A 72,089-nucleotide genomic window follows, 5' to 3' on the forward strand; every position below is an offset into this window, starting at 1 on the left:
AACGATTAGCCTGAAAAAACAAATTGAGATTGCCAGTTAGGCATGCAATGTGGTGCAGGTGCGTGCATTGGAAGCTATGAATATGAATACACAGAAACCTTTACTTTGCAGACGGGAAGAACATGAAAATGCGCTGCCTGTTTCAGAAAAATAAAATTAGTCACAATCATTCGCTTAATCTGTCTTCAGGGCAATACCTTGGCCAATCAGGGTCAAGCTGCCTCATCGAAATTCCAGACAATGCCTGGCAGCTAACTCTCAGTCACCATCTGGGATGCATTCGCTATGACAACACTATCTGCTAACCAATCAGCAATCTCTTCGCATACATTCGAAAGTGTTGGGTTCCCCTTGCATTCTTGCAAGTGTCCTGATGAGTACAAGGTGAACAGCTTGGACATTTTGTTTAGCAGCAATACTCAACTTCTTCCCTAACGATCTTCTGTAAATTGTCTGAGGAAATAAGTGGCTAATGATAAGCAAATTATCAGAGTCCAATAATATCAGTAACTGGTTATTAGTGTCTGGTTCGTCAAGCCCAGGAAATATTAAATCATTCTTCAATCCAATGAAACGTACAAATAATATGACGGATTTGCCAATAGACACAACGAATATGAACATATTGCTTAATAAAGTAAACAGAGTTAACATATAACCGCTGTTCATTTGAATAATGAAAAGGCATATTTATTTTTATCTTGAGCCTAAATAACGAACCATTCAGTTCAATAATCACTTGTTATTTCCAATTAATATGCATTCAAATAATTACCAAAATCTAACAACCGTAAGCCCCAGCAATTCGTTCTTCACAGAAGCACAGAATCTCACCGTGCAGAAGAAGCCCTTCGGCCCATCGAACCGTGAGAAACACCTGACCTTCCTAGTTAATCTCATTTATCAGCCCTTGTCCCATAGCCTTGAATGTTATGACGTGCCAAGTGCTCATCCAGGTACTTTTTAAGTGATGTGAGGCAACCCGCATCAATCACCCTTCCAGACCGTCACCATCCTCGGGTAAAAAGTTTTTTCCTCACATCTCCCCTAAATCTCCCGCCCCTCAACTTGAACTTGTGTCCGCTGACGACTGGCCCTTCAACTAAGGGGAATAGCTGCTCCCTATTGAACCTGTCCATGCCCCTTCATAATCTTGCACACCTCGATCAGATTGGCCCACAATCTTCTCTGCTCCAACGCAAACAACACAAGTGTATCAAGCTCTCTTCATAACTTTCGTAACATTTCAGAACACGAAGTTGTTATGGTCATACGAGTGACAAAAGTCATTTCACACTTTGTATACTGCATTAACAACTATAAATGTTTTGGCAGTGCCCAATTATGCTAAGTAATTTAAGGTGGCCGTTGACCCAAACGGTATAGGCATTAGGGCATTTACTTTTACAAGAAGGTGACACTGGAATTGAAAAACCGATACGGAATTTTTTTAACAGAAGCTGAATATGCAACTCAGAAAATGTTCAACGATGGAAAAAGAGACATTGGGTATGGAGTTCACATTGCAGCGTTTTGAAATTTCTGTTGCAAATAATTAATCAGAAACAATTATTTTTATAGGCCACAAATCTTTGAATATTTTGGGCAATCTTCGAAACAAAATTGCAAGTTTTTTCAGGTGGAGCCTATTATTATGCCCAATTACATTAGGATTGCACATTTTGCCGGTAGAGAAAATTTGCTCAAAGATCCGTTACCACGAGTTTTAAACTTAGAATGGGCAATAGGACATTTTTAAACATGGGCACTAAACTGGAATGATTTAGGTTGATACCAAGGACTTGCCTATACTGTTACATTAATACATGCATGTAGCGTAATGCCATAATAAGTATAGGTGATGGAGTGAGATGGGTTATCAAAAAAAATGAGGCTGCCTTTTAAAATTATGACGTTTCATTTTTCGATAGGGAGGGAGATGTTTTGTGGATATTATGTGTATAGTGTTATTGGAAATGATTTTAAAATTTGAATTGTACCATGATCGTCGTTAAAGTGTGCACCCGTGTGCGTCTGTTTTGACTCAATTGGATTAAATTCAACCCGTCTGGATGCTTTCATGTATAGTAGTTTGTGATGTTAATTAGATAAACATAAAGGTAGAAGGCAAATAGTACAGTTGCATTTGTTGAATGAACCAGACAAAATAACGCGTAAAATCCTGCCAGTAGCTAGGAGACACCAAGAAATGCGCTTAAGCACTAATTAGATTGGTTTAATGGAAGGGTTATTGTTATGAGAAGTAACATTGAAAACCTTCAAATGTAATCGAAAATTCACATCCAAATGGAAATCTAAGTAATAACCGACATGAGTTGGCTGTGTGGTGTGTGTCATAGGCATTTAAGATCTAATCGTGCTGTAAGCCTAGGTCTGTGCTTGCGAAGGTAACACATTGAAGGGAATCTCACTTTGAATTTGTAATGTCAAATCTGCTTTGCCTGGTGTTTGTTTAATGCCTACTGAATATTGCTGCCTTGGTGAAGATTTACCTGGAAGTGACATATTTGGGTTTTGTTTAAACGTTGTAATGGTAGAACTTTGTAGGCATGTGCATGTGTTATACTTGTTTTTAAATTAGTACTTCTTTAATTTATTTTGTTACCTATAAAGTCCGGAGGTTTGTTGGTGTTATTTCTGAATTCAGAGTTGCATCGCAACATACCAAATGAAAATAAAGGTTACATTCATTGTTCAATTTGCCCACTATTATTTAACCAACACAGCCTTACCAGCTGATGTGTAATTGCACTGTCTGACACTCGCTCCGCATTTCTCATTCTGTCACTCCCTCTCACTCTCTACTGTACTCTCTATTCCCCTCCCCACGCCCATTCTGTGTCGCTCCCCTTCTCCCTCCAACTCACTCTGCCTCTCTCTCTTTCTGACTCTCTCACTCTATCTCTATTTCTCTCTCTCTATTTCTCTCTCTGTCTCGCATTCTATCTCTGTCTGTGGCTCTCTCTCTACCTCTCTCTATCTGCCTCACTTGCACTATCTCTCTCTCTCTCTTTCTCTCTCTGTCAATCCAATTCTCCTTTAAACCCCAATGGTGATCCCACTTTCTTAAAACTTTTTGTATTACTTCACCTTTTTTCATGACATCACTACCTCTGAACGTCCCGTCCCCCCTACCCCCGCACACCCCATCACACGTTCCCTGTTTCCAGCAGAATAATTCCTCTCCCAGGGGTGAACGGTAACGATTGTTGATAGGTAGGCCACAAAGAGGGTAGATATTTTTAAAGTTATGTTCTTCTGTTTAACCAGGGAGGAGTAGCCATGATGGACTTGGAGCCCAGACAAATGAAGTGTTATAGATTAAAACAGGTAAATCTGGAAAGGATCAGCAGTCCTGACAGTGTATATGGAGAAAGTAACAATCTTAACTTTTCGAGTCTGTATGACTCTCCTTCCGAACTAAAGAGAAGTACAAATGTCATCGAATTTATACTGTTTAAGGGGGTGGAGCAGGTGCAGCTGGATTGAAGGTTAACAATATGTCGAGACAAAGGAAACATTGACAAAGACGTCATGGACAAAAGACAAATGGGGTGTTAATGGTAATGGTAGGGGCTAAATAAGATGCCCATAATGGCAAAAAGGTAGGAAAGCAGAATGTAAGAATAAAATAATAAGGGTAAGCTCTCTGTGAAAGAACAACATAGCACAACTGACAGGTGGCATTTATGTTGCTGGCGTGGGGAGAGCGGGCGGTGGTTGGGGCGAAAGGATAGAAAAAGGGACAGGAAAAGGGAATAAAAGGGGTTAAAACAATTAACGCATGATTGAAAGTAAAAATGAAAATAAATGGTGAAAAATAAAAACGCATGCTGAAAAATCGCATTACAAACGGGGTGAATGTATAGGAGCCAGTTCAGGCTATTAAGCTCTTGAACTTAATTATAAAGCCGTAAGGCTGCAAAGTGCCCAGTTGGAAGATGTGGTGTTCTTCCTCCAGTTGCACTGGGCTTCAAATTAGCTCTTTAGCAGGACAATGACGGACATGTGGGCATGAGAGCCGTGATGTTAGAAAGCGTTTTTCCTTTTCACTGTCCAATCAGTAAGGAAAGACATGATGAACAGGCAACCCTCCAATGATTTTTTTTTGTCCAGTCAGGGAGCCGGTTCAATGATTGATTGACAAGCTATGCCAATAGAAGTGTATGTATTCAGCATGGAGGTGGGTTGCACTGCCCAATACGTGAGAGGTACCCTTGCTGACGAAAGTGCCCAGCCAATGGCAGAGAGGGGGCTGGGTGGAGTGTGGGGTGCGGGTGGTCGGGGGAGGGGGGGAGGTAATGCAGAGATGTTCGGAGGTCTTTTTTTTTCTCTTTGAATAAGTGAGGGTTACCATTGATGTACAGGAATCCTTGCCAATGGGAAAACAGAGATGATAATCAATGACGCACGTCCGTGGTAGAAAGACAGCCCAGGCAGTGGTAGCTTTCGGTGAATGAATTATTTTTATCATTGAGAGAATTGAAGAATTAGAGTAAAGGGATATTTCAGCACATTCTTCAACTGCTGTCTGAATGGAGTCTGTGTCACGGCGTAAATCGCAGTGTTAGTACAGCAGCTCAGGAGCTGCAGCATCATGCCCAATTCCTGAACAAACCTATCTAACCAGAGCGACTTAAACCCCAAATCCCTCATTCGCCTCCATAAAGAATAAACCATTAACGTTGACCATAGCAGGGTGAAATTGGCCGAGATCACAAACAGTAAAATGATGGATTTCCTTCGACTCTCCATCTCTGGGTCTCTGGGACTCATCACATTATTGTGAGCCCGGAGTCTCCTGCGGGCTCTGCTGCTCTTTAAAATGTGTCTGATGGTGAGAACATTGAGCAGCAGAATTAGGACAAATGGGACACACGGGGTTAGAATGTGGTGCAGGAACTCGATTATTGTCCAGACCAGAGAGACACGAACATCGGCTGTGACCCAACAAAACCAGGGGAGGTTCAGCAGCCAATACCGACCTCTTAACATAAAATACCAGAAAACATTCTTTAAACAGCTCAGCACAGTCACTGTTCCCAAAACCACAGCTGCCGTTTTCTTGCTGCAGAATTTGCTTTTCAGCTTCGGGCAACAAATGGCCACAAATCGATCAAAGGTGAATGTGACAGTGAACCAGACAGAGCAGTCAGTGGCTGCATAAAGCAGAAGAGCATGGATATTGCACACATGGATGAAGTGCAGGAAATCAAACGTTTCCCTAAAAATTATCGGAATCTGTCTCAATATCACGTCCAGGATAACGACCAGTAGATCCGCCACTGCCATGGCCACCAGGTAACAAGTGACACATTTGGCCAGGCCGCAGTTTTTACACTTCAGGATCACAATTGTGATTAAGTTCACTGCAAGGAATGGAGAAAAAGAGCAATGAAATTATAAATCAGTCTGGGGAAGTAGCTGACAGCTTAATTGAAGAGTTATTTATGTTTTCAAACGTGTGAACCTATCCTGTGTTGCATTGAATCAAATGGAATTGAAAGAACCCATGATAAGTTATTTCATACACTGGAAGCAATCGTAGAAAAAATAACAAAATAAAAACCGAAATAAAGAGGGAGAGGAGGCATCAGCGACGGGGAAGCCAGAGGTAAGTTGGGGACCGAAAGGTGAATTGGGAGCGAGGGGATAACCAGAGGACCCAGGGGTGATGGGAGAAGTCATAAGTAAGGGGGGACCAAGGGTAACGGGGAGGAGACAGAGGTGACGGGTGTATTAAGGACAGGAGAGGAATCTGTATAATTCCCCGTTTTTCCCACTTCACTATGGACTGCAGCAAGGAGTATTTATGACAAGGTATGTTTAACCAATACAATGCTGTAATGTTTAGGAACAGTCACACACATGCAAATATAAATACAGTCACACATATCCAGAGGCACACACATGCACACACACATAGTACAGAAAGGCAGGTATAAATACACAGATGAACACAAAGTCACGCACACACTCATGCAAAAGGAAACACATAAATGCACCAACACAAACACACCCAGAAAAATAAAAGGAACATAGTCAACCTCGAGCACAAACACACGAAAATACACACACAGGGACATACAACCTGAAGGGAAATCGTGGACACACATACCGACAAACGTACAGACATATACACAGAAACAAACAGACAACACAGAAAAAGAAAGATACACATAAACACGAAGAGAAATACACGCATTCACATACACACACAAACCTTAGCATACACACATGCAAACACACACAAAAACATGGATAGAAAAACAGACACATGGACAACATACACACACACACACGCACGCGCGCGCGCGCACACACACACACACACAAACATACACTCATGCATCAGACACAGGCGCACAGATATAAATACTCATACACACAAATACACTCTCTCACACGGACACAAATGAACACACCCACTCACACATATATAAACAGACACAATCCCTTGCAGTCTCACACAAACTCACACAGTTTTACGCTCATTTACACACACAGACACACACACACTCACACAAGCAACAAAATCACACTCACTCTCAGACACGCACACACACAGAAAATGTGCAGATCGCTTGGAACATCACCACATGGAAGTTCCCCTCTAGTGCACTCACCATTCTGGTTAAAATTATATCACCGTTCCTTCACTGTCGCTGCGTCAAAATGATGGAACTACCTTCCTAATAGTAAAGTGCGGTGTACCTACACCAAATGCAATGCAGAGCTTCAAGAATGCGGTTCGCCAACACCATCTCACTGGCAACTAGGAATGAGCAAATAATGTTGGCCCAGCCAGAGAAGTGCATATTCTGTGAATAAAAATACACAGAAACAGACACACGCATCCATTCACCCAAATACACACACGCAAACACATGCATACACACAGACAAGCACACATACACACACGTACACACACACACAGAGAAACGCGCGCAAACACGCACACGTGCACACACACATACAGAAACACAAACAAACACACGCGCACACAATCACATACACACACACACACAAACGCCCATTCGCACTGAATAAATCTCACGCACTCAGACTCCAACACAGAGACACACTAACATGCAAACACTCACATACTAATAAACAGGCAGACATAGAAGCACTCACAAGCAAAATGTCACACACACACGCACACACACACACACACACAGACACACAGACACACAAACACCCATTCACACTGAATAAATCTTACGCACTCAGACTCCAACACAGAGACACACTAACATGCAAACATTCACATACTCATAAACAGGCAAACATAGAAGCACTCACAAGCAAAATGTCACACATACACACATACACACACAATCCCTCGCAATGTTGGTCTGCACTGAAGTGCTTCTTTGGGCTGCAGTAGGGCACGTAAGTTTGACTTTGTTGACCGAGGGAATTTAAGTGTTTATTTCTGTCTAAAGCATAACCTTTCTTTGATTTAGTAATTTACTAAAAACTGCTTTTCGTGTTGGAGGAAGGTGAGTTTTATGCCAGCTTTAAAACAAGGCATATACGGCCTCTGCTTACAGCTACAACTAATGAACTAGATAACTGATTTAAACAGGTTTTCAGAGACTAGATTCAGAGAGTATGTAAATAGGCCACCTTACAGGGCTTACATTCTCTGCATTGGAGAACTGCTTTGAGCTGCAGTAGAGCGCTTAATTTGGAGTTTCGTTATTGAGGGAGGTCGCTGAGGAGGGAACGATGTAAGCCTTGAGCATTGTGAGTACGGTCGGGTAAGTATTTACTACATTTACCGCTTTTAGTTTTTAAGGTCTTATTTTGTGGCCCATCGTTTGTAAGGGCTAAAATCTGGAACAACGGGGATGTGGGAAGAAGTGCTCTAGAGTAATTGATATTATCTGATATTAAGGTTCTTCCAAAAGATTAATTAAATTTTAAGGGGTAAATTATGGTAGGAGAGCTCAAAGCGGTGGTGTGCTTCTCGTGCTCTATGCGGCAAACCCGGAACATTTCCAGTCCCCGGGGCCAGAAAGTGCGCAGGAAGAGTCTCCAGCAACAGCTCCTGGAAGCCCGGGTTTCAGAACGGGATCGGCGGCTGGAGACACTGTTTGGCATCCACCAGCAGAGAGAATAGAGAGGTGGTCACACGGCAGGCCAAGTGTCCACAGGCAGGAATAGGATGGGTGACCATCAGGCGGACCAAGAAGACCAGGCAGGCAGTGCAGGGATCAACTGTTGCTATTCCCCTCCAAAACAGTTCTGCCGCTTTGGATACAGTTGGGGGGAATGGCCTCTCAGGGGAAAGATGCAACAGCCAAATCCGTTGCACCACGGTTAGCTCTGCTGCACAGGGGACGGGCACAAAGTGTGGGAAAGCAATAGTTTTAGCGGGTTCAATTGTATGGGGAAAATATAGGCGTTCCTGTGACCGCAAACGAGACACCAAGATCGTATTCCCTGGTGCAAGTGTCAAGGATGTCTCAGAGCGGTACATGACTCCCTGAAGGGACAGGGTGAGCAGGCAGTGATCGTGGTACACAATGGTACAAACGACATAAGAAAAAAGGATGAGGTCCTAAAAGTAAAATATAGGGAGTTAGGAAGCAAGTTCAAAAGCGGGACATCAAAGGCATTGATCTCGTGATTACTACCAGTGCCATGTGCTCTTCAGAGTAGAAACAGCAGGATATATCGGATCAATACGGGGTTGAAGAGATTGAGTGATGGGAAGGGCGACAGATTCCCGGGACATTGGTACTGGTTCATGTGGAGGTGGGACCAGTTCAAACTTGGCGGTTGTTATCTGGACAGGTAAAAGTGTCATTGGGGAAGTTTTAAATTAAAATGACATGGGGATGGAAAGGAGTCAGAGTAGGGGGAAGCAATGATAAGAAAAAAAGAAAGAAATAGAATAAGATAAGTGATAGGCAGAGACATCAGGGGCAAGTAAACAACAGGACCGAAGGTGAAAAATATTGGGAACGGAACAATTAATGATAAAAAGACAACCCTGAAGTCTGTGCATTAACGCGAGGAGCATTCCCAATAAGGCTGACAAAAAACCCACGCAAATAAATGTAAACAGGTATGATGTAGTCGCGATTCCGGAGACATGGCTGTAGGGTGACGAGAGATGGGGATTGAAGATCAGGGATATTCAGTGTTTAGGATGGACAGACAAAAAGGAAAAGGTAGTGCAATTGCATTGGAGGTTAGAGGAAATTGAAACTATAGTGAGGAAATATATTAGCTCCGACGATGTGGAGTTTGTATGGGTAGAGTTGAGAAACACTAAGGAGCAAAAAACGTTGGCGGGGGTTCTATATAGATCGCTAAACTGCAGTGGTGATTTTGACAATGACATTAAGCAGGAAATTAGAGACACATGCAAAAAGGATCATCTGAAATTATGGGTGACTTTAATATGCATATAGATTGGGAAAATGAAATTAGTAACAATTCCGGAGAGGAGGAATTCCTGGACTGCAGACGGGATGTTTTTTCTCGACCAATACATTGAGGAACCAATTAGAGAACAGCCCATACTAGACTGGGTATTGTGTAATGAGGATGGGATAATTGATAATCTAGCTGTGCGTGGCCACTTGGCAATCATTGACCATAATAATATACAATTCATCATCAAAATGGAAATGTACGTAGTTGATTCTGAGGCTAGGGCCCTGAATCTAAATAATGGAATTTATGAGGTATGAGGCGCCAGTTGGCTATGATCATTTGGGAAATGTTACTTCAACGTTACTTAAAGGGACGGCGGTGGATTGGCAATGCACATTCAAAGAGCGTATGGGTGAACTGCAACAATTGTTTATTCCTGTCTGGTGCAGTCGGAAAACAGGAAATTTTGGCGAAGGAGAACCAATTTGTTCATTAAGAAGGGCAAAATAGAGAACAATAGTAAGCTTGTGGGGAATGTAACAATTGAATGGAAAAGTTTCTCTCGCTATGTGAAGAGAAAAAGCTTGGTGAAGACAAATGTAGGTCCCTTTCAGTCAGAAACAAGGGAATGTATAATGTGGACCAAAAAAATGGCTGACCAACTAAACACATACTCTGTTTATGCCTTCACAAATGAGGACACAAACAACATACCGGAAATGTTGGGGAACAAAGGCTTTAGTGAGTGGAAGGAACTGATATAAATCAATATTGTTTGGGAAAAGTTTTTGGGGAACATGATGGGATTGAAAGACAATAAACCCCCAGAGCCTGATAATCTTCAGCCTAGTGTACTTAAGGAAATTGCCCTAGAAATAGTAAATACATTGGTGGTCATCTTCGGAGATTCTATAGACTCTGGAACAGGTCATGCAGATTGCACGGTAGTTAATGTAACTCCACGAGTGAAAATTTGAGATAGAGAGAAAACAGGGTATTGAAGGCCACTCTGCCTGACGTCGGTAGTGGGGGAAATTCTAGAGTCCATTCTTAAAGATTTAGTAGCTGAGCAATTGGGAAACAGTGGCAGAATCGGACAGAGTCAGCATGCGTAACGAAAGGGAAATCATGCTTGACAAATCTACTGGAATTTTTCGAGGATGTAACTATTGGAGTTGCGGGGAGCCATTGGGTGTGGTTTTTTTGGACTTCAGGAGGCTTTCGACAAAGTCCCACGTAAGAGATTAGCGGGTAAAATTGAAGCGCATGGGTTTGGGGCTAGTGTATTGGGGGTGGTGGGGCTGGTGGGTGGCGTGTGAGATGTGAGGAGGATGCAGAACTGCTTCAGTGTGATTTGGACAAACTGAGTGAGTGGGCAAATGAACGGAAGATGCAGTATAACGTGGATAAATGTGAGTTATTCCACTTTGGTAGGAAAATCAGGAAGGCAAATTATTATCTGACTGGCTATAAATTGAGAGAGGGGAATGTGCAACTCGTACACCAGTCGCTGAAGGAAACAATGCAGGTGCATCAGGTGGTAAAGAAGGAAAATGGTATGTTGGCCTTCATAGCGAGAGGATTCAAATACAGGAGCAGGGAAGCCTTGCTGCATTTATACAGGGCTTTGGTGACCACACCTCGGGTACTGTGTGCAGTTTTAGCCTCTTTATCTGAGGAAGGATGTACTTGCTATAGAGGCAGTGCAGCAAAGGTTTACTAGAATGACTCCTGGGATGGCAAAACTGACATATGAGGAGAAATTGAGTTGGATAGGATTAAATTCGCTGCAGATCAGAAGAATGAGTGCCGATCGCAAAGAAAACTATAACATTTTAAAATGATTGGAGAGAGTAGCTGCGTTCCCGATGGTGAGGTATTCCAGGACCAGTTGTAACAGCCTGAAGATACGGGGTAGAACATTTAGGACTGAGATGAGGAGAAATTGTTTCACCCAGAGAGTGGTGAACCTTTAGAATTCGCAACCAGAGAAAGTAGTTGAGGCCAAATTTTTGAATGTTTTCGAGAAGGAGTTAGAAATAGCTCCAGGGGCGAAAGGCATCAAAGGGTATGGGGATAAAGCGGGAACAGGCTATTGAGTTCAATGATCTACCATGTTCAGAATTAGTGTTGAAGTTGGCCTGATGGGCCGAATCGCCTACTCCTGCTCCAATTTTCTATTTTTCTATGTTTGAAACATTCTCACAAGCACACACACGCACACAAACACACACACACACACACACACACGCACACACACACACACACACATTCAAACAGACTCTGGCATGCAAGCACACACACAGGAATTCACAAATGGGCACAAACTTACACATATTCAAATACTCACACACACACACACACACAAACACACATATATAAACTCACAATAGGAGACTTTAGATGATATGCACATTCATACTTAGACACAAAAGATATGCACACGCACAAATTCACAGAAACACACACATGCAAACACACACACACGGAATATAGACATACTTCAGAAAACCAATTAGGGATAGAAATTTAAAAAAAACTGGCCTTCCTGGGAAACGCACAAATCGTAAACATGAATTACAAAAATGCACACAAAAGCACACACACACAAACACTCACACACACACACACGCAATCACACACACACACACACACAAAGTCAGGAACACACAAAGACAAACACCCACTCTCGCATGAAACCACACACGCAGAAATGCACATCGTGCACAAACAAACACACACACACACACAGAAACACACACACACAGATAGAAACCTACAATTACAGATATTAGAGTATACGCACATTCAGACTCTCTCTCTCTCTCACACACACACAAACACAGGCACGATAGGTATCATTCACAAGGCCAATTAGGGATGGTAATTAAAAGCTGACCGAGCCGGTGAAGCCATCAAACCGTAGAAATGAATTTCAAAAATGGTCACAAATGTACACACACACAATCTCACACCCACACTCTGACGCCCACACACAATGACAAAAAGGCACAAGCAAACATATACACTATCACATGCAAACACTCAGACAAACGCACACAAAGAGTCAAACACACACCCACATAAGCCAGCACGCACACTGGAAGGCACACATGTGCACAAATATGCACAGATACAAATACTCACACACAAAAAATACACATGCACACACATATGATAGGCATTTTTCACAAGGTCAATTAGGGATGGGAATTAAAAGCTGAAATGCCAGAGAAGTCCACAAATCGTAAAAATGAAATTGAAAAATACCCACAAACACACACACATTCACACAGTCAAACACAGACACTCAAAGGCAAATACACACACGGAAAGGCACGCATGTGCACAAACATACGCACATTCAAATATTTACACAGGAACACGCTCACTCACATGCACACACAGAAACGCACAAACACACAGAAACTGCTGCACTGCTGCACAGGCTGAAATCACTGACTCCCAAGTTGGCGACAAGCAATTTAAAAGTGAGAGGGCTGCACTGCAGCTCTATTTGAGTCCAGCTTCCACTTTTCCTACATGAGTCAGCCAGGGGCCCTCATGCAACACTGGAGCGGAGGATCAGACTCTTCACATCATGGGGCCATCCACCCAGTTGAACCCGGGATTGTACGACCCATCCGAACTTCCTCTTCCTGTAACCAATGCAGCTGTAGATACACAGGCCGTGGAGCATGGCACTGCCACAGTGCAGGACCCGAAAGCAGGCTGGGGACTTACATGCCTCAGCCATCCATTGGAAGCCTGTTACATTCATCACAATCAGCAGTCTGCCTCCACCTCCTTTATGGATGTCAGGTGAGCACCAATACATAACGGCAGTGTTATGAAGTCCAGGGAGATGGAGGCGCACTTCCTGGGCAAGGCCGTTAATAAATTTTACTTCACAGTTTTATATTAGCTTTTAAGAATTTTTCCTTGCCTTTGGGTAGTTTTTATGATGAGACGTTTTAGCGTCACTCAGATGCGACACATTGATCTCAGTACAAGATGAAAGCAGGCTGATTTGTCAGGGGACTAAATATCCATGGGATCTCGATATTTAGGATGGACTGACAGAAAAGGAAAAGGAGGTGACGTTGCGTTGTTAGTTAAAGATGAAATCCATCCAATAGTGGAATAAGATTTTGCTCAGAAAATCGAGATGTGGAATCAGTCTGGGTGGAGATAACAAGGTATCCTGGCGAAAACATTAATGGAAATTGTCTACAGACCCTCAAACCATCGTAGTAATGGAGGGTACGGCTATGGACAGGAAATGAGAGATGCATGTAACAAGGGTGCAACAGTAACCTTTGGTAACTGTTATTTACATATAGAATGGGCAAACCAAATTAACATCAATACTTTGGTTGATAAATTCCTGGAATGTCTTTGGGATTATTTTTACGCCGGTTTATTGAGGAAACCATGAGGCAACAGGATATCCTGGATTTGGCATTGTACATTCAGAAGGGTTTGATCACTATTATTGATGTGCGGGATCCTTTACGGAACAGTGACTGTAACATGATCGATTTCTTCATTTGAATGGAAAGTGAAGTAGTGCAATCTGGAACTACGGTCACAAATCTTAACAAAGGAGAAAGGAAGGTGTGAGTAATGAGTTGGCTAGAGTCAGATTGGAAATTTCGTTAAAAGGCATGGCGGTGGATAGACAATAGTTTGTATTTATGGAATTAGTGTATGCATTGCAACAGTTATGCATTCCATTCTGGCGCAAAAAAGGTACAGGAAAAGTGCCCCTACCATGTCAAAAAAATAAAAAAATAAATATGGCATAGATCTAAGTGGACTCAAATAAAGTTGGTAGAAAAGTAGCAAGCCTAGGGATTGGAAATAGTTTAGAATGCAGCAAAGGAAAACCAAGGGATTGATTAAGAGGGGGGAAATAGGTCATGAGATTAAATTTGCAAGGAATATAAAAAGGATTGCAAAACCTTGAAAATTACATACAAATAATAAAGTTTCTTCAAGGCAAATGTGTGGGACATCCAATATAAAGCGGTAGAATGTTTAATATAGAACAACAAAATAACAGAACAATTAAATGATTAATTCAGTTCTGTCTTCACGGAAAAAGGCACAGATATGTTCCCAGGATACTGGGGAACAAAGAATCCAGTGAGGAGGAAGAAATGATCGAACATAGTATTACTAAAACAATTGTGTTGGAGAAATAAATGGGACTGAAAGCCGATAAATTCCGAGGGCACGAAATTCTACATCTAATTGCACTAAATGAGTAAGCTATGGAAATAGTAAATGGGTTGGTTGACATCTTCCAAAATTCTGGAAAAGCCCCGGCTGCTTGGAGCGTGGCAAATTTAACCCTACTATTTCAAAAATTAGGGAGAGGTTATAAAGCGAATTGCACACCGGTTAGCCTAACATCAGTGGTAGGAAAATTTCATCGGCCAAACGCAATCAGTAGATTTTGTTCTGGTTAATGATTCTATGTTCTCTCCTGCCATGCCCATTCCAATTTTCTACCCCTAAGAAAGGTTTTTGATAAATTGCCACATCACAGAGTTGGTCCAAAATTGGAACACATGGAATTAAAGCAGGATGGCAGCCTGATAAGGAAATTGTCTTCGTGACATAAAGCAGAGAGCAGGGGAGAATGAATGCCTTTCATATTACAATGGCGTGTCCAGGGGATTTCCAGGGCCAATGTTAGTCCCACTACTCTGGTGACGTATGTAAATGCAGTGGGATTGTGCACACAGAGGGACTTATACAGGTTTCATATGTGGGAAAATCAGAAATGTTAAAACACAACGTGAAGGGCAGTAAGAGACCGTAGGAATGCATGGCGTAACACAGCAAAGGGACAGAAACCTGAAAGATGCAGTTTAGCACAGAAAGTGTGAATTGATAGAGTTTGTTAGGAAAGAGGATGACAAACCATATGAACGAAAGAGGCTCTTTTTAACTCAGGCGCAGGGGCAGAGACACTTGGGTGTGGGGTAGACTTCTCTTTTTGCGGCTCGAAAAACACGACCCTGGCCAATTCCCAACTTCATAAACCTTTTCCCTCCTCCTCAACCAATTCCTGACACGGTTCCATCTCGGAGAGACTTCGAGTGATATGGGTGTGATTTCCGACTCCCTTTCGTGTGTGAGCTGAGGTTTGGAGCCCGGGGGTAACGCTAGGAAATTGCGAGAAAATCCAGTGTTTGTTGCCCCTCAATTTTCCCCCTTCAACTGCGTCGGTTGCTCGGCCATTTCAGAGTGCAGTTTGGAGTCAAACATAATGGTTTGGTCTGGAGTCGTGTGTAGGCCTGACCAGGTAAGGACTGCAGCTTTCCTTCACTCAAGGAAATTCGAGAACCCGTAGGATGTTTAGAAAAATGCAGAGACCCAGGTTAAAGCTTTGGGGACTGGCATCAAATGGCGCCATTGCAGATAGTGGAATTTTACTTCAGTAAGAATCAGGAATTAGAAGCTTAATAATGACTATGAAAATATTATCGATAGTCATAAAAAAACATCTGGTTCACTAATATCGTTAATGGAATCTGCTGTCCTTACACGGTCTGGTCTACACATAACTCCAGGACCACAGCAATAGAACCATATAATCATAGAAAAGTTACAGCACAGAAATATGCCATTCGTATCATCTTGTCCATGCCAGCCCGAGGACACTCAGGTGCCCATTCTAATCCAACCTTTCTGCACCCGGCCTATAGCCCAGCAGCTTACAACACATAACGTGCAGATCCAGGTGATTTTTAAAAATCTTTAAGTTTCTGCCTTGACCAACAACTTGGACAGTGAATTCCACCAACCCACTACACTCTGCGTAAAATAAGTTCTTCTCCATGTCCCCCCTACACCTTCTGCCACTTATCTTGAATCTATGTCCCCTGGTTCTAGAATTCTCCAACAAGGGAAACACAATTATCCTGTCCACATTATCTATTCCCCTCATAATTGTGTACACCTCAATCAAGTCACCTCTCAGCCAGTGTTTTATCCAATTCGAACATTATATCGTTACTTTTATATTATCTTTCTCTGCCAATGAAGTAAAGCATTCCATATGCCTTCTTTACAACCTTGTCTACTTGAACTGCTGCTTACAGGGACCTGTGTTCTCATAGGCCAAGATCGCTCACTTCGTCTACCCCTCTTAGCATATCCACATTTATTGTGTAATCTCTGCAACTGTTTGCCCTCCCTAAATGTATGACCTCACAATTCTCTATGTTAAAATACATCTGCCACTTTACCGCCCACTCCATCCCCCACCTATATCGTTTTGGAGATTATGGCTATCCTTGACACCATCCACTACTCCGCCAATCTTTGTGTAAACAGCTAATTTCCCAATCGTGCCTCCTACGTTCCCGTCAAAATCGATAATATATAACACAAACAACAAGGGTCCCAACATCGAGCCCTGTATGAAAACCAGTTGAGAGAACGTTCCCTTCATTGGGGCATCCATCGACCATTACCCTTTGTTTCCTGTTACAAAGCTAACCTTTTATCTGTGACCTTTTATCCAGTTTGACACATTACCCTGAATCCCATGGGCTTTTATTTACCTGCTCAATCTGCCATGTGGGATCTTGTCAAATGCCTTGCTAAAATCCATGTACACAACATCCACTACAGTATCTTCGTCAACCCTTCTTGTCACTTCCTCAAATAATTCACTCAAATTTGTGAGGCAAGACCTCCCTTTAACAAATCTATGCTGACCATCCCTGACTAGTCCATGCCTTTCAAATTGACAAATAATCCTCAGGATTGATTCCAGTAATTTGCTCACCACTGATGTAAGACTAACTGGCCTCTAATTGTTTGGAATTTCCTTTGATCCCTTTTTAAACAATGGAACCACGTTTACATTTCTCCAGTCGTCGGGTACATCCCTTGTATCTTTTGAAGATTAAAAAATCATCCTCAAAGCATCTGATATCTCCTCCCTGACATCCTTCAGCAGCCTCGGAAACAATCCATCTGGCCCTGGTGGCTCATCAACTTTCAAGGATTTCAACCCTTCGAGTGCTTCCTCTTTCTTTATGACTATCTCATACAATATATCGCAGTGTTCCTCTTGGACTACTTCATCTAAATCCTCCCTTTCCTTTGTAAACACTGAGATAAAATAGTCACTCAAAGCGCTTCCCAAAGCCTCTGCATCAACACACAAGTTTCCATCTTCATCTCTGAAATATCCCAATATTTCCTTAAATAACCTTTAAGCATTAACTTATTTGTATAGTATCTTTGGGTTATCTTTAACTTTACTTGCTAATCTTTTTTCATATCTTCCCTTTGATTTTCTTAATTACTTTTTTACTTCGTCCCTGCACTTCCTATATTCGTCTAGGCTAGTCCTACGCTTTCTTTTTCTGTTTCAACTTCCCCTGTAATCCTCTAGACAATCAGGGGGCTCTAGGTTTGACAGCACCACTCTTTTTTTTATAGGGGACATGTCAATTTGTACAATTAGGATCCTGCTGTTTCGTGCTTCCTAGTGGATTTCCATTGTTTTATCCTACAGCAGTCCGGTCCAGTCGACCTCAGCCAAGTCCCTTTTCATTTCTGCAAAATTTGCCTTCCCCCAGTTCAAGACCTTGACTCCTGCCTTATCTCTGGTTGATTTTTTAATGCCCTCTGAACGAGGACAATTAGGGATGGGCAGTAAACGCTGGCCTACACAGCGACGCCCGCATACCATGAATGTATAAAATAACATGCTGATTCTAGTTTCCAATTTCAGTTTCTATTAAATTAATTTAAATTCCACCAGCTGCTGTGGTGGGATTTGAGTTTATGTCCTCAGGGCATGAGCCTGGGCTTCTGGCTTTTGCCTCTCTGGGTTCAGGATACTGATCTTTGCACTGCAGGTAATTACTGTTCATCTCGCTGATTACTGAAACATTGTGGTTCTGTGTCAGCTGCCCCCTTAAATAATATTTGCCTTGGTTTACTCATTATACATGGCAGTGTCACCTATTCACCTACAATTCAGTCAATCTGCTCTAACCTCTGTACCCTGATGCAACAATCTTTCCGTGCTCACCCATAAAAGACATTGCCTGTTCTTTGAACATTTATTGACAAAAGAGAGGACTTCAAACTCATAAGCAGAACTACAAATTATCATGCTAATAAATCTTAAAATCCCTAATTAACCTTGCTCCCAGTTACATTGCATTTAAGGCAACGGTAAAAATAATACATTTTAGCTCTTAAGTCTGTCGAACAAGTTAACCTAATAACCCAGAAAGTGGAATTCAAAATGTCTCTTTCCAGCTTCTGTTTCTTTAGACTGCAGGTTTATGTACAAATCCTGGAGGCTTCTCACACTTCTGTTCGGTCCTGTAATGTATTTTTCATGATGCAGAGTTTTATTCTCCTTTCGACATCGACCTCACATTCAAATTTTTAAACTCCATTGTGTCCATTTGTCTTTGTAACTTTACTTTCTCCTAATGCTCCAAATAAATATATTTTCAAGTTGTCACTATTTGTTGTCAATAACCCTTGAGGCAAATAAGCACGCACCTTTGCTATCTTGTCTGGCTATTTGTATACGGACTGAGATCCCTTTGAAAGCTAAATCCCAACAGCAACTATATATAACTGCAAATTTACTTTACCACTTATGTGCTATGCCCCCAAACACGTTTAATCCTTAGCATTTTAAAGACATGTCTATACCTTACATTTGTATATAACTTCAAATTGCATGTCTGCTTGACTACAAAATGTAATTAATTCACACACAGAGACAGAAAATACAAAAACCCTGTAAACCTACTTTTCAATAAAAAACAGAAAATTATTAATAAAATACTTTCATGAGTTATCTGATTGGTGATGTGGGACATCAATTGCCACCCTGTCACTTCTGAGGCAATTCTGGAGCCCACGGCGTGTGTCACACCAAACATTTTCTAATACGGCACACAAAGGAGCACCTACCTACTCAACTACAACACATCCTATGACGTTTATGATAGGAACAGCATGAACACCACACACCTTGACCCTATACATACTATTACCTTATACCTAGATGGCAGACCGATCAAGATGCCAGGACTTCCGGGGAGAAGCAGCACCTTGCTTCACGGAGCCTGGCCTGCATATCCAGCTGACAGAGGTGGAAACATAGCAGGAGATCCTGTTTTCTGACTGTTCCAGGCTCCCTGCAGCGTCCCAGGAGGCAGCTGCACTCTGATTCATGGAGCTTGGCCTGGACATCCTCCTGAGAGGGGTAGACTGACACAGGCACACACTGTTCACTGAAGGGCCAAAGTTCCCTCAGGCCACCAATCATGCTGCTTGGGAGAAAGTGGTGGATTTCGTGATACCTTAATACGTTGTCGAAAGCGCTTCAGTGAGTTTCTGCCAACCGCCAAGACGAGTGAGATGCCCCTATTGGGCATGCAACCTATTAAATCTGCATGAATTATTACAGGCCTGGGGTGGACACAAGATACATGATGTTCAGCAGCGTGACAGAAGCTGTGCTCATGGCCAAATAAAGTAAACTAAGTCAATGATAGAGGATGGCCTTGAGGAGAATGAACTGTAGACATCATGGAGCAATCTCCAATCAATGTGACTCGCTGAGACACCGATGCACCGTTCCCACTTTTCCATGCAGGAGAAAAGGGCATACAATACACGAGAGCTCTAGAGAACCCAGAGGTGGCGTTATTCCTGCTGTGAAGGAGAGGGCAATGCACGTTGCCAGAATAACATTCGGATTGTGTGCGTGACAGCTTGTCCACCCTCCAAGCTTAAAGTGGGCCTGTTGCTGATGCAGTTGCGCAGGTAGTGCTGTGGGCAGTGGAAGGGTTGGGGGGTGGGTGTGGGAGTGAGTGGGGTGGAGTAAAGGAACCGGGTTTTGGAATGGGAAATCGGGCGGGATTGGTAATGTGTAACAACTTATGATTTGCTTTAGCCAGGAAGACAGTGATTGGCAAAAACCAAATTCCAAGAGAGATGTCGAAGAAAGTCACTTAGAAAGAGCATGATTTGGATGACGTCAACTCATGGCTGCCTTGTGTGAATCTCTCAAATCCAAGAGCTCCAGTCCCACCGCACCCTCCCACCATCCTCCACTCCCCCTGGAGAGGAGTCAGGACTCGGTCAGGAGGAGGAGGTGGGGGTGCCCTAGGAAGCACCTTCAACGCCATTGCATTTAACAGTCAACAGCCCAGAGATTCATGCTGCAGTGGGTACAACTGCCAACATAAGGTGGGTACCACACTGTGATGAGCACATCATCAGCCATAGAAGGAGGTATCATCTGCAGAGATTTCTGTTCATTGTTCCCCCCGGAGCAGGAAGGGCCGAAAACTGGATGCCCCTGGGACAGTGAGAGAAAGCCTCCGGAGTCTCAGTTTGCGATTCAGTATTTATAAACAGAGCAGCAGATATGACAACATCGGACTCTGTTCCCTGAAGCATTGAGGTCTCATCCGCTCTGAATTGTGGTGCTCATAGTGATCATGACTTAGATCTTGCCTCTGGTATGGTGAGCCCATGACGAGAAACCATGAGAGATTGGACAAACTCGTGGTAAGTCCATGCAGCAGGTGTGAGATATCCTGCACTGTGGCACCAGCTCCATTGCAGTAGTGGGGGTTGAGCTCAGGGCACTGAACAGGACTGCCTCATTGTTGGAAGATCAGTAGCTCGAGGGGATCCCAGCAGTGCACCAGCTGCCAACCCAATCCAAACAGCGGGGCACCATACCCAAGGCTGTGCGATTGGAAAAAGTGGGTGAGGGACAGATGAAATTTGACGGAATCTCAATCCCCTCTGATTCCTTTATCACTAAGATCGCAGCAACATCTGTCACCCGGGTCCAAGCGAGTGAGCTGCCCCTGCAGAGATGCAGGTAATACAATCACGGGGAGAAACCCAATGGTTTCCTGAACGACGAGGCAGACCACCATGATTCTCACAGTCATATTGCCACAGAGGTGAGCAGCCTGTTTGCATCTCCTCCGAGGGAACAAGTTGAATACAACATTAGGAATATCTATGACTGCTGGAAACAGCGGTAGTTAGAACACTAATTTGGTCACAGTGCAGTTTAGGTGAATTATGGATTTTTAGAAATACATGTAACATCTACGTGGTGAAGCCTTCGGGATATTATCACTGAACAAGTAATCCAGGCGTCCACTTTGATGCTCTTGGCCATGCGTTCAAATGCCTCCATGACAGCTGGTGGAAGTTAAACGCTATTAATGAATGTGCATTATAAGTACGGTTTCAGTAATGGTGGCCCTGAAACCATCATTGATCTTTATATTAAAAAAAAATCTGTTTCCCCAATGTCATTTGGTGAAGGAAATTTGCCATCCTTCTCCGGACTGACTCTAGGACTTCAGCAAATTGGTGGACTCTTAACTGCCTTTTGAAATGGCTCAGCAAGGGAAACCATTAAAGGATTATTACAGGTTGTCAACGAATACTGGCCTTGCAAGTGACAGACTCATATCCCATGAATAATAATAAAAAATACTTTACATGAATAATTCAAAATATTCGAAAAATATGTCGAAGTCAAGATGTGTTACCATCAGGATGGGTTACCATTTTCTCTCCGGCAGCTTTTGTGTCATATCCAGAAAAATTCCCTCATCTGTGACATGAGGGATACAATGTCGTGTCATTAATGTTTTGAAAATCCTCCCCTCTCTTCCATGCCTTGGTTCACCCTCCTCCGCTGCGTCCATCATGTGAAGCGATGATGGATTAAACATTCTCTGGTCATGATGAAGTCCTTCATGGGCTCCTGTGCCCATCACTGGTCCCGCCGTGCATGTTATCGCCAGGGTCCCTCAAGTGGCCTTTCTTCCTTGCTACCCACCTCTTCATTATCGTCCTCGTGTTCCTTCTAATTTACCTCCTCATCCTCATTCGAGGTAAGGATCCCTTCCTCACCCTCCTCTAGCTCCAGCGGCAGACTCCTTGACAATGCCAAGTTACGGAGCATGCAGCAATGTACAATCATATGCCATACCCTGGAAGCTATGGGTTGTGGAGACCTCCCTGAGAGGCTGAAGTATCTGAACCACATTTTGAACCAATGACGGGTTCAATAGGTTATTTGTTTTTGCGTTAAGCCTAACAGGTGGATCCTGGGAATTCAGTGTTTAAATTTAATTGGAGCACATTTTGTAATAACGAAATGAAATAAGGAGGAATTACCTAAAATTAGTCATGCAGACCTGTATTGAGTGCAATGTTAAAATTAGACATGCTTTAATTTCTAAGTTCTAGGCTAAATAAGTTCATCATTCTTGGCAGAATGGATCAATTAAGTATGCGGGTTAATTACGAATATATTCAATTGATGTTATTCCATTTACCTTACAAACTAAACATTCTGCATTATTGACTGAATCTCTGGAGTGATCACTTCTGTAGTTTCACTATTGACCCATCGACAGGTTGTTACAGATAACACGTCTGTCATTCTGGTAATGCTGCCTAGTGAAATTATTTTCTGTTATTCATTCACGGTTTGTGGGCTTCGCTGGCTTTGCTAGTATTCAATGCCCATACCTAGTTCCCATTGAAAAGGTGGTAGTGAGCTGCCTTCTTGAACCACGGAGTTCTATGTGGTGTAGGTGCAACTAGAGTGCTGTTAGGAAAAGTGTTCCAGGATTATGACCGAGCGACATTGAGGAACAGCGATATATTTTGAAGTCAGCGTCGTGAGTGACTTGGAGGAGAACATCCAGATGGTGCTGTACGCAACTATCTGCTCTCCTTGTCTTTCTCGATTGCACTCGTCGTGGGTTTAGAAGGTGCTGTCGAAATAGCACTGGTGAATTCTTGGTTTCTATCTTGGAAATGATACAACTGCTGCTACTGTGCGTTGCTGCTGTTGGGAGGAAATGTTTTTGTGTGTGGTGCCAATCAACTAGTCTGCTTTGCCCTGCATTGTTTCAAACTTCCTGAGTGTTGTGGGAACTGCACTCATCCAGGAAAGTGGGGAGTATTCCATCACACTGCTGACTAGAACCTTGTAGACGGTGGACAGACTTTGGGGAGTCAGGGATTGATTTACTCGCCGCAGGATTTCCAGCTTCTGACCTGCTCTTGCAGAAATAGTATTTATGTCACTCGTCCATTTCACTTTCAAGTCAATGGGACCGAAGATATTCATAGTGTTGCATTCAGTTCAGGCAACGCCATTAAAAGTCAACGAGGAATTTTTATGTTCACTTTTGAGGGTGCTTGTCATTGCTTGTTGCTTGTATGTCATGAATGTTACTTGCCACTTTTCAACCCGAGCCTGGATATTGTCCAGCTCTTTTTGTTTTTCGACATGGACTGCTTCAGTATCCGCGGAGATGTGAATTGTGCTCAACATTGTGAAATCAAGAGCGAAAATTCCCACTTTTGACATTGTGATGGAAGAAAGACCTTTCATTAATCAGTTGAAGATGGTTGGGCCGAGGTCACTTCACTGAGGAAGAACTGCAGTTCTGCCTTGGAGTTGAGATGACTGACATCCAAAAATCAAAACCAATTTAATTTGTGCCAGGTATGACATCCACCAGCGGATTCAGGTAAGACACCCACCAGCGGATTTAGCGCCCATCCCACCCCCACGCTAATCCACTCCCACGCCAACACACCCCCATTGACTCCAGTTTTGCTAGGGCTCCTTGATGCCATACTCTCTCAAATGTGGCCTTGCTTCAAGGTTCGTCAGCCTCACCTCATGTCGGGAGAGAAGATTTTTGGTCCATGTTTCAATCAAGACTGAAATGACGTCAAACGAGTGGCTCTGGCTGAAACCAAACTAAGCATCATCGAGCAGTTTCTGACTAATAAATGTGCCGCGTGATTGGACTTTTGATGACCCAGTAATGTTCCGGCTTCTTTCCCTCCTGTTTGTTTTTGTACAGTACACAGCTGGGCAATTTTCCACATTGAAGGTAGATTCCAGTGTTGTACTCGCACTGGAACTGCAGTTATTTCTGCATTCATGCGATTTTGGTGTCACTGGCAAGGCACTTAATGCACATTCATAATTTCCCCATTAATGTAATTTCCGAAAGTATTCAAGATTGAATGAGATTGCTCTGGGTCTGGAGTCCCATGTAGGCCAGACCAAATAAGGGTTAGGGGGGTGGGTGGGGTGGGGGATATTTAATTCCCTAAAGGACTTTGATGAAGGAGATGGATTTACGGCAATTAGCAATTGCTTCACTGGATTTGAACCTGTGTCACCAGAGCATTAGCCTTGAATTACGAGAGCAGCGACATTAGCCCCACACCACCACCTCCCCCAACCAGTGGGTCACAGACAAAAGCCAGTCTAGGAAAAGGAGGCGCTAAGGGAAGCCGAACTGATGTTTTGTTCAGGGAGTTGAAAAGGCCTAGCTGTCAGATATAGCAAGCTGACTTTCGGGAGCGATGCAGTTTTGAGAAGCGAGGGAAAGAATTAAATGGGGCTACGCCCTTCATGGTGATGCATCTGTGGTGCACCGCATCCCCATTATGGATATTTCTTTGGCTAATTTTCTGTTGGCACAAAGATATGGATGAAATTAATTTGTAGAGAGAACATGAAGAAGTTACAAAAAAAAACATAGTTTTTGCAAGTGAATCTGAGATCTGGAAAAGATCTGGAAAAAGGCAAATATCTGGAAAATGGAGTATAACGTGGTAAAATTTGAAATTCCCCATTTGAAGAATAGAGATGAGACATTTTATCTAAATGGTGAGATTTTTCACAGCTCTGAGATGCAAAAGGATTGTTGTCTCTGAGTGCATGAATCACAAGATGCGAGGATGCAGCTACAGCAATTAATTAAGAAAGCTACTAGAATGTTGTTATTTATTGCGATGGGGATTGAATAATAAGGTGGAGAGGCTATGTTTCAGCTGTGCAGAACAGAACTGAGAAAACATCTGGAGTATTGTGTACAATTTTGGTCACCTTATTTGAGGGGGGATGTAAATGTGTTGGACGCAATTCAGAGAATGTTTCCCAGAGTAAGACCTGAAATGGGCAGGTTATCTTAGTAGTAGAATTTGGGAATGTATCTGCTTGAGTTTAGAAGAGTATGAGGCGACTCGATTGAAACATATAACATCCTGAGAAAAGTTTACAGGGTGAACTTGGAGAGGATGTTTGCTCTTGTGTGAGAAACTAGAACTTGGTTTCACTGTTTAAAATTAAGGGGTCGCATATTTATAACAGAGATGAGGTCATTTTTTTCTCGCAGGATGCAGTGAGGCTTTTGAACCCCCCACCTGAAACGGTAGTAGGAAGAAAGCCTTTGCATATTTTTAAGGCAGGGGTGGATAGATTCTTAGAAGGTTATCTAGGACAGGATTTCTTTCAGACAAGCCATGATATTATTAAATGGCGGGCCAGGCCCGAGTGGCCGAATGTCAAACTCCTGCTCCTTGTTCGTATGTTTGTAGTTCACTGGGTAATCACTTTGTAGGAGCACTAGGCAAGCCGGGGGATACCACAAGACAAATATTGAAGGAACACACAAGGATAAATATTTCAGTTTTGATTGTATAATTTGATTTGTTGTTCGATAAAGATGCGAATGATGTTGTTTTTGTTACTGGCTTTTCTTTTAGGACGGTGGGCAAGGAGAAGCTGTGACTGGCAAAACAGATGGATTTAACACTGGGGAATGGGGGAACCATGATGGAAAAGCGAAGTTGTGCAATGGGAACCGAAGTCTTAGCAAGAACTCTCCGACAGCCTGTCCGGGTTGAAGGCGTCCAGAAAATGTCCTATCTGCCTCCTTCTCCTCTCCCTGAAGTACCCTCCGCATTTCTGGTGACAACGTCTGTGTCCTCATAACGGAGATGATATGAAGAGTGCAGCAGAACTACATGAGCTTCTACACCTGCTCCAGCGTGCATTGGGGTGGGCAGCGGGAGGGTGGTGACTCTCAGCCGTTCAGAAATCATGATTCGTCACACTGATATTAATTATCTCTTGACATGTGTTATTTTAAGATTGTTGTTTGGTGAAGGGGATTGGTGAGGATGTGGGTGTTTTGAATCACATACCGAGGCAGCAGAATTCATGTCCGAGAAGACACGCTTCAGTTATGAAAGAGATCAGAGAACGGAGGGAATGGCTGACTGCTTCAGAAATGGGGTTTTGTGGCTATTGTTGGGATAGCGAACATTCACCAACATGTACTGTGCACGGGCACACAGGAATAGTACGTTAATGCGGTAAGAGATTTTGTTTTTCCTGTATGCCTCCACGTTGGCAAGGGGACTCTGCAAAGCAACATTCAGCATCTGGATCCCGCTGTGCTGGGAAGGCCATTAAAATTATAATCCTGCTTCTCCCTGCTGAGGGGAAAAAAAACGATGTATTCATCTCACCCGGCATGGATGGTCTCCGTCACCTGCTGGACAGATCGATTGAGATCATCCTTTCAGGAAATTTCCCAATCCATCGAAGTTCAATGAAGTTATGACGTTTATGGCATTTGACAGCGCCTTCCTCACCCTGGTATGAGGTTCCCGGTTGTAGTTAAGGGGATAGAAAAGCTCCGTCACCACTTCCTTGTTGAGTGATGTTTGCCTCACGCTCTGCTCCTGGGTTAGGTGGAGGTTGGTAAAGTGTTCTTGGAAAACTGGGGCTGGATAGGGCACAGCCGCCCCCTCCTAGATTTTTTACAGAGCTTCCCCTCTCGATTTGTTTGGGGATGTTACGGACTAAGGTACATTGTAACTAATATCCCCTTAACTCTTCCAGAGTTCGGCTATAAAACACATTTAGCTTCCTGGAAGTAAACAGCAGCACACTACACAGTGAGCTAGAGAAAATCATCAATAACACTTCCACGAACTTTTCAATTAAATAATTCAGTCAAACTCCCCACAGCTGTAGGTTTTATGCCTGGTCATTTAAGATAGCACTAGTGGCGGTTCGCAGAGTTGCTCGAAAAATATTCAGCTGAGAGTGAGTAATGCAAACGTTCAATGGCCAGGAACAGTCCGAGTTTCATGTTTCAAAGCTGCTGAAACCGTCTGTTCAACATGCAGTACCGGTTGGGAGACGCTGGGAAGTCAGTGACAGCGCCTCCCGCAGCCGTTAATTGTTTGAACTTCAGAAATCCCGCACCAGTGACTGTGACCATCTACAAAGACCAGAATCTTGGCCATAGGGAGATATAGCGTGTATTATAATCATTTTGTAATTATATTGACTAAAACTTCAGCAGAGCAGTATTCAAGAACATGGAAAACTAAAAGAGGCATTTGATTTAGTCGCAGGAGTTCAGCATGGAGGGATCATATCGTAAGAATGAGAATATTATAAGTGAGGTTATACGAGACCAGGAAGCAAAGTATGTCACTGAGAACAGAGGTGCTGAGTGAAACGAATTTGGTGTGAGTTAGGATATGCAAACAGTAGTTTGAAATTTGTGGGTTTTACGAATGATTGTAACTGGGAGGACGACCAGGATAACACTGGGATAGTCGAGTCTGGCTTGAGACACAGGCGAGGGTTTATTCAGTAGCTGGGCTGCGGCGAGATGATGAAGGAAGATATTATGGAGAAGGTAGCGGGAAGGATTGGGATTGGAGAGAATATGGGGCCACTAATCACCTCAGGGTCAAAGTTATCACACATGTTGTGGACAGGCTGGTTCAGTCTCAGATTCATTGTATAGGGAGCGACGTTTGTGACAGAAATTGAGGACAATGGCTCCCATCTTTCCAAAATTCACAATACAAGTACAGCAATCAAGTTAAATGTGGTTTATAGAATAATTAACTGGGCAGAGACACTTACTAGGTACACCAACAAGAGCCAGGATGGGATAATAACCTCCTTGAACAACCCGAAAAAAGTAATAGATGCGATCAGCTAATGGCAAATGATCATAATATGTAGAAAGCGAGTAAAGCGCCAAGGATAAACTCCTGTGCATTCTTGTAACATTCCAATCTATTGCTGTCAGATTCTGATCCATTGTTGGAACATTCAAACCTGTTCTTCTCAGATTCTGATCTCCCCTCTCCCTCTCACTGGTGACGCTGATCACTGTTGGTGTCGGAGGTGATTCTCCCGCTGACGCTATGGGATAACGCATTGAAATATGTCCCTTATTAATAGAAGGGGTAAACACCCCAGTGACACAATTAAGACCATGTAGACTGATATTACTCACAACCACTGAACAAACAGGTTGAGTTAACTCGTTTCAATCCAGCACACAATAACATAATAAAGTAGAATATTTACCCGGTCTGGGTGGGATGTATGAGGGGGGCTGAGAGAAGGAATCATGGAAATAGTGGAGGCACCGACCATAACCTTTCAATCCTGGGATTGGTTCCGGAGGCCTTTATGGTTAAAAATGTCCCCTGCTGTATATTAAAGGAAATAGGGATTAACACTGGAACAACAGAGCTGTCGTAATAATGGCGATGGTGGGGTAATTTCAGCAGACCATAATCCTGGCAGAAATACTTGTTTCTTTTTCAGATAAATAGGTTCATAAATGGCCGGAAACACGAGCGTGTTAATAATAAATCGTATCTGATAAGCATAATGGAATTCTTTCCCTCAGTAACGAGAGGGTTGATCAGGGAAGTTAACATAATGTTATGTATATGATCGAAATGTTACCAAGTGTCATTTAAAGGAGTTGCTAAGGAAACTGAACTCCATGGGTTAAAGGGACATTGGCAGATTGGATACACAATAGGTGAAGAGAGAATTATCAGCGGCAAAAGTTATTCAGACTGGAGAGGAATGTACACTGGTGTGTTAGGTGTCGGTACGATGACCATTGCTCTTTATGGTAGACATAAATATCGTCGGATTCTTTATAAAAGATATCATTTCAAGAACCAGGTGGCGCTGTTCTAAAATTAGATGGCTCCCTTTTCTGACGTTAATAAGGAGGACTTAGTTCCTGTCAGTCTAAAGCGACTTTGGATCTTTGCCTCAGAAGGCCGACGGCAATGGAGACGGGGATGCTGAATCACTTTAAAGGTGATTTTGTTTGGCAAATGATTCAGATTTTATCGGGGTTGGATGAGAATGTAGAATTCGAAAAACAAACAAACGAGTCATGATCTTATTGAATGGTGGAGCAGGCTCGAGGAGCCTAATGGCCTACTATATTGTTTGTCCGTAATTGCAGATTACAGGGATCCGGAAATCTAAACAGAGAGGAGCATAGTCATAAACGTCAGGAGATACACAGAGATTGGCGAAATGGAGAGAAACGGGGAATGGAAATTTAATTCAGGAGCGTGTGAAGGGTAGATTTGTGAGGAGGAATGAGGACAGATGTTTTAAACTAAAATGTACAATTTTAAACATTGTGCAGGAACAGAAAGGACTCGTGTTCTCATTTCTTTATCACTGAGGGAATAAATTGATATGATTGTTAAGAATGCAATGAGGGTGTATTAGTTTAAACATAAAGGCAGATAGCACAAAAGCGAAGTTGAAGATTCATACATTACTGGATATTCATCAGCTGAGGATTTGTGTCTAAATCTACTCATTACATGTTAGAATGGATTTCAGCTTCTTGGAGAATTTCAGAGGAGATTCACTGGAATGGTGACAGAGATAAAAATAATTCAGTTCCAAAGGAAGACCGGAGAAGTTGGACTTGACCTACTGAGACCAGTAGAATTGAATAGAGGTATCAAATTAAAGTGCAGCTTATAGAGAGTGATGACATTGTGTTTTCACTGGAACAAGGAACAGTAACAACGTTTAAAACAATTGGTAAAAAAATTCGAGGGGACAGGAAAATGTCATAATTTTATAGAGAGTTGTTACAAATCGGGAATACACTGCCTGAAGACATGGTGGAAGCTGATTCAATAGTACGTTTCGAATGGAAATTGGATGATTACTGGCGGGTGTGGAGGTGGAGTTAATGAGAGCTACGGGTAAAGTGCAGACAAGAGGGACGACATAGAATCCTCTTTCAAAGACACCACAGGAAACATGGACCATAGGAATTCCATTCATTCTGGCTACTTCTCCGACTCTGTGATTTCACAAAGCATTAAGTCCGAATCTCATGTGTACTATATACGTTCAGCAGTTTTTGAATCAGAGACTACCCGTTAATTGTTCTCTGGTAAGGGTGTCGCAGAACAGCAAACACAAGGGGCTGGCTAGGCGAGTTGTTTTCGCAATGTGTTTAGTGGAGAATGATGTTCCCTCAGGTCACAGACCTCAACTGGTGTCCACTGACGGGAAGCATTTTGCTTTGAGGGTAAATGAGGCCTGTTCGGGTTGTTGTAAAATATACGTTGGCCCTATATAGAAGACGAGCATGGGAGCTCTCACCAGAATGCTGGTTCTTATTTGTCCCCATCCACCTACAATCGCCGGCAATCAACATCACAGAAAAAACAGTTTATCTGTTTGTGGGATCTTGTGTGTAAAATAGCTGTCTCCTCTCCAACATTACAACCTTGACGACAATTCAAAACATTTTTACTAGACTTCCAATTCTCCGGGTGAATTTCCAAAGGGCTCCCTGCTTTATTCGTGCTAAGGCTTTTGACTGATCACAAAAGGCCGTGTGTTGTTCTGAGCACTTGTCTTGGATTTGCCGAAAGACAAATATCATGTTGTGTTTCCCATGGATGGCCAGAATCCCAATTGGATCTACGGAAGGATGAATTCACTGACGGGCAGAAGGTGATTGAGGAGGATTTACGTGAGAATCTTCCTCAGAGTGGACTGAAGGGACATGTCCCGATCGTTCACAGTGATTTATTTCTCTCCCATCTTAAACAGTGGAATAATGATGTCATTGCTGAAGTTTGTAGGTAGGATCTCTGCTTCCCAGATTTTGTAAGGAAGGTCTGAGATTTTGAGCAAGACCAACAACGCTGTTGTTGCCAGCATCCTTCAAGATGGCTGTGAGGCTAGAGTCACCTGCCAAAGGTATCTTCTGATGCTGGCGAAATACCACCAGCGGTGTTTCCACAGGATGCTTAATGCCAATTGGTGAGAAATGTGAAAATATGCGGCCTCCCCCGTGAGAACAATTGATCCAGTATCAATACTCTGGCCATGTGATATCAGCTGTACTGGTCTGGAGAATGAATTCACATGTCAATTTAACAGCCTCTGAAGCAGAATCTCCTTTGACAGCTTGACGAAGTCACCAAGACTCAAGGAGGGCAGATAAAATATTTTAAGGTCACCATGACGGCCATAATCAAAACAGGGCAAAGCAGACATAGAATTGTATTGGAGAAGGCTGCTGATATTCATGCCATCTGGCTGTGCCTCATCCAATAGTCTGCAGCGCAGTCAGAGACTTAACACATGAGCTCTGCTGTGGAGAAGCGACAAACACGGATGGAGATAGAAGAGAACAAAACTCGAGGTATCCCCTTCCTCAGAGAAATTGCTGCCTTCTCAACATGAAGAACCTTGGCCCCAGGTTTGAGCTGCTTAGACACCAGTGCACGCACAGATCATAAGACCTGTCCGATGGCACCCTCGTTTCGAGGAACTGAAGATGACAAGGAGGATGTTGGCGACAATCAGATGACCATAATAATTAATTCCGTGAATAAGTTTAAGATTGACCAAAGGTTGACTTAAATGTCAACCTTCACAAACTTACTTAATGATTGAACACATATTGACGTTTGTGTCATCCTTCACAAACCAACTTTCTTCACTTCAACCTGAGGAAACCATCCATCGTGCTGTGTGACACTAACATCTTGCTAAATGGAATAGATTTATAACATATCTAACAGGTCAAATAAAGGGCATTGAGACGGCACTAAGGGTCATCAGCAACAGCAGATTTGTGTTCAACCACAATCTGTAAGTTCATGGCCCGGCATGTCCACTACTCTGCCATTATCATTATGTATTAGGTAGGCCTCCAGCTTCCTAGATATTTGCAGGAAGGTCTGAGAGTTTGAGCAAGACCAAGTTGTTGTTGCAATTGCACTTCGAGATGGCTGTAAGACATCCGCCAAATGCATCTGCTTGTGCTGGAAAAATTGCACCAGCAGAACAGGGGAAAGAGGAGAACATAAGAATGCAAGAACATAAGGACATAAGAACTAGGAGCAGGAGTAGGAAATTCAATCCCTCGAGTTTTCCCTGCCATTCAATACGATCGTAGCAGCTCTAATTTCGGCCTCAACTCCTGTTTCCCACCCACTGCATAACCTTTGAACCAGTTACTAAATAGAAGTCTATCTAAAACCTCCTTTACTGTATTAGGCGCCATGCACCCACTGCACTCTGAGGTAGTGACTTCCACAGGTTCACTATCCTTTGAGAAAAGTAATTCCTCCTCATCTCTGATTTAAATCTACCACCCCTTAGCCTAAAACTATGGCTTCTCGATTTGGAATGCCCCACAAGGGGAAACATCCGCTCCCCGTCTACTTTCTATATCCCCTTTAGCATCTTTTATACCTCAGTTAGATCTTCTATCATCCTTTTAACCCGTAGCGGGTAGAGGCCTTGACTTCTCAATCTATCCTCATTAGAAAAGCCCCGCAACTCTGAAATCAATCTATTGTATATCCGCTGAACCGCCTCAAATGCAATTACATCATTCCTCAAATAAGGGGAACAAAACTATGCACAGTACTCCACTTGCGGTCTCACCAATGCCTTGTACAGTTGCAAGCACACTTCCATATTTTTATTCTCAACTCCTTTAGCAATAAATTCCCGTTGCCTCTCTTATTACCTGCTGTACCTGCAGAGTACCTTAAAGCGTTTCATGCATTTGGACACCAAGATCCCTCTGAATTGGCGCATTCTGAAGTTTCTCTACATTTAAATGATAAGTCGCCTTGTCATTCTTCCGGCCACAATGGACATCCTCACTGCTTTCAACGTTAAACTCCACATGCCAAATAATGGCCGATTCACCTAGCTTGTCCATTTTTTTGGGTATATTCCGTATTTATTCATTGCAAATTCCTTTCCCACCTATTTTGGTGTAATCTGCAAATTTAGCTATAGTACTTTATCTGCCTGAATTGAGTCATCAACATGTGATCTGGTCATGGCACTGGATTAGTAATCCAGGGAGGTGAATGCTCAATGTTCAAATCCAACTCCGGCAGCTGATCGAATTTAGAATTGATTGAGAAATTCTGGAATGTAAATCTAATCTAAATAATGCTGACCCACATTAGGCTATCATCGATTGTTGTAAAAAATTATAAGGTTCACAACTGCTCTTTGGGATGGAAATCTGTTGTCCTTACCGGGTCTGGCCTGCAGAAATGTGGTTGACTCTTAGACATTCTCAAGAAATGGGGATGCTGGCCTTGTCAGGGATGTTACATTTGAGAGAATGTAAAAATACTTTGTTCCAACACTCTGTAAGGCATACAGTGGCCTGCTTAGCTCAGCCTAGAAACTTTGATGTTTAGGGATGCCAATGAGTGATTCTTGTCACCAGATTGAAAATTTAAAAGACAAATCTGAATGATCGAGCTTTGACTCGCTGTTTATGATGGTTTAATCCACATCATTGAAACATTTCTTTTTAACTTTTGGAAAAAGACCAGCAGTCATCACCAGCATTATGGCAGACCTCAAGGGGCAACTGCCAATCAACCACTCATGCATGCCGAAATTGCATAGCTCCAGGGCCCACAAGAAACCATTTTCACACAGAGGATACCTCCTGGAGTCAGGATTCAAGAACGGGAATGGGAGTGGAGATATGACGCAAGTACAATTCACACAGAAAATGAAAGCACGATGACCAGTTTTCACATCCCATTAATAGCAACACACATTTGCAGTCATCGGACTATCAGGGGCTCAAATTAATTAACTAACTTTCAGAACCGTGGCCAAGAGAAGGTGGAACTGCAACTTCGTCAATTGTTTTTGGGAGCACCTGAATAATTGAAAACCCTGAAAAATCTGGAACAGAGAAATCTGGTTGTGAGCCGCCTGGTACATCCACACTTCACTAGCGATGCACCGCCGAACTCAAGCTGCATGGGTAAAGCTTCTACAGCAGACGGGAGGAGGCCTTTACCCTTGAAGGCGATTGAGCTGAAAAGGTTGAGTGCATATATCAACCAGTAGCCAGGCATTTAAAAATAAAGTATATGTGTTTCAGTTAATTATCAGGGGCTCCTGTCTGGTGAACAGAACACTCGGTCTGAGACCAAATGTTTCACTCAAACAGTCTCTGTCTTTTGATTTTAATAAGCGAATGCGTTACCTTCTCGGAGTTCATGAGAGAGCACCATCGACAGGATGGAGAGCCAGTGACGGGAGAGACAGAGCTGAACCGAACAATAAACAGCTGCTGCACAAATGCAAGACGGCGGCCCAGCAGGAGGCTGGACACAAAAATGAGAGTGAGGATATCCCCGTCACTGCAGGGTGAACATAAATATATTCACGTTTCATTTTAATAAAGGGTATTTTTTTTCCCTCCTTGGGTAACTGGTCGGGAAATGTTTCAAGAGAAAAATAAATCCCTATCATTATTAAAAGTCCCATTTTGGGGTCAGATGAAGTGGTATTTTGCCAGGATTTGCAATAAAACAGATAACCTGAATAGAAGATATTTGCATTGTCTCCGAACACTGCTCGATTTTCACTGCAGGTGCAGGATTAATATGTTTTCGTCAGTCGTGCGCATGATTGTGGAAAGGCGCGTGCCGCGTATTCACTGACAATTCACCATATTGGCAACTTCCCTGGAAATTTGGTGTGAGTATGACCTCCGCAGATCTCACTGGCGGTCAGATTTTCACATTGATAAACCAAGACTCTAAACAAAACAGGAATGCTTCACGATATGAATGTGCTGATTGGAGGACATTTCTATTTCTTTCATTCAACAAATCTATCAATTTGTGGGCTTTTACGCATCATAATTTCCTAATAGCAATTGAAGAACAGCGAGTTCAACCAGATGAGGTACCTTGTCATCCCTGTAGTCTCTGAAACAACTGATGGAAACCTGCAACCCCTCCAGTCCCACATCGTGGCACTTCAGCATTTTCACTTGTTCCTGAGTTAAGGTAACACCAGGTTTCTCTGTGGCAAAATTGAGCATGTTCTCGTTAGTATAGTGGTTTGTAGCTCTGCCAGTTACGCTGGAGACCGGGGTTCAATTCCCCGAACGGGGAGTAGACGTTGTCCTATTACTTTTAAAGAAGAAACACACGAAATTTGTAATGTTTTTGACATTGGTTGATATGCTGGAGAGAGTGCAGATAAAGATTTAGTCCCAGCGACAGGGAGATTCATGGACAGCGGGTATTTTTAGAGATCTCGGAATATTAGTATTCCTTGAGAGGAAAGACCCTTCACACCAACAGTCAGCCGACCGTTCCCTATATGTCCGAATACCCGACGCTGGATCTTTCACTTAAACTGGGCTGAATCGGAATTTCAGTGAAACTAGTGAATTGGCAGCTTGACCCAGGACATCCTGCTAAAAGAAGGTATATTAAAACCGAAAGGAACCGACCACACTCCATTTAGTAACGACTAACGATGCAGAATTAATTAGTAATCTGACAGTAAACGCGCATCTTGGAAACAGGGACTGTAACATGACAGAGTAACTTACATTATAAACTCTGCCACCATTTTATTAATTTATTGAACTTATTTTCCTTCTATTTCCATTGTTTTTTGACGGCAGCATTTCAGGATCCAGCCATTCAACCCCGCCCCCTCGCAACTTTTATTTTCTTATCCCATCGCCTCTCCCTCAGTGAACACGATGATTATTTTAATTCCAGCTCTATTTTCTGGCCTCTGCACTAGCAGCAGCTCATTGGCACAGAGTTTATTTTCTATTTTGACCTTTCAATGAGCAATATTTGAAAGATGATGTAGGGCATTAATATTCCTCTCTCTTCCTTCTCGCCAAACTCAGTTTTCTTCCTCTGTAAATCTGTTTGTCCCTTGAACTCCCTTGTAACCCTCTTCAATTGCCGACACCAAACCACAACTCAGTCCCTACATTTAACGCAGTAACTGTCACTTTACCGAGATCCTTCCTCATGATTGCAGGAGGGATTCAATGAAATTTTTTGTAACCTTGAAGAAGTAAGATCAGCCCAAAACTATTCCCGCTAACTGGGAATCTCGGGCCCAGTGCCACCGTCAAAGAGTTAAAGCCGGAGTTTTTACTGAGGGAATTAGAAAAAAAATTCTGCTCACAAAGTGTGCGAGAACTTCTGTACAGGGCAATTTATCTGCGGGAATTGATCATAGGACAAATTGCAGGACTCCAACCGACAATCATCTGATAACCTTGCACGACACAGGGAAGTAAAACGCCTTATCTAATAGGCCATACGACCATAACAGCAACAATGCAACAAATATCATGTATTTTTCCGTAAAGTTCAGGAACCTGAATCAGAAGGTAGAGAGCGCACATTGCCCATGTGTCTGATCCCCTCCTGAATCTGAGCCATGATATTCCCTATGAACCTTGTTATTGTGTTGTTTAAATACTGAAACACAATGACCTCACCAGGATACCGATACTGGAATTAGTGACAGCTGTCAGTTCACTCAGTGTTAAAAGACGGGAATGGGGCGGAATTGAGGACAACACATTCCCTTGGAGACCGAGTCCTCACTAAACTAGCGGGAGGGGGAGAGTCAGGAACAGAACAACTGTGACACTCCGCTCTGTTCACTGACTCTTCATCCCTCTCAGTGAACGGAGTGACAGGAATTATTGATATTAATGTTTCATGAACAGCAAATATCCTGCAGGGAATGATCCCAATTAAGCGACTTAAAGGGGCAAATTTCAGCTTTAAAGGGTCTCAGTCCTTGGCCACAGTCTGGGTTATTTTATTCAGCTTCTGAGCGCAGGGAAATGTCATAACTCCCACACTGACAAAATGTTCCAGAGATACAGATACAGTAACAATCCTAATATTGAACATAAATGTCTGACGCTGTAACCATTTTACCCCCAATATCTCTGATAAAACTGCATGATATTAGACAGACTGACAGGATGTTTTTCAGATGAACACACAGTACTTGAACATCCAAAACATCGGCCAACCCCGACCCTGCCTCAGCCCATCTGCTGCTGAAATCCTCATCCATGCCTTTGTTCACTCTCGGTTTGACTATTCCATTGTTCACCTGGCCGGCCTTCCATCTTCTACCCTATATATCTGTGCTCATCCAAAATTCTGCTACCTGGAATTTCCCCTCAATAAAGCCCAGTTCACCAATCACCCCCGTGTTTGTTGACCGACACTGGGATCATTTCCTGCCCCGGAAATGCTTCAATTTCAAAGCCCTCATCCTTACTTTAAAACCTGTCCCTGAATTCAGCCCTTCATATCTCCGTAAACTCCTCCAGCCCAACAAATCTTCCAGATTCCTGCTCTTCTGCCATCTTGTACATTCCGGGTTTTAATCTCTGCAGCATTGACAACCGTGCATTTAGCTGACCTGGTCTAAAATTCTGGACTCCCACCTTAACCCCACCACTTCTCCAGTTCCCTCTCAGCTTTAGGAAGCTCCTTAAAGTCTACCTCTCTAAGAAAACTTTTTTCACCAGACCTAATTTATCTTTCTGTGGCTGAGCATCAGCTTTATTTTTAATGATAACGCTGTTCCTAAGTGCCTTGGGAGACTTTGCAGCTGTGAAAGTACCGAGTTCAGCGATGGTGATATAGTGGTGAGCGGCTTTGCTTTTCAAGCAGTTGACTCTGGTTCAATTCCCTAACATCGCAGTTTGTTGATTTTTTAAGCCCCTCAAATCAGAAACCCCACACTCGGAGCTGTATTTGATCCGTTTCGGTGAGATCTTGCATCGAAATCATGCGCAGGTGTAATTCAGATAAAAAGGTTTACAACCTCCACTTACCTTCTATTTAAAACATAACACAGGCTTGTTCCTCTTTGCAGATAATGAAGGTTTTCCCTGAACCAGGGATAGGATTACACGGATTCAGTAAAATTCCCTCTGCTGCTTCCTAATTCTTGATTCGAATGTCGATTCCCGCACAGAGATTGTTTTATTGTTCAGAAAGGGACAGACTGCTCACGCTGGGAATCTGAAATAGAACAGAAGGTGCTGCAATCAGCTCCCACAGAGGAAGGTTAGTAAATAATTCAGGTCTATCGAAGGTTTCAATTGACCCGCTAACCAAAACGATCAGTGCAGCCGAATTTTTCCCGCATGTTTCCATTTTTTGAGATGAGGTCAAGAGATGACAAGGCAAAGCAGTGATACCATCAAGCGTTCTTCCGCTGGACAAATATTTATGTGTCACTAATCTAAATATATGAAACTGCATCAATCGCCCCCGCGTTTGCTGACCCGGCAAACTAGCTCCTCACACGCCAATGTCTCAATTATAAAATCCTTATCCTCAATTCCAAATCCATCCATGACTATGTTCCTCCCTTATATAAGGGGACCTTGGGAACCGCTTCGCTTGAATTACAGCCAAGTGTGTTTTCGGAACAAAATCTGATCTTATCAGAATCAACTCCTGCTTGGAGCTCCTGAACTCAGAAATCTAAAATGAACAAACTGTGATTGCTGGGAATAGAAACCAGATCAACTGCTTGAAAAGCATGTCTGCTCACCACCAGGCCACCACAGCTGACGACATGTGATTGAATGGGGCAAAATAGCTCAAAGCTTTAAACCTATATCTGAATGGTCGTTGGCGCCTCCATCATTATAACAACACAAAATGGTGTTCAGCGGTAGCCAGACAGGCTGGCATTAAGATTTACTACAGGTACGATTGGTGAACAGTTTCAGGTTGTGCTACATGGCATGAGGTGACCCTTGACGTTTTGATCAGAACAAAAGAGAATCGCAGGTCGGAGAGCATTGTGAAGGCAGCACGCTGACTGTACAAAAAAGCATGTTAAACAGAGTCAGATAGTGTTCAAATGAAGCGCAGGGAAGCAGAATGATCCCTCATGGTTAGATTGCAATGCACGGCCTGTCATTTCAGTCAGTGGGAGAGAGTGTGAAGAGAACCAGCACCAGATTATGTCAGTCATGAAAGGCGACTGACTTGGGCGTGGACGGGATTGATAGTGAGCTGGGGATAGTGAAAGAAAGAAAATAAATAAAGAAAACTGAATAAAAATCAGGCCAGAGAAGCCTGCGATTATATTGGCACAACTTTGGAAAAGTCAACAAAAGCAGCCACAGTGATAGTCATTCCAGGTACTACAGAAGAAGGAAGGAAAAAAGGGACTTTGTCAAAATGTCCACAAAATTCCCCAAATTGAATTCGGATGTAGCTGACCTACCACCCGAATTCAAAAAAGTTTAAACAGAGCTACGGTTTCTTGATTCTTCTGTGCCTGAGCCGGACAAGCAAGCCATTAAAATTAGCCTAACTTTATGAATGTAGGTCTACGCAGGCTGAACTTGTCAGGATTAACTGCAGAAGAGCTAAAGGATGTGCAAAGATATGGTTTATAATGGAAGACCGGTTCAGAATCACGTTCAACTTCAGAATTCATCATCAACATGTCATGTTATTTCCACAACAGACCGAACCCCTGGACAACTTTATCAGCAGATGCACAGAAACGGGTCCATCGTATGATTTTTCAAGTGCCGAAATAGTCGGCAGAATTGTTCAGTTGTTAATCGCAAAGACACATTCCAGCAAGACCTGCAAGACAAGCCCAAAATACATAGCATAAAAGTGATACTCAAGGATGGGCATTAGCGTGAAATAATCTTCGCTGGTGAACGAAGATTAAAGTTTCCAATGCAACACCGACTGTTGATGAACTCAAACCAAGCAACGCATGTGCAAGTCGGGAGGAAGCATTTAGAATGCTGTGTGAACAGGCCTTCATTTATTCGCGCAGCTTCCCCTTCCAGACAGCTGTTTAATTGTCCACCACCATGCATGACTCGATGTGGCAGGACTGCAGAGCTTAGATCTGATTCAGCGGTTGTGCGGTCGTTTCGAAAGTGATTGCCTGTGAGGCAGGAGACAACATTTTTCATGGCACAAAGAGTGTTGTAGTGGGTGTAAGGCAAATGAGATATTTTTGAGGCACAATTTCATCAATAGCTGGTGTATTCCATATGGTTATGCGCGCTGCACTTGAGGAAGAATTTGAAGATGTGAAGGATGTTGGAAATATGGCAGAGAAGGGTCACAAGAATGGGTTTCTGGGATGAGGAGCTTCAGTTATGCAGATAGATTGGAGAAGCTGGCACTGTTTTCCGTGGAAAAGGGAAGATTCGGATCTGATTTGATAGAGGTATTGAAAATCATGAGGGGCTTGGGCAGTGTGCATAGGGAGAACGTGTTCCCACCCGTGAAAGGATCGAGATCGAGAGATCACAGGTTGAATCTAGTTGATACAGGAAGCTAAAATGACATGAGGGAAATCATTTTTTTTTCCGCTGAATGTGGTTCCGGTCTCGGATGCACTGCCTGAGATAGGGTCAGGCAAGTTCACTTGAAACATTAAAACGTGAATTAGCCAGTTATCTCCAAAGGGAGAAAGTGCAGGGCTAGGGGAAGATGCCAGGGAATGTCTCATTCGGAGATCTGCTGCAGACAGGATGGACTGAGTAACCTTCTGCTGCGCTGTAACATTTCTGTATTCCTGTGGGTACAGAAAAGAATAAAAAATGTTTCCAGATGAAGGTTTGAGTGGCAGCATAGCAACCACCTAAATGTCACATGATGCAGAAAGAAAGACCCGTGACAAAAACCAAACGAGGAAAATAAAAATGGGCGCAAGAACCAACATAGAGGCAGATATTATGGTATACATTTCTTGAACTGAATGTTGAGTCCAGAAGGCTGTATGTTAGTTGTTTCCCTCGAAGTTTGCTATAGCTGAGGCTATTTGGCCCCTAGAATAAGTTCAATGATGTTGTGTCTATTTGGTGACTAACTACATCTGCTCACCTTTGCCTCATATTCCTAAATACTCTCCTTTAACAAAACTCGATCAATCTCAGGTTGAAAATATAACAATCAATCAAGCATTAGATTCCGTTCACATAATGTGACCCTGAAGTTCTAGCACATTTTGTATGTAGAATCGTTTCCTAATTTCCATGCTCGAATCTCTGGTTTTAATGTTTTCACTCCGAGATTCCCAGCCAATAGAAATGGGCTCTTCGACTGCCTGATCTTTTTCCCTTAGCACCTGGAAAGCTTGTGTCAAGTCACTGCAGAAATCAGAAAGCGGGACTTCATTACTGGGGCACTCAGTGGCTTCAGCATAGGGACTGAGCTGTGGTTTAGTGTCCGGAATTGAGGAGCGTTAGGAGGGAGTTCACGAGACAAACAGATCTATGGATGAAGAAAACTGGTAGATTAGCAAAGAGCAAGAGCGAGGAATATAAATATCGTTCGCCACGTTTTCGCAAACCTTTCAAATGGAAAAGGAAAACAGTGTATTCACTGCAAAATTGAAAAAAAAACAGAAATAAAAAAAGGACCTAAAAATGTTTAGGAGGTCATAGAGCATAGAGCATCAGTGTAGACAACAGAGTGACCTGTTCAGGTCGATGGCTTTTCATCTGAACAAATAAAAATGTAGAAGGATAAAATTATTAAACCAGTGGAGAGCTGGAGGGCACTGGGTTAACACAAGAGGCGTGTGTGGTTATTTGGTTGGGCGGTGGGTTGTTGGGGTGGAGGAGAGAAAAGGTTTCATGGGACAAAAGCTGAACAGAATTGTAATGTTTCTGATAAAAAAAAACAAAGGATGTGTCCAGATGAGATTGTGAATGGCTGCATAGCAACCGGCCGTTTTATTTTAAATGATAACGCTCTTGGTAATTGTCTTGGCAATTTTCCCGCCATTGAAGGGCCTGTAATCAATGTTAGTGGTGCAGTGGGGAATATAATCTGTCTTCCGCGCAGCTGATTTGTGTTCCATTCCCGCCTATCGCTGTTTGAGGAATTCATGCCGACTCGAAACGTTAACTTGGTTTCTCTCTCCACAGACGCTGTCAGACCTGCTGAGCTTTTCCAGCGTTTTCTGTGTTTATTATTGTTAATTTTAAACCTCTCAAATAAGGAACTCCAAGACCGGAGATTATTTGGATCCATTTCGGTGAGATTTTGTTCCGAAAACACACGCCGGAGAATTTCAAATTAGAAGATTTCCAACCGCTACTTTCTTCAATACGGATATAACATTCTCAATCCCCCAGTCCTCAGGCATCACTGGCCCTTTCTCTCTCTGTGTCTGTCTCCACTTCACTATCATTACCTCCGCATCACACACATGTTCACCAATGCATTTTGTGGCTTTATATACAATAGATTGCTTTACACGGGACGATTATTATGCTCGTTTAGATCAGTCGGAAAGCATCTCACCTGCAACAGCGCAATGATCATTGCTTTGCTGCGCTGTTAAGGAGTTTGTGTGTGCCAGTCAGAGGCACGGAAGATCTAAGGCTGCAGCCATCATACAGTTCAGTTTACTCGTTAGTGTAGTGGTTAACATCCCTAATTGTCACGCAGGCGATCGGGGTTCAATTCCTTGACGAGAAAAATGCTCCGTTTTTTATACAGATAAAGCATTCGAAATTAGAAACAAAATTTAAATTGGTTGGAATGTGGGAGACAGATGCCGATAAAGATTGTATATCAACACAGTCGAGAATCTGCGATTGTTTTCAGAGATTCCAGGGATATGAGAGCCCCTTGAAAAGAAGGGCCCTTAACCCACCCAGTCAGGCGACATTTCCGTGTGTGCGTTAACGCAGAAACTGGCTCTTTCACCTCAATTGGGTTGAATCGGAATTTCTGTGAAATTAGTTGTTCGGTAGATTGAATCGACGACAGTTTGCTGATAAAATATACTTTAAAACCGTGAGGAACCGTGCTATGTCGATTTGGTCATGAGTATCCAGACAGAATTCATTAATAATCTGACAATAAACGTGCATCTTGTAAACCTTGACCGTAACATGACAGAGTAAATTACATTTTAATCTCTGCCACCACTTTGTTCATTTTTAAAATTTACTTTTTTCCTTCATTTACTTTGCTTTCTGACGACAGCAATTCAGAAGCCACCATCTTTTGTTTCCTTGCTTAACCCGTTTCCTCTCCCTCGGGAAACACCAGGATTCTGCTAATTTCAGTTCTATTTTCCGGTCACTGCACTAATCAGCTGCTCCTTGGCACAGGGATGAGTTTCTCTCTTCATTGAATAAAATTTGAAAGATGGTGAATGCCGGTCACATTCCTCGCATTTCCTCCTCACCAATAGTTCAGTTTTCCCCCTCTGGAACTCTGTTTGCTTCTTGAACTCCCTCCTAACCCTCTAGAAATCCAGACACTAAAGCACAGCTCAGTCACTACGTTGTACCAACTGACAGCCCCTTTACCGAAACTATGATTGCATGAGGAATTTGATTTTTTTTTAAAAAGATATTTCCTATGACTTGGACACTAGGACCCAGGTCCAAAGGCAAGGATTTAAAGCCAGATAACAGTGCTTACTTTGAACCTGCCTCCAGCACACTCTCAGGCAGTGCATTCCAGGATTTAACCACTTTTTGCAAGAAAAGTAAAGTTTTTCCACGTGTCCCTTTTGCTTTTTATTAACGAACTGCTTTAAATCTCTACGCTCTCAGTCTTCAACATTTCACGAACGGGAACACTTTCTCCCTGTCTCTTCTAACCAGGCACCTCGTGATTTTTATTCCTTCTATCAAACCTCCTCTCAGCCTTCTTTTCTCCCAGGAAAAGAGTCCAAACTTCTCCAATCTACCATCATAACTGAAGTCCCTCATGACCAGGAATATTCTCGTGAATATTTCCTGCCCTCTTTTCAACATCCTTCACATCATCACATCCTTCCGAAAGAGCAGCACACAGAGCCAGACGGGATACAACAACTGAGACTCAACTAGTGACTTCTACAAATCCTGTTCACCTCATTCCCATCACAACACTTGTTTTTTGTGCCTATTGTCTCCTGTCCTCAAAATCAATCACTTTTGATGTGATCCCACAATCAAAGGATCAGATTTAAGCTCTGCAGAACTTGTGCATACAGTGGAGAAGAAGGCTCCCAAAATAAATGTTGGCCTTACAAGCAATTCTCTCACCCAAGAACGAAAAATAGTAAAAGCTGTCGATGTTTTCCAAACCTCACGGCAACCCTAACCTGGGGTCATTTCCAAGTCACAGTTAAAAGAACCTCATAGTGACCTCAACCTCATTGCCTGCACACTGACATATAAAATATAATCATAGAATGGGCACAGCACAGAAGGCCATTTGGCCCATCCTGTCTGTGCTGGCTTTCAGAAGGAGAACTTCACCCAGTGTCAATCCTTCGCCTTCTTGCTGATCCCTGCATAACACCGCCCCCCAACCCCACCCTTTTCAGGGCTTCCAAACGTTTCTATTTCCTTGCGTATAGAAGAATGATGGTTTAAAACCTGTTAAAGTGATTTGTTGGGTTAAACACGGAGAAACTGTTTCTCCCGCCAGAAGGAATGGGGTTGAATCTTCACATGTTTTTGCCTCTGATCCGCAGCGGTCGTTCCAACCAAGGGAAAAATCAGGAAGCACTTTACACATTTAGAGTAGCTGGAAACCTGAAAACAATTCTCAAATCGATCGAAGCTACCACAATTACGAGATGGTGGGTATTTTTCTGCAAACCAAAGGGTTCTCCGTTTCTTCAGTTCTCTTTGAAGAATTCAACGTCCATGACTCGTTTTGTTGCCGTTTTGCTGGAACTGAACACCTTGAGCCAAAAAGGCAACGCCCAAACAGCGATGGAAACCTGGACCCTCAGGAGAAAAGTCTGATGTTCTACGGACTGAGGCACCCGGGCTTCCTTTCACATGCTTCCCAAAGCCAGCCGCCTTCACTGTCCACAAAAGGACATCGCAAACATTTGTTGCATTTATTTCATTGGCAATTATGTTTTTTTTTTCCAAATTGCCAGCTTTTACGTTAATTTGTTTTTCCTCCTGAAAGGATGGTGAAATCAGATTCAATCGGGATTTCAATGTAAATAATTTGCTGGGTAATGGGGAACAGCTGGATTGTAGAACATTAATGACAGATCTATCAAAGAGCATTGACAGACTCGATGGGCCGACATGCTTCCTTCTGAATGACAGGATTCCGCGATTCACGAGTATCATCTTGACATGGGCTGGCAGAATAGCAAAGGGCTCATGAGGTGAAGGTGATGAATGATTGATTCCAGGCAATTGCCTGATGTTTTGTACATTACATTATGCCTGACATTTCGTACCGACATGGAACAAGGCTGCTTTTGTCCAGCTGTGGCGACCGAGTGGTTAAGGTGTTGTGCATGATTGATGTGTTTTTGGACAGGAACTCAAATAAATCAACATATAACCAGTTCGAGAGGCGAGGTATGCCAGGGATGTAAAATCGGGTAGGTAGTTAACGGCTAAGCTGATAGTTGCAGAACATCCAGCGGCTATCAACCACAGCATCATAAAACTGCCTGATTTATTGAACAGGGAAATAATGGATTTTATTCGGATTCCCACCTCTGTGTCTTTCTGATTCTTCCTGTTTTGTGACCGGAGTCCCCTCTGGTCTTGTGTAGCTGTTAAAAGGCGCCTCATTGTCAAACAATTAAATAATATAAAAAGAAAACTTTGAAATGGAGATAAAATACATTCAAAAAGTCCGCTGCCCCGGAAGACGATGGAAAAAAATCCGCGCCAGGGCGGGAACCCTAGTGAACATTGTTAATGATCAGTTTGTTGATCACGCGATTTTGCAGTTTGTTTAGTTGCTGACAAATTAATATTTGTGTTCCTAGGCAAGCAAAATGGCAAATTCTCCCAATAGACCAGCACAGAGACCGCTGTTGTGGTCACTGTGGAAGTTTTCACAGTGACATACTTTGTTTTAAAATTCTGGCCATATATCGCTGACAGTGACAGTGACAATTGAAGATTGGAAATTGAACTAAATTGTGAATGAGAAGTAAGGCGGCCACTTCAGTGCCAACTTATGACGGGACCTTCAGCGTGAAATGATGGAGCGCCTGTTCAATTTAAAGTTTGGCACTGCCATAACAATGACAGTGTTGGAGAGGAATGAATGTGTAAAGATTGTGCTGAAAGTTTGATATTCTAATATATGAAAAACATGATCTGTAGGTCTGTTATTGCCAGACACGCTATAGACAGAGATACATTTGGAAAGGCCGGAGTTTCTTTAGGCGAGAACCATGATTGTCAATCGGTTCGCTGTAAGAAAGAGGGAAACTAGATAAGTGATGGCGACAACCTGATAAATATCACAGTATGTAGAGGGAATGTTCAGATGTGTTTTGATTGAGAATTATGAACCTCCTATCATACATGCAGACACGTTTTCAAAACATGAAAACAATATAAGCTCAATATCCTTCCAGTGCACTTCTTTGAGACAATATCAAGGCAGCAGGGGGGGCGGGGGTCACTCGGATTCTGTGTCTGAAATGTTACCGAAGAACGACCCAATGACCATCGACACTCAGTTCTTGCTGACTGGCGGCGCACCAGCTGGAATGTTGGAACTATCGTCTTTGTAAATTCAAAGCTTCAGGTTACCAGGGATCTGGAAGGGAATGAGTTTTCCCCAGAGCTGCCTCATTGTCCCGATGTTCACAAAGCTGCTCAGCAACTTCAACGCTCAGCTTCTGAATGTTGAAAATATTCTGCAGAAAGCAAACCTCAAACTGAAAACCTTCTCGCCATCAACAGGCTGATATCTTATCCAATCACTCTTTTTCTATTTATTTCATGACATATGGATATGCCTCCACGACCTGTATAAGTTGCTCATCCGAAATTGCCTTGAGAAGGGTTGCTAAATTTACAAAGTGAAAGCGCTTCAAACATTGAAGTAAAATTAGTTTTGAAGCGTTGTCCTGTCCTCAGGTTGATGCAAGTGAAGCTTGGAATTGGAACTAAATTGCGAATGAGAAGTCAGACGATCACAGTGTTTACGAATTATGATGGATTCTTTAGCGAGAAATGACCTAGTGCCTGTTGAATTTTTAATTTTGTAGTAAAAGTCGGGGAAGTTGCAAGTTTCAGGAAACTGAAATATATTTCCACCTGGCTCTCAATCTGCGGCTTTCGGCGATTAGAGCAAGTTGCGGAACCAGTAAATAGGAGAATAAATAACAGGCCGACTGCCCTCGGTGATTTACAAATCTATCCCAGTAACAGTCATACAGCAAAGCTACTAAACCGTGGGGAGAGCCCAGAGTTATTTTGCGTTGGGTTTACCCTCTGCTGGGTGTCTTCGTGGCTAAATTGTCTAAATCTGAGATTGTAATTACGACAAGTTAGACGGGAAAACATTGGCTTCTCAGCGACTTAGTTTATCCATCGCTTACAAGTAGCTCAGCAGTGAAGTAGACGTTGCGCGGTTCAGTATTTTACTTTGTTCCGGTCATGTTTGAGAATAATTAGCAACAAATTAGGAGTATATTGTGCTGCTTTTTAAAAGACATCTCGAAGCAGCAAATGTTTTTTTTTTGGCCTCTCCAGCAGCTGACTGACTGTTAAGAAAATTGAAAATGGATAGACCTTGCTGACAGATGCAGTATTTGTGTGAAATTGTTGTGAAGCGAGTTATTGTTGCCGTGTAGAGGACTGTTGATAGCTGGAATGCAATCACTTTATGGTAGGCTAGTATGATTGGTGAATTTGTCTGCAGCATTGCAGCGAACGGCAGAAATGGGCACAGTTAACAGCTATGTCACTGATCGTCTGCAAGTGTTTCGCTGTACAGGAGAAAATATTTGTTGCCATGATGCTGACAGGTTTATTGCACAGAAGTGTGAAAAGACGGACGGATTTGTCTGGACAAGAGGCAGAAATTTTCCAAAGGCAAGAAATGTGGAAGAAATAAAGGCTCAACCTGAGATGCCGCAGAGAACACGGTCCTATTCGAAATCCCATTCCTATGTGACAGTATAGGAATTACAACTGAACCTCGAACAATGTAACAGTAGAGGGACTGCAACTGAACTGGAAGAGGAGCAGACATACCATACATATCCCATGTCTCGTTGTTCAATGGGGATGGAACCCGTGAGCTTTAATGCTATTAGCACCATCCTCTATGAATTGGAGCTAACTCATCAAAAAGTGCAAGTGCTGGAAAAACTCAGCAGGTCTGACAACATCTTTGGAGGGAAAGACAGAGTTAACATTTCGAGTCCGTATTAATCTGAAGGCTTTTTTCCAGCATTTTTTGTTTTTGTTTCAGATTTCCAGCATCCGCAGCATTTTGCCTTTATCTAGGAGCTAGCAGGTCGCTAAGCTACAAGTTTCCTAGTATGATCAAAAGGTTTTCAAATTCAGTCAAGCAGTGATTGGAGAATTCAGCATTCTTCCTTACCTAACTGATCCCGCACAGGCTGGAACTCTCGTATTTGCCCAGTCAAAGCTTTAAGGTACCAGGGAGCTGCAAGGATATATTTGCCCCAGAGATGCTGAGCAGAGCGTCGTTTGCAAGTGTTCCGTTGTACAGTAGCAAAGCTTTGTTGTCTTATCTCCAACAAATTTGTTGCACAGAATTGTTAAAAGAAGGACGGATTTGTCAGAACTAGAGGCAGAAATGTTCCAAAAGCAAAACGCATGGATGGAAAAAAATACAGCCTGCAACGCTGCAGAAGAACTTTTCGAAACGCTCTTTCCATCTGACAGCGTAGGTAGAACAACTGAGCCGGGTGTCGGCTTTAATTACTTCTAAGTCGAATAAAATGCGTTGACTTGTACGTGGATCGAACCTGCGACATTTGCATTATTAGTACCACGATGTAACCATTTGAGCTAACATGCCATAATCGTTTTAATTATGGTCTCGGGCTGGCAGATCCATTTACATCCCTTCACTTAGTGATTCACAACAACTTAAACATTACTCCGAGTGAGCTGTATTGCTTTCAAGGGAATAGAATCACACTTTCCCAAAGCAAACACCATCATAAATGGTTTACCCACTCGTGAAATCCATCTCTGTGCCTTTGGAGCTTCTGTTTTCAATTTCTGCAACTTAATAGCTCCGTCAAATAAATACACCCTTCAAAGCTTTGAAGGTCCAGTGCTCAGACCCGGATAACAATAATTGTCACTTCACACGACAGTGGTTAAAAGGAATAGTTGATGCAAGTTAGAAGATTTGTGAAATGAAGCCAAAGGGAGGCTGCCGGTCTGTCTGTGGGGGAAATGCGCTGCAAGCAGTGAATTACCAAAGAAGGAAATGTAAAAAATATAAACGCTGTGAAGATTATTGTTAGACAGTGAAGGCAGCGATGGGAAACACGTGGAATACAGCCCGGAGAGCCGTGTCGGTAAAGCATCCGGCATTAATTCTGAAGACCCATGGCTCCAGACCTAGTCCAAGTGCAGCCTTTTGGGTCAAACGGCTTAGTATCAGTGAAATGACAGTTTAAAAAAGCAAAGAATGCTGACTTATTCAAGAGAACAGACGAGATGAGTACATTTAATCGGTTTGCAAAAAAAATAAAGAATTTTTACTCGAAATGTCGCCGTCCTCATTCATTTTTAGGAATTATTTCTAGATTCCCAGCTACTCTAAATGTGGTAAGTTCTTCTGGACTTTTCCCTTGGTTGACGGAAACACTGTCGCTGTGAATCAGTGCCAGCAAAATGTGCTGATTCAACTCCATTCGTCCCGCCGGCGGAAGCTGTTTCTCCCTATTTAATCTAACCCTAGATTCTAACTGGGTAGAAACCTCGAGCAGGCCAACCTTCATTCTTCTTTTCTCAAGAGATTAGAAACAGGTAGAAACCTGAAAAGGGGAAATAAAGATGCAGATGCGGGGGATTGACACTAGGTGAATGTCTCCTTCAGAGAACCAGCAAAGACAGGACGGGCACCTTCTCTGCTTTACCCTTCCGGTAATTATACACATCTAAGATTATCAGAACTGAACTCCTAAAGTAACCAACTAAACTCCAGAATCAGCACTGCTTCCAGTCCAGGGCCAATGTAATCCTGGTGCTTCATCTGAGCAGCGTCTGTAAGAATATGAGAAATAGGGAGAGGTGTATTATGTGTTTAACGGTTTCACAAAAATTCACGAACTTTCAGGCTGATCTGCTGCCTCAATTGTACCATCCTGAGAATTCTCAATTCGCACCGTCATAAGCGCCATCAGATATAATGAATTCCTAATAAGTTTGCAACGCCAGAAGTGGTGTACAATCATGTTCAAAGCCAAATGGTGGTATGCAATTTGCGACATTGCATTAAAAAACTCATTTATAGGTTTTTGGCCTGTTACATAGATCCGTGTAGCAGCAAATTTAAGGCAGTTGTGTAAATATCAAGAGGAATGTGTGAAACCTCGGACATGACAGCCTGGAAGTTGAGATCATAAAATGATTGGCTGTACATGTGCACTGGCGTTTAGTGAGCAATGTACCTGAAGACCCAAATCCTTTTCCATCTACTTATTCCCCTGTTTCTCACCACCTAGGAAATACGCCCTTTGCTCATTTGGTGCCTGAAATATCTGCTCTTTGTGTATTCCGCACATCCTTTATGACTAGCTCTGCATCGACTGTTCAGCTGGCGGCACTACAATCATGTGCTTCAATTTGCTTTACAAGCGTCGTACAACAGGGTAATAATTAATTGCGAATTGCTATAAACCACGTCCGAGTGAAACAAAGCACCGATATTCTAAAATATACGTCATAGCTCAGAAATTTGCCGGCGACAAATAATTCACTGACTGAGAAACCAATGCTTTCCCCGTATAACGATTCTAAATTAAATTTAACTCGGTTTGACTTCTTATGAAGTACACTCAGCACAGCGCAAAAACTAGCGGAAAGCAGTGAGAACTCTCCACAGTGTTACCTTCTCTTCTGTCAAGCGGTGCTGCGAGCCAACTGTGTCTGAGATCAACACATACATGACAACTGCAGTTGGTTTTTTTTTTCCTGCAGTTTAGTTGTTACCATATTTGCTAAAAACACAACAAATCTCTGACTGAAAGCCACGTAGAAAGATCTTCCAGTTCCCTCTCCTTGCAACTTCGCCGAATGCTGGGAGAAAATTGAAAATCCAACGCACTGTCGGTGGACTCACTTGATTTTGCGCTGAATCGCCGGTCACTAATTTAACTAATTTCCTGACATGTACTGCCAAATTCAATGGTTAGTCCTCATATTTGTCCAGCCCCCTCGGCTCCTGTTTCTCATTTAACATGAACAATTAGGATGAGCAATATATGCTGGCCCAGCCAGGGAAGCCACATCCCTTGAACAAATAAAAAAAAATCTGACGACCTTTACCATCCATCATCTTGCTCTATACATATTTCTTCAGCTAAACCTTTTGGTTTTGCCTGACCATCCTTTCCATATCGTGGAAATGTACCACGACTTTGCCCAAACCATCTCTTAATAGGCAAGCATTTGTCCCACTGCAGTTTTTGCTGAGAATATTTTGTTTCCATTGAATTGTGCAAGAATGAGAATAAAGCGTGTTCACATCCGTGTGCGTGTGTGTGTGTGCGCGTATGTGTGTGTGTGTGTGTGTTAGAAAGAGAGAGAGAGAGAGAGAGAGATGGGTAGAAGGGGGCGGGGATGTTGGGGTTGGCGAGAGAGTGATATATAGAGAGCCAGAGAGTGAAAAAATGGAAACAGAGAGAAATAGAGATATGGAGAGATATCGAGGGGGTTAGAGCTGGGGAAAGAGACAGAGAGACTGCTACAATTATGTTTTTCTTTCATTTCATCCATTCACCCTGTGACACTGGAAGCACCAGTGTTCTGTGGAGGGGAAACGGATAACTCAGGGATTATAGATTTATGTATGTGACTCATTCAGTTCAACATCAAACTTTCCTCCCTTGTAAAATGAGCACGGATACATTTCTGGGATCACGACAGAGAAATTCACTTTTGCAGGTGAATAAACATATAGCTGGTGGAGCAAGGATAAGATGGCGGCCGCAGATGAATTGAAGAGTTAGAAAGAAAAATCGTGCACCCACCCTCCTCACCAAAGCTGTAATAAGGGTTGGTTGTTACGTTATTTCGGGCCCTGCCCAGAGCTGAAACATTTATATTTACAGCGTTATCACAGGGCAATGTCACGTCTATCCATCACTCAGGCGGCTCTGCTACTTCCCTGTCTACATCTTATGCTATTGTGACTCTCTGATCTGCCAGTAAATTATCAATCAGGATCGATTTGAGGGTAAGTCTGTGACCAGCAATCGAGGTAGTGAACGATGGAATTCGTTAAAGCTGCTGCAGTTATAATGTTGGCAGCTGATTATTCGATTGAGCTAGTGATAGGCACTGAGATGTTGGGTCTCTAGTTGCGGCTCCTGACTCTGGGGTCTCCCTTGGAGTGTTCTGATATTCAAATTTTAGTGAAAATAAACTTTCGAAAGCAGGCCTTTCACCTGAATATCGGCGTGACTTAATCAGTCTCTTTTCACATACAAACATCTCCTCTCAGCAACCAGTCCAAGGAAGATATATTGTCCTTCCTTTGACGGTGGCTCTGTTGTGCTCTGTTTGGCTCTGTGGTGCTTTGTTTGGCTCTGTTTTGCTCTGTTTGGCTCTGTTTGGCTCTGTTTGACTCTGTCTGGCTCTGTTTGGCTCTGTTTGGCTCTGTTTCGCTCTCTTTTGCTCTGTTTGGCTCTGTTTTCCTCTGTTTGGCTCTGTTTGGCTCTGTCTGGTTCTGTTTGGCTCTGTTGTGCTCTGTTTGGCTGTGTTTGGCTCTGTTTGGCTTTGTTTGGCTCTGTTGTGCTCTGTTTGGCTCTGTATGTTCTTCCATAGGTAAGGAAGCTGAAGCTCTGGCAGGTTGGATCTCTATGTTATGTTGGCAGTCAGGGACCTCAAAGAAGATTAGGACCGAGAACAGTCAAACTGAAAGAAACTCTTCTGCCTACATTAGGAGGTACTGCACCAAGAACCTGCACTAGTTATTCAAAAGTGACAAGGTTTGGACCAGGGACCTTGAAAGAGAGGGCATCATTGCCTGGAGACGTGACAATTAAGCAATACCATACCTGTTCCATAATAACACAGGAGGTGAGATCAGGCGGAACAGGATTATCCTCCTCACCAGTTGAGGCGACCCTACTACCATACCATTAAGCTAATCAGATCGAGAAAATCAAGTGGGTGTACCCAAATCACAGCCAATGCAGAGGTTCAAGAAAGCAGCTCACCTTATCAAAGGCAAATGGCGATATACAATAAATACCGGCCCAGCTGCCGACTGCCAAACCCCAGGAATGAATAAAATAACGTGACAGAAACAAAGAATACTCTGATTTCACTGCTCCACACCAACAAAGCTGGACCGAAACAAGACTGCAGAACAGTACTGCCCACAGTCTGTGGAAAGGGAGACATGACAGTGTACTAGAAGAGACATGTTACGGCATGGGGCAGGCATGATCTGACGGCTTAAGTAGATGTCAGCATTTCTTAGTCCAGGCTATAGTTCGTACCCAAAAACACGCACACACACACACGTACAGTTTGGTGTTGCCAGCAAACCGTTATTGTTCAATATTACAAGCGTCTGTTGTGAGAACTACTGAACATAACTCTTACAACACAAAGTATCCAAGTATACTGGCTTTAAAAAAAAGTGGGAGTGATTGTGGTGGAGATAACGCAGAGATGTTGAAGAGCAAGATGGATGGGTTGACTACGTGGGAAAGAACATGGCAGATGTAATGCAATGTGTGGTAATGTAGAAAATGTCAACTTGGTAATAGAAACTATGAGAAATAATTATTGCCAAGTTTATACGAGACATTGCTCAGCCCATGCCTGCTTCGCGGCGGCAGGCGGGACCTCTGTGTTAAAAGAACCTATGGGAAATCTTTGCTATATTTCAAAAGGGTATTTAGTGGCGTGGCGCCTCTTTCCGCCTCAGCATTATATTGTGGAAACTTTGGGGAGCAGATAAGTTGTTGAAATCCGTAAATGATAACAAATTAAGTGAAGCCTTCACTAATGAATGGTGGGCCTTTTTCGGACACCACCTGGTCCAGGAGGCCTCTGGGCTCTCCAGGTTGTTGCACTTGTTGAACTTTCCTGGCCTTAATATTTTACTACTTCTTAAATTAAAATCGGTATAGAACGATTTCAGAACACCTTCAAATTTGCCTGAAGATTCATTTATTTCTCGGATCACAATGATCTAATCGGTTATCGGAACTTCTAATTAAAACAGTATGTTCACTCCTTCAGCCTCTGACCCCTTATCTAACCTGAAAATTATCTTATGTCTTTAAAAAAATGTCTGCCAAAGTGAGCAATTCTGGACCTTACCTGTCCCTTGGATCAGTGCAGATCGACTTGCGAGCGCTGATTTATTATCGATGGCTGTTTTATTTCCCAGCAGAGTGGAGTACAGATTTAATTGTTGTTGCAGTTTTAAGGATGGCTCTGCAATAACCGTGTTTTCCCCCCAACTTCTTCGCACGCTTTTCTGCTTTTGGCGGGCTTCCGCGGCGATCGCGACCCGACCTCAAATTGATCTATTTTCTGTGCAGCAAGTCTTTGAATCGAACGTTTGGGCCTTCCAGACGATTTCCGACAGCGTTCAACTGATCAACGGTTATTTCCAGCCTTCACTCAGGCGTTAAACTTTTCTTTTCAACGGTTCTAAGCCGCCGACTCTGCAATCTTACTGGGCGCGGTGAACCCAGAAGTGGATTGTCTGCCTGATAAATGCCCTCAATAGTTTTAAAGACCAGTTCAGCCTTTGTACCGATTTTTAATATTACTTAGCTTGCTCACGCTTGCGATCTTGCTCGGTTAGTTGACTCTGTAATGCATGGAGATTCGGAATGCCCGCGACATGCACGGCTGGAGTCCTTGAGCTGCTCAATGGATGTCTCTTCTGCCCTTGAGCCTCCAGTCCTGCAATGGAGTTTCTTCTGAAGCGATCTCTAATTGTTCTCTTTAGTTTGGGGAATTCGTCAGGTCAGGATGTGGTTTCTTTAGTTTTTCAGATTCGGCGTCTTTTCCCAGCTTGTCTTGAGTTCTGGGTTCGTTCATTGTTGCCACCAAGTTGTTTGAGTTCAGTCCATTTGTCTTACGAAGAAGGTTCAGAATGTTCAACTGATTATTGGTAACACATAGCTAACTGCATAAGCACCAGTGAATCCCAGATTAAGTGCTATCTCCATGTAGTTTTCTAATCACAAGCCTATATTTCATGTATATCCGATATCCAAAGCTGTCTGTCCCAGGGTTACTGTTATGTGACTCTTTACATCACACTGTGGCGGTGCTGTTATCCTGTCCCACATTAACACTTGCTCTGGGGAACAACCTTAATCTACACTTCGAACTCAGTTCCATCAGCACAGCCACTAATATCGAATGTACATGGCTGTCATTGAGGTATTCATCCATCTGGCACCCCATTAATTATAGCCTGCCAAGGCGAAAATATTACTTTTCATCCTATTCTGTGTTGTCGGTCCATTCACCAATTAATTTTGCATGCTAGAATATTATGCCACATCACATAATGCAGAAAAAAAAACAAAATACTGCAGATTTCGGAAATATACAGCAGAAACGTAAATACCAGGAAAAACTCAGCAGGTCTGACAGCATCTGCGGAGAGAGATACAGTTGACGTTTCGAGTCCGTATGACCCTTCATAAAAACTAAGAGAAATAGAAATGAGATGAAATATAAGCTGGTAGAGTGGGGTGGGTGGGATAGTTAGAGCTCGAGAGGGTACTAATGATAGGTGGAGACCAATAAGAGACTGCCAAGGATGTCATAGACAACAGGACTAAGGATTGTTGACGGTTGTGATGGGGATATTAAGGGTTGAAAGCAGGATGGGTAATGTACAGGTAGCCCTGGCGATGGTGGGGGTAAGGGATCGAAATGGACTAAGAGGTGGAGATGAAACAACAGACCGAAATAAATTTAAAAATAGGTGGGTTAAGAAAATTATATTTGTAAAAAAATATATATAAATTATTGGAAAAGGGGGATCGGAAAGAGTGTGTGGATGGAGGAGAGAGTTCATGATCTGAAATTGTTGAAGTCAGTATTAAATCTGGAAGGCTGTAAAGTGCCTAGTCAGAAGATGACTTGCTGTTCCTGCAGTTTACGTTGAGCTTTACTGGAACATGGCTGCAGGCCAAGGACAGACATGTGGGTAGTAGAGCAAGGTGGAGTGTTGAAATGGCAAGCGACAGAGAGGTCTGGGTAATTATCGCGCTCAGGCCGAAGGTGCTACGCAAATCAGTCACCAAGTCTGCGTTTGGCCACTCCAATGTAGAGGAAACCGCATTGAGAGCAGTGAATGCAGTCGACTAAACTGAGGGAAGTGCAAGTGAAGCGCTTCACTTGAAAGGATTGTTTGGGCCTTTGGACGGTGAGGAGGGGGAAAGTAAAGGGACAGGTGTTGCACCGTATACGGTTGCATGGGGAGGTGCCGTGCTAGGGGCTTGAAGTGTTGAGGGTTATGGAGGAGTGGACCAGGCGTTCCCGGAGGTAGCGATCCCTACGGAATGCCGCTAGCGGGGTGAAGGAAGGTGTGTTGGTAGTGGCATCATGCTGGAGTTGGCAGAAATGGCGGAGGATGATCCTTTTAATGCGGAGGCCAGTGAGGTGATAATTGAGGACAAGGGGGACCCTATCATGCTTCTGGGAGGGAGAGGAATGTGTGAGGGCGGATACGCGGAAGATGGGCCGGACACAATTGAGGGCCCTGTCAACCACTGTGGGTGGAAAACATCGGTGAAGTGAGAAGGAAAACATGTCAGAGGAGCGGTTTCAGGAAGTGGCTTCATCAGAAAAGATTCGACAGAGGCGAAGGAACTGAGAGAATGTGATGGAGTCCTGACAGGGAGCGGGGCGTGAGGAGCTGTAGTCAGGCAGCTTTGGGAGTTCGTAGTCTTGTAATGAATATTGGTGGACAATCTATCACCAGAAATTGAGAGTGAGAGGTCAAGAAAGGGAAGGTAAATGTCATTGATGGACCACATGAAGATGATGGAGGAGTGGAAATTGGGAGCAAACTTAATAAAATTTTCCAGATCCAGAAGAGAGTATGAAGCGGCACCGAAGCAGTCATTCATGTACCTGACAAAGAGTTGTGGGAGGGGTCCTGAGTAGGAATGGAACAAGGAATGTTCCACGTCCCCCATAAAGACACAGTCATAACTGGGGCCCATGCGGATACCCATAGCCACACCTTCTATTTGGAGGAAGTGAGACGAGTTTAAGGGGAAATTGTTCAGAGTAAGAACAATTTCAGCCAGATGGAGGAGAGTAGTGGTGGTTGGGGATTGTTCGGGCCTCTGTACGAGGAAGAAGCAGAGAGCCCTCAGACCTTCCCGGTGATGGATGGAGGTGTAGAGGTTTTGGACGTCTATGGTGAAGAGGAGGCGGTTAGTGCCACAGATCCGGAAACTATTAAGATGATGTAGGACATGAGAGGAATCACGGATGTAAGGTTGAAGAGACTGGACAATGGGAGAGAGAATGGTGTCAAGATAGCAAGAAACGATTTCCATGTGGCAGAAATAGGCTGACACGGTCGGTCTGCCAGGGCAGTCCTGTTTATGCATATTTCATAGGAGGTAGAGTCGGGCCATCCGAGGTTGGGACACTATGAAATTGGAAGCTGCGGAGTGAAGATCTGCAGAGGAGATGAGGTCAGTGACAGTCTTGAAAACAATAGCTTGATGTTCAGTGGTGGGGTCATGGTCCAGGGAGAGGTAGCAGGAAGTGTCTGCAAGTTGACGCTCAGCCTCAGCGAGGTAGAGATCAGTACGCCAGACAACAACAGCACCACCCTTGTCAGCGAGTTTGATGACAAAGTTAGGCTTGGACCTGAGAGAACGGAGTGCAGCAAGTTCAGAGACAGATTGGTTAGAGTGGGTGAGACGAGCAGAGAAATTGGGATGACTGATGTCACGCCGACAGTTCTCAATGAAAAGATCCAGAGCAGGTAAAGATCCAGAGGGAGGGGCCCAGATGAAGGGAGAATATTGGAGGTGGGTAAACTGATCCGTTGTACGGGGAGAGGACTCCTGCCAAAAGAAGTGAGCACGGAAATGAAGGCAACGGAAGAACTGTTCACCATCGTGCTGAGCCCGAACTTCATTGAGGCGAGGGCTTAAGGGTATGAGACTGATTCCTTTGCTGAGCAGTGAACGTTCAGCATCAGAGATGGGAAGTTAAGAAGGTATGGTGAATACACGGCCGGGGCTTGGATTGGAAGACGAGATGGTGAGAGAGGGGTGGGCAGGGGTAGGAGTTTCCTGGATGGGCATTGGTGTCGATGAGTTGTTGGAGCTTGCGTTCCTTCTCATCTGAAAGAAAGATACAACGTTTTCTGTTGAGGTGTTGGATGAGAAGAAGAATAAAATGAACATGGGAGCAAGGACAGCTTAGAAACAGAATGCATCGATGCTGCTGGAGGGAGAGGTCGAGTGTGTTCATATTTAAAATAATCAGATGGATGCAATCAATGGGTGTACCTACATCACATCCACATCAGCGGTTCAAGGATGTACCTCACTGCCACCAAATCAAGGGCAATTGGTGATGAATAATAAATACCGAAATAGCCAACTGACTGCCAAACCCCATGAATGAATAAAATAATGTGCCAGAAACACAGAATATTTGATTTTCCAACTCTAAACCAACAACGCTGGCCCAAAACAACTGAACCTGCAACCTTGCAGATGTGACCAGAACGAGGTCTGGAGGAATTCCCAGGCCTCTAGGCTCTCTGAATTTATAAACTCAGAGCCTTGAAGAAGGGGGAAGTGTAGCTGTTAATTCATATTATACTGCAATTTTATTGCGTTGCGAGTGGAGGGAAAAGTATTGCAAGTGTGTTCGGCATACCAAGATTTAATGTGAGACTGGAGAACAGTACTGCCCACAGTGTGCTGGAAAGAGTAACATAACAGTTTACCTAGAACAGGCAGGTTAGGGCATGGGACAGGCATGATCAGGGGACGTGAGTAGATGTCAGCATGGAGATAGCTCTGATTCTGGCCTATAATTTATACACAACCACACACACACGCTCATACCATTATGTGTTGCTAAAAAAACAATTACTGTTCATCATTACAAACCTCTGACCCTCTTCGTGATATCTACTGAACAGAGCTCTTACAACTCAAAGTATCCAAGCTTAGGGACGATAAAAACATGGAGGGAAATTGTGTGCTGGAGAATACGCAGATAAGTTGCAGAGGGAGATGGATTGTTTGAGTGTTTGGGAAAGAACGTGGCAGATGGAATACAAGGTACCAGAATGTAGAACGTTTCAGCTTCGTAATACAGACTAAGATGCATTAGCATTAGTAAGGTTACACTTATAAACTGGTCTTTTTCCGAATGTCAGGCAGTGACCAGTAGTGTACCGCAGCGATCGGTGCTGGGATCCCAGCTTTTCACAATATATATTAATTATTTAGATGAGGGAACTAAACGTATTATCTCCAAATTTGCTGATGACAGGAAGCTGGGCCGGAGGGTGAGCTGTGAGGGGTATGCAGCAATGCTTCAGTGTGATTTGGAAAAGCTGAGTAAGTGGGGAAATGCATGGCAGATGTAGTGTAATATGGATAAATGTGAGGTTATCCGCTTTGGTGGCAAAAACAGGAAGGCATATTATTGTCTGAATGGCTATTAATTGAGTAAGGGGAATGCACAATGAGTGTCCTCGTACACCAGTCGCTGAAGGTAAGTATGCAGGTGCAGCAGGCGGTAAAGGAGGCAAATTGTATGTTGACCTTCTTAACAAGAGGATTCGATGACAGGAGCAAGGATTCCTTGGAGCAGTTATACATGGCCTTGGTGAGACAATACCTGGAATACTGTGTGCAGCTTTGGTCTCCTTATCTGAGGAGGGTGTTCTTGCTACAGAGGGAGTGCAGCGATGATTTACCAGGCTGATTCCTGGGATGGCGGGACGGACATATGAGGTGAAATTGAGTCGATTAGGAATATATTCGCTGGGTTGCAGCAGAATGATGGGGATCCTATAGAAAACTGTAAAATCCTAGGACTAGACAGCTTAGATGCTGGAGCGACGTTGCCGATGTTGCGGCAGTCCAGAAGCAGGGGTCAAAGTCTGAGGATACGGAGTAGACCAATTAGGACTCAGATGAAGAGACATTTTTTCATCCAGAGAGTGCTGAGCCTGTGGAATTCGCTACGACAGAAAGTAGTTGAGGCCAAAACATTGCATGTTTTCAAGAAGGAGATGCAGCTCTCGAGGCGAAAGATATCAAGGGATATGGGGAGTGAGCGGGAGCAGGTTATTGAGTTGGATGATTAGCCATGGTCATAATAAATGGCGGTGCAGGCTCGAAAGGACGAATGGCCTACTCGTGCTCCAAGTTTCTATGTTTCTTTCATTCTATACGGGACATTGCTCAGCTTTTGCCTGGTGCACTGTGGCAGCTTGGACCTATAGGTTCAAAGCGTCTTTGGGGAGATTTTTCCATGCTTCAAAAGGGGTTTCAAAGGTGGGCCGCTTCTTTCCTCCTCACCATTAGATTGTGGAAACTTTGGGGAGCAGTTACGTCGTCGAAATGCATAATGGATGATGAATTGGGTAATGCCAGCACCGGTGAATTGAGGGCCATTAACGGACACCATCTGGTCCAGGAGGCCAACGGTCTCTCCAGGTTGTTGCACTTGTTGTTCAACTTTCATCGCGCAAAACAAAAATATTACTTCCTAAATTAAATTGGTATGGAAGGATTTCAGAACATCTTCAAACTTACCTGAAGAGTCATTTATTATTTGGCTCACAATGACGTCATCGATTATCGGACCTCCTGCTTACCATATTGTTTTCAGGTCTTCAGCATCTGTCTCCTTATCTAACCTAAATCTATCATATCATTTTAAAAAAATGTCCGCCAAATCCACCAATTCTGCGCCTGATCTGCCCATTGGGTCAATAAATTTCGTTCTGGTATCTCTGATTTATTATGCATGACAGTTTTTTTTTCTCCAGCAGATGGAAGAACAGATTTAATTGTTTTTGCACTTTTAAAGATGGCTCTGCAGCAACCGTTTATTTCACCTTTTCCCGCGCTTTTCTGGTTTTGGCGGACTCCAGCAGCGATAGCTGACCCGACCTTAAAGTGATCTATTTTCTTTGCAGCAACTCTTTGTATTGAGACTTTGCGCCTTCCAGACCATTTGCGAGAGTGTTCAACTGATCAAATGTTATTTCCCGCTTTCACTCAAGCGTTAAACGTTTTATTTTTCCAAAAGTTCTCTTCCGCAGACTCTGCATTTGGATCCTGCGCGGTTATTAAAGAAATTGACTTTTCTGCCTGATTAATGCCCTCATATCAGTTCAGCCTTTGTACAGATGTTTTATCTTATTTAGTTTGCTCACCCTTGCGTTCTGACTGGATTCTTTGGCTCTGCAATGGATGGGGTTTCCCAATGCCCGCGAAGGGCCCTGCTGAAGTGCATTAGTTTTGGATTCGGGCACGAATTGCCACCAAGTTGTAAATGTTTTGTCCATTGGTCTCACGAAGAAGGTTCAGGCTATTGAACAGTCACTGTTTATTGATAACACATAGCTCGATACAAACGCAGCAGTACAGCCCAGACTAAGTGCTATCTCCATGCTGTTTTCTACACATGCCTCTAGTTCTGTCTGTCCGATATCCGAACCAGTCTGTCCATGGTCTACTGTCATGTGACACTTTATATCACACTGCGGCCGTGCAATTTTCCACTCCCACATTAGCCCTTGGTATGGGAAACAACCTTATTCTACAGTTCGAAATCAGCTCCATCATCGCATCCATTAGTATCGAATGCACATAGCTGATACACAATTATTCAGTAATCTGGCACCCCACTAATTAAAGCCTGATAAATTAAACATGTTACCTTTCTTCCTACTCTCTGTTGTCGGTCCATTAATCAATTCATTTTCCATTCTAATATATTACGCCAAATACGATAATTTCTAAGTTTGCGTAAGGACTTTTAACGATATTTTATCGGATGCTTTCTGAAAATCCAAAGTTAGTACCTTCAGTTGTGTTCCCTTTAACCCCCACATAATTGCATCCTCAAAAATGCTGATAAGATTGCCATACTAAATTTCCCCTTTACAAATCTACATTGAGATTATTGAATAACATTATGATTTTCCAACTGTTCTATTAGCACATCCTGATTAGAAAAAAAATTATCATTTTGCCCAGCAGTGATGTGAAGCTAACAGGTCACCATTTTCTTTCTTTCCCCCTTCATAAATATCGCGGTTTGTTACCTTCCAGTCCTTAGGAACTGTTCTGGATTCTAAGTAACTCTGAAAGATCGAATCCAATTCATCCGCTATCTTTGCAACTACCTCTTCTGTAATACTCTGTGATGCGAGTGGGAAGGTCCGGAAGATTGCTTCTCTCTTAGTCCCATGAATGTGTCCAGTTCGGTTTACTTGCTGGTACAGATTTACACAAGTTCCTTATATTCAATTGATATTTGGGCTCACGTTGATTCTGGATCTTTTTTGAGCCATTTCCCCATTCCCCATTATAAATTCACCTTTCGCTGTGTCCAATATTTCAATGTTTAATCCTACTATTGATTTGCTTTAATCTGCATAATTTATAGAAATGTTTACAAACTTTTTTAAAGATAGCAGTTGGTGTAATATCATATTCACCTTACTGCATCTTTCTAAATCGTAGGTCATCATTTGCTGTATTCTAAAAGCTTTCCCTTCCGGGAGTTTATTGCCATGGTATGGTGAATCGCTACTGTCCGTCACGGTTGCGCAATTCTTCTTTTGCCGCGGGGCTTAAAGGAACGCGGACGTGTTAAAAATTGTGCAGTAATTCTTTTAATGATAACTGTGGTTTGTCCACCATCATATATTTAAAAGTGGTGCCTCAATCTACATTTGGCAGCAGGCACTCCAGTGGTATTTGTTTGATATTTTGAGTCGTCACCCGAGATTCAGAGTAAAGCAAATCACTTACAAAAACAAAATCTAAATTTCTATCATATCATTTTCACACTCCCGTAGAAATAATTTTCTAGACGATTATTAATTAAATCTTCCTCATTGCACACTTCTAGATCTAAAAATGGATCAAAACTAGACCCAGAACCTTTGATGGGTCGTTGACATACTGATCCACACAATTATCAAGTATACATTGAGGCACATTTCCTCTGGGATTTCATTCGGTTGATATATTTCAATGGCAGGTGTTTCGTAGACTGACATGCTCAGTTTTGCCATTGCCGTTCTGTACGCTGAAGCGGAAGCGCTGATTGTTCATTGACTGGAACTAACGCCAGATGTTATGCAAGCTGCTTTCCTCACCTGGGCACGGATTGTTCTATAAAGGGCATCACTTAAGGATCTCAGATACTTTCCACTGGGAACTGCAAAACAGGGTAGGAGGCGAATATTCTTCTAAAGAATGGCACGGCCAATAATTCTACAGATCAAAGATATTTACTATCCCGTGCTCGTAGCTATTGGTACTCCTGGTAGGTCAATATTTCCTGCTGTCTGATAGTGGTTGAATATCTCCCTGTTAATGATTATGTACCATAATAAGAATCTCATCGTTGCCTTGTCATTTATCCAGCGGGATAACTTGGTGAATATACGCAGAAATTTAGGAGTCACCTCGCCGGTGAATTGGCTTGCTGGTCGGTAAATTGGGACAATCGATTTCTTCTCTATGATAAGAGATGCCGAGTGTGATTTGCGCCACTCTGGTAGTTTAACAGATCATAAAATCAACTGTATTTTTTTATTGATTACTGGGATCTGGGGGTCGCTGGCATGTTCGGCATTTTTTTGCCGATCGGCGATGGTTGAAGTGGTTGGAGGTGATCTTTCCATCATTTCGTTGGTCTGTTCATCCCTGCCTACTTCCCTGACTGCACTCTTTTGGTTCAATTGGCATTGAGTGATTCCTCAAGGGAAAACCTTTTCAACTAACTTGCTGGAGATTTTTTTAAGAGGTAACTGAGACGGTTGATAAGGGCACCACTGTTGTTTTTGTGTTAATTGGCTTCCGAATGCCATTTCATACAATGCCACACAACAGACTTGTGAGCATGTTTGCAGCTCATGCAAAAAAAGGAACATAAACAACATGGTACGAACTTGCTGAGCGAAATAAGTCAGACACTTTGGTGAATGAGTTTTTTTTAAGGCTGGTTGAATGTTGGTACAGGCGCTTCCCAGGGTCAGTGTTGGGGCACTTCCTTTCCCTGATGTGTATTAATGACGTAGGCCCTCGTGTGCAGGGCAAAATTTAAAACATTGCAGATATATAAAACCTTCAGGTACCGTGAAATGTGAGGAAGATGGTGTAGAACGCCAAAGGGCGTAGCAAGTTGGTGGAATGGCCAAACAGGTGGCACATTAATTTCAATGAAGAGTGATGTGAACTGATGGGAAGAAATTGGAGGGACATCATAAAATAAAGTGCACAACTTTAAAATGTGTGGAGGGATAGAAGGACTTGGGTGTGTATGTTGATTAAGTGACTGATGCTGGAAAAAGATATTTTGCCAAAAACTTTTGCCTTGCACTCAAAATGACAATCGCAAGACGACCAAAGTCAGGGAAGAAACAATTTTTTTCTGTATGACAGGAGAGTGCTAATTGGCTGGACTCTGAATGGTAGAGGCGTTTCCAGGAAGAAAGCTCCATTCGACGCTGACTGAATTGTTTAAAATCTTAAACCACGCAGCTTGACCCTCATTCGTCAAGGCATTGCCGCGAGGAAAGAAGGGACGAATGGTTATGACTTCTTCTCTTTTGTTGAAACAGGCGCAATGTGTGTACGATTTTTTTTCTGGCTGGCAATGACACTGCTCTGGGTATTGATATATGTAGCTAATTGTACACACAGAGGCGCCACACTGCGAGCCCAACTCACAGCCTCAAATTGGTTGTCAGCATAATTTTTCCCACTGAGGAATATTTTGCAAATGTTGTCCAACCGCAGAATCACATCTAATTTGGACACTGCGGCTTGAGTGTTGCAAGCTCGGGCTGGTTGGGTGCGGTCTATACCTTGCCCGTTGTGAACAGCAGAAGGGAGATACTGTTTGATGGGAGACCTACTAGCATGTCACTTCTGCGGTCGGAACCGGAAAGGTATTGATTGTTCTCTAACAGCCCGTGCTTGCAGAACTCAAAGCACAGTGTCCAACATGAGATGTGATTCTGCGATTTGACAGCGTTTGCTAAAAATTACCCTGACATTGTTATTCATGCATTTGACCACATGAGTTCAAGATGAAAAGCTTCGACAAAATGTCTTTTTTCAACAGAATTCAAGTTCTGAACTACTAAGCGACTATTTGATCAAGAATATTGAATGGAACAGGGCATGTTGTCGGTGCTGTCTGGTATGCTCGGCTTTATCAATGGAGTACAATAGCAAGGAGTTAATGTTGCACCTGTACAAGGCCTCAGTTCAGCATCAGCTATAGTATTGTGCCCAGTTTTGGGCGCCACGCTTCTGGGAGGATGAGAAGGCATTAGAGAGGTTGCAGAATAGATAGACGAGAATGGTTCCAGGGGTGAGGAAATTTGGTTATGAAGATAGATTGGAGATGTTAGGACTGTTTTCCCTGAGAAAAGAAGGTTGAGAGCAGATTTGATGAAGGTATTCTAAATCATGAGGCGACTGGACTTTGTAGATACGGATAAATTGTTCCACTTGTGAATGGATGTAGAAAGATAAGGAACAGGTTTGAAGTAATTACTAAAGAATCAAAAGTGATGTGAGGAGAAACATTTTTATGCAGCGAGTGTTCGGGTTTGGAGTGCACTGTCCGAGATTCTGTGGAAGGCCGATTCAATTGAATCATTCAAAGTGTAGTAGACTGGTATCTGAAAAGGAAGAATGTGCAGGGTTATGGGAAAAAAGGGTTGGGGGGGGCGGGGGGTGTGGGGGGTGGGGGGGTGGGGGGGAGTGTCGCGAGGGCGTAGCTGGTTGGGATGGGGCGGGGGATGTGGGGTGCAGATAATGATAATAGGTGGGTTGATCATTCGGAAAACTGGTGCGGAAACGATGGGCTGAATAGTCCGCTTCTGAACCATAACAATTCTGTGATTCCGCCCGATTCCTTTTTATTTAATCATAGCCAGAGTATCGATTGCAATGGCTTTTCTTCCCTCTCCTGTTCCATTAACTCTGATCCTGAAACTACCCCAAGGATCTATCCCTGCCCGTTTCCCATTTCCCATCAACGTGCTACCCCTCGTCGACATCATCCTAAAACGGAGCAGTTGAATTCACATGAGCAGGGATTCAATCAGGAGGTCACCAAGGCTCCTTCAGGAGCATTTCCGAAAAGCTCTACAATCTCCAAGGACAAGGGCAACAGACCTCATGGAACAACACAACCTAGAAGTTCCGCTCCAAGACATAGGTCATTCAGCTTAGAGGTGTATTGCAATTCCTTTACTGCCCCACGGTCAAAATTCTCCCTCCCTAACAGCACTTTGTGTGCACCTGCACCACATGCACTGCAGCGGTACAAGAAGGTGGCTCACCATCACCTTCTCAATGACAACAATGGACGGGCAACAAATGCTGGTCTAGCCAGCGAGGACCACAGCCTATGAATGAATAAAAAATGTCCGCTGATGACACTCAGCTCTGCCTCTCAATCAAGTCTCTCGATTGCTCCACCTTAACTGAATGATCAGGCTGCTTATCCCATAATCAGTACGGAATCATCATAAATTTACTTACAGGAAATATTGGGAAGCCAGACGTGATTGTATCTGGCCCCTTCAAAACTCCATTGGTCTAACTTTGACTCAGTTCCCCTGCTGAGAAATGGGGGCTAAAGAAGGCTTTTTGCAAACTGGGTCTCAGATTTGGCCCAGTGATGATTTTCTGACCGCACGTCCAAACCATCTCGTGAACAGACATTACCCGTCTCTGTAACACTGCCCAACTTGGCCTCGTCTCAGCTGGTCTGCATTTAAAACCCTCATTCCAGCCTTTGTTACCTGCATACTTTGCTATTACATTGCACACCTGCCCGGCCTCCTACAGTCTGCCTCCCAGAAACTTGTTATAATCCAAATCTCTGCTACCCAAATCATTAACCACAGCAAGTGGTGTTCACATATCGTGCCTGTGCTCGCTGACTTGCATCATCTCCCAGTTAAAGAATGCCTCGATTTTAAAATCCTCATCCTTGTTTGCAAACGCCAACTTTCCCTCCTACCCCCTTTCTGTCCCCCCGCCCCCACCCCTCCACTCCTAACACCCCATTACCCCATGGCCTCGCCCATTGTAAACCTGAAATCTCCTCCAGCCCAACAGATCCGGCTATATTTGTGATCTTCTTAATCTGGCATCTTGGACATCCCCAATTTTAATTGTTCCATCATTCGTAGCCGTATCTTTGGCGTTTAGGTCCTGCTCTCTGAATTCTCCGCCACAAACCTCCCCGCCTCTCTACGTCTCTTCCACATTTCAAGATATTCCTTAAAGCTTCACTCTTTAAGCAAGCTTTTTGCCACCATCCTGAATGCTCCCCACGTGTTCCCTGTCTAGTTTGCTTTCATGACACTTCATAGAAGGCGCTATATAAAAATAAGCTGTATTGTTGCTGCTTAGTCCCCATCTTTTTCGAATCGCACAGGTATGAAAGACATGTCGACTTTATTTTTGCATTTTAATGTTGATAATACTGGAAGTCAATTAATTGTAGAAAAAGGACAGATGATTCACTCATGTGTTACAAAATAGCGCCAAGTCGGTACCCCTCCAGCACCACCCCACAGTCAACCATTCCCCTCCTCCCGCTGCACCCCGTGATCCCAGCCCCACTGACACTGCCATGTGTTATCAGCGTCTGGGTCACGATGGTGTGGGTCGTTCTCTTTCATCATCCCCTTCCTGAATCCGAACGAGCAAGTTACCTTCTAAATTAAATGTTTTTGAAGACATTCAGTGTTCTATTATTTATTTGATTCGAAAGAAATGTTATCAATACTGGCCGTATATTCTAAAACAAAACCCTGCTCCCAATTCTAAGTGGGAACACATCTGTACATTGCCCCATTATTTGAGACCAGATGATTCTGTGTGCCCCCGTTAGTTAACTCTTCTCCCTCTTTGTTACAGTGAACGTTTTGACAATAGTGACCCTATCCAGAGGAAATTGCCACCTTTCCAAAAGTATCTCTATCTCTATAGTGGCCATGGCAGCAGTGGATCTACTGGCCACGCTCATCTATATAATTGCACATCAAATTTTCCGGGAACGCTTTCCGCATTCATTCCTCTCCTACACTGTAATTTGCAAGCTTATGCTGTACTTGACTTCTACCAACGTTGGTGTGTCCGTGTGGTTTACAGTCTGCTTCACATTTGACCGGTTTGTAGCTACATGTTGTGAGAAACTGAAAACCAGGTATTGTACAGTGAGAACTGCGTCCATCGCCATAATAATTGTTTCTGTCATAATGTGTTTAGAGAGCATTCCATTTTGGTTTGCATTTGAACATAAACTAATAATTAACAATATTCAGTGGGGTTTCATCCCCCGTATGTCGTTTTTCAGGTCGCCTGCAGGTGGAGCCTACTTCAAGATACAAAGTATTCTATTTTCATTGGTTCCTTTCGCATTGATATTGCTGTGTAATTGTTTAACGGTCAGACGCATTGTAGTAAGCAATATTGCCCGCAGGAGACTCCGGGCTCCCAGGACTGGGAATCAGCGCGATCCAGAGGTGGAGAACCGAAGGAAATCCATTATTTTGCCGTTCGCCGTGTCAGCCAATTTTATATTGTTGAGTCTGATATCGGTGGTGAGTCAGTGGACTGATGCCCTGGTCCTACGTATCCAACCAGAATATACAGATCCTGCATATATTTCCACTGAGGCCGGATACATGCTCACCCAGCTGAAGTCTTGTATAAACACGTGTATTTATGCAGCGACTCAAAGGAATTTCAGGGAAGAGCTCATTAATGCTGTGAAATCGCCATGGATATATATTTTGTCATTGGTTAAAAATATGAAAATTCAAAACCAAACGTCCTGCCCTGGTTAGAGCACAATGACAGCCCGTGAGTCCGTATATAATGGCCACCTTTCCATTTGGATCAGAGGGGTTTGATGCCATTGAAAATGAACAGGTATCAGAAAACATTTCCTGAATTAATAGCCGTATGTTTCATGTCTACTGCGCTCCGAGTCTGTAGAGCTCAGTTTCCCCCATGACCTTTCACCTTACACTCCATATTCAAAGGCAACACCAATGCATGAGATTCAGATATGGAGTCGAACATGTGGGAGTCAGCGTTTACTGCCTACACTTTAGGCTACAGGTATAATACTCTCTGTTTTATTAATTGATAGATTATTTCAGAATAGGAGCAATGAAATGGGTGTCGAAATCATGGTTGTTTATAGCTTGCCTGTAATATTGGTGTGAAATCAACAAACGTTGGTCCCCCATCAGACTCCGCTGCTTCCAGGGGTAATAGTCGAGCGCCATGTCTCATGATCAGTATATAATTATGGAGGCAGAATGAAATACGTTCATCAATGTGACGTTAGATATCCTTTTTTGCAGGATTTAACTTACACTCTCAATTGGCCGTGATAATGCGGGTATTTTAAGACAAGGTAACAGATCATTCCAACTAGCCAAACCTTGTGAGACTTTACCATCCAGCCAAGTAAATAGCCCCAATATTTTTACCCGCTTTGTATGAAAATCACCTGCCTATTTTTAGTCACCAACATGTTTATTTTCCTATTTATTTTGGAATAATTTCTGTCTCTGCGAATTCCACCAGCTCAGATTTCTCCATATAAACGTTTTATTCACCATCAATTCTAAATCCTTCTAACATTGAATATTTTATATCTGGCGTTTAGTTCTTGACCTCGGAACTATCAGAATCTATCGGCATATGTGTATGCAGTCCTGCTGATTAGAAACCAGCTGGCACGACTCTACAAATTAAATCAGCCTTATATCAGGAACCAACCTTCTGAGCGTCAGGGAAGTAGAGTTCAGACACTTAAATTAGAGTTCTGTTTGGAGATTTTTGTTTCCATGGTTATACTGATTAATATGAAGATTAGCTTGCTAACATGAACAGTGCCCTAAATACCGGGGTAATGGAGGGGCAGATTCCGAAAATAGAACTCCAGACCGCCCCCACCCAACCAGAACCCCCACCATATATTTTCCAAGCCAGCCAGAAAGGAGAGTATTTTCCTATACTGAATATAACGTAGTGCATAATTTTGTGACATCTGAGTACTTGCGAAAAAATAACTATCATCATGAGCAGCCGATTAAGATATTCAAAAGGACGCTTCCAAAGGATGGCCAAAACTACTAAAAGACAATCTTAACCTCGGTCTGAAGGTTGTAATGCATTAAACGAGCGGATGGAGGACGGAGACATAATATACCTCGTGGTCAACTTATGATTTTGAGTAGACCTGGTTTACTGTTGACTTTAAATACTTTAATCTCAATAACAGGCACTGAAAACCAAAGGTTGAAATGACTGTCCAATGGTGCGTTCAAGCTAAGGTGGTTTTATCCTTTCCTTTGCTGTGATATTATCCTTGATCCTTGCCCGTTAAACGGAGAAGGAACAGTCTGTAGAAAGTAGTTTTAGAATGGGCCCAGCCTACCCTGCAAAAACGGTCATCTCTAGAAGGAAATAATAAGGGATTTAATTGCGTCGATCCATTGCTTGCTATGTCACCATTTTAAGGGAGCTTAAATCATTTGATTACTGTGTTGTACAGATTGTCATGTGGTTCTGCTAAGGAAACTTCTGAACATAGACCATTTTATTTAACATGATAGATAGAAAAACAAGAACAGACTTGCTGTTAAATGCCTCATTTATGGATGTTTATGAAGATCGAAATTATCAATAAAATAAACTAAAGACATTTTATTGGTGGTGGTTTTGTCTTAGATTTAATACAATGCATATTGGGCGCATTGACAAGCATGCTGAAGCAAACATATACTGGCTCAACTCTTCACTGTCTATTCGCTCTCAGATACTGGGCTCAGACTCTGCTATAAAAACAAAAAACTACTGTGGATGCTGGAAATACAAAATAAAACAAAAACAGAATTACCAGGAAAAACTCAGCAAGTCTAGCAGCATCGGCGGAGAAGAATAGAGTTGACGTTTCGAGTCCTCATGACCCTTCAACAGAACTGATTAATATTAGGAGAGGGGTGAAATATTAGCTGGGTTAAGGTGGGGGGTTGGGGGTGGGAGGGGGAGGGGGGGGGGTGATGGGGGGGAGAGAAAAGTGGGGGCGGGGTGGTGGATGTAGGGACAAGTAAGCAGTGATAGGAGCAGATAATCAAAACATGTCACAGATAAAGGAACAAAGGGGTGTTGAAGGTGGTGATATTATCTAAGAGGATCTGCTAATTAAGAATGGATGGCAGGACACTCAAGGTACAGCTCTTGTGGGAGTGGGGTGGAAAGACTGATATGGCATTTCAGGTATAGATTTAAAAATAATGGAAATAATTGGGTAAAGACAAATCTATATAAATTATTGGGAAAAAAAGATAAGGGAGGGGGAAGAAACGGAAAGGGGATGGGG

Source organism: Cetorhinus maximus, chromosome 19 (assembly GCF_964194155.1).
Source record: "Cetorhinus maximus chromosome 19, sCetMax3.hap1.1, whole genome shotgun sequence".
NCBI classification, from domain to species: domain Eukaryota; kingdom Metazoa; phylum Chordata; class Chondrichthyes; order Lamniformes; family Cetorhinidae; genus Cetorhinus; species Cetorhinus maximus.